Genomic DNA, 66,510 nt, shown 5'->3' with positions numbered 1-66,510 from the left:
CCCAGGCCAGGGAAGGCCCAGACCAGGGAAGGCCCACGAGTGTGCAGACAGAGGAGTGTGCAGGCCCAGGAGGGTGCATTCCTAGGTGTGTGTAGGCCCATTAGTGTTCAGGCCCAGGCCAGGGCAGGCCCAGGAGTGTGCAGGTCCAGGACTGTGCAGTGCCAGGAGTGTGTAGACACGGGGCGGAGCAGGCACATGAGAGTAGTGGCCCAGGAGTATAGAGGCCCAGGTGTGTTCAGGCTCTGGGATGCGCAGGCCCAGGAGTGTAGGGTCTAGGGTTGTGCATGCCCAGAAGTGTGCAGACAGAGGAGTGTGCAGGCCCAGGAGCGTGCAGGCCCAGGCCAGGTCAGGCCCAGGAGTGTACAACCCAGGAGTATACAGACCGAGGAGTGTGCAGACCCCGGAGTGTGCAGACTCAGGTGTGTGCAGGCCCAGGAGTGTACAGGCCCACGTTCTTGCAGGCCCAGGCGTGTGCTAACACCACAGTGGGCAGAGACAGGAGTGTGCAGGCCCAGGAGTATACAGGCCCAGGTGTGTTCAAGCCCAAGGTTGTGCAGGTCCTGGAGTTTACAGGCCAATGAGTGTGCAGTTCCAGCAGTTTTCAGGCCCAGTAGTTTTCAGGCCCAGGCCAGGGAAGACTCAGACCAGGGAAGGCACAGCAGTGTACAGGTCCAGGGGTGTACAGTCCCAGTAGTGTGCAGAACCAGGTGAGGGCAGGCCCCAGAGTGTGCAGCCCCAGGAGTGTGCAGACAGAAGAGTGTCCAGGGCCAGGATAGGGCAGGCCTAGGAGTGTACAGGCCCAGGAGTGTGCAGACACCAGAGTGTGCAGAGACAGAAGTGTGCAGGTCCAGGAGTGTACAGGCTCAGGGCTGTGCAGTCCCAGGAGTGTGCAGACAGAGGAGGGTGCAGGCCCAGGCCAGGGCAGGCCCAGGAGTGTGCAGTCCCAGGAGTGTGCCGGCACACGTGGGAACAGGCCTAGGAGTGTGCAGGCATAGGTGGGAGCAGGCCCAGGAGTGTGCAGGCACAGGAGGGAACAGGCCAGGAGTGTGCAGGCCAAGGAGAGTGCAGGGCCAAGAGAGGGCAGGCACAGGAGTGTGCAGGCCCAGGAGTGTGCAGTCCCAGGAGTGTGCCGGCACACGTGGGAACAGGCCTAGGAGGGTGCAGGCATAGGTGGGAGCAGGCCCAGGAGTGTGCAGGCACAGGAGAGTGCAGGGCCAAGAGAGGGCAGGCACAGGAGTGTGCAGGCCCAGGAGCGTACAGGCCCAGGATGGTGCAGGCTCAAGATTGTGCAGGTCCAGGAGTCTGCAGGCCCATGAGTGTGCAGTTCCAGGAGTGTGCAGGCTTAGGAGAGGGCAGGACCAGCAGTGAAGAGGCCCAGGTTCATGCGGGCCCAGGAGAAGACAGGCCCAAGAGTGTGCAGGCACAGGTGTCAGAGGGCCCTGGAGTGTGCCTGCCCAGGTGTGTGCAGGCCCAGGAGTGTGCAGACAGAGGAGTGTGCAGGCTGAGGAGTGTGCAGGCCCAGGCCACGGCAGGCCCAGGAGTGTACAGGCCCAGGAGTATACAGACCGAGGACTGTGCAGTCCCCGGAGTGTGCAGAGACAGGAGTGTGCAGGCCCAGGAGTGTGCAGGCCCAAGGGTGTGCAGGCCTAGGAGTGTGCAGATGAGGGATTGTGCAGGCCCAGGAGAAGGGAGGCTCAGGAGTGTGCAGGCCCAGCAGTGTGCAGGCCTGGGGGTGTGTAGGCCCAGGAGTGTACAGGCCCAGGATTGTGCAGGCTCAAGATTGTGCAGGTCTGGGAGTGTGCAGGCCAAGGGGTGTGCAGTTCCATGTGTGTGCAAACAGAGGAGTGTGCAGGACCAGTAGGGTGCAGGCCGAGGTGTGTACAGGACCAGGAGTGTTCAGGCCCATTAGTGTGCAGGACCAGGCCAGGGAAGACCCAGACCAGGGAAGGCCCAGGATTGTACAGGTCCAGGAGTGTGCAGGCCCAAGAGTGTGCAGCCCCAGGAGTGTGCAGACAGAAGAGTGTCCAGGGCCAGGATAAGGCAGGCCTAGGAGTGTACAGGCCCAGGAGTGTGCATGTCCAGGAGTGTGCAGACACCAGAGTGTGCAGAGACAGAAGTGTGCAGGTCCAGGAGTGTACAGGCTCAGGGCTGTGCAGTCCCAGGAGTGTGCAGACAGAGGAGGGTGCAGGCCCAGGCCAGGGCAGGCCCAGGAGTGTGCAGTCCCAGGAGTGTGCCGGCACAGGAGGGAACAGGCCAGGAGTGTGCAGGCCAAGGAGAGTGCAGGGCCAAGAGAGGGCAGGCACAGGAGTGTGCAGGCCCAGGAGCGTACAGGCCCAGGATTGTGCAGGCTCAAGATTGTTCAGGTCCAGGAGTGTGCAGGCCCATGAGTGTACAGTTCCAGGAGTGTGCAGGCCTAGGAGAGGGCAGGACCAGCAGTGAAGAGGCCCAGGTTCGTGCAGGCCCAGGTATGTGCAGGCCCTGTAGTGTGCAGGCCCAGAGGTGTGCAGACAGAAGTCGAACAGGCCTAGGAGTCTGCAGGCCAAGGAGTGTGCATAGCCAGGACTGTGCGGTCCCAAGAGTGTGCAGACACGGGGCGGAACAGGCACATGACTGTACTGGCCCAGGAGTGTAGAGGCCCAGGTGTGTGCAGGCCATGGGATGCGCAGGCCCCGGAGTGTGCAGGTCCAGGGGTGTCAAGGCGCAGGGGTGTGCAGACAGAGGAGTGAGCAGGCCCAAGCGTGTGCACGTCAAAGAGAGGGCGGGCCTAATAGGTGGTGGCCCAGGCGAGGAAAGGACCAGGAGAATGCAGGCTCAGGAGTCGGCAGGCCCAGGAGTGTGCAGGCCCATGAGTGTGCATTCCTAGGTGGGTGTAGCACCATTAGTGTGCAGGCCCAGGCCAGGGCATGCCCAGGAGTGTACAGGTCCAGGAGTGTTCAGGCCCAGGAGTGTACAGGCCCAGGAGTTTGCAGGCCCAGGTGTATGCAGTCTCAGAAGTGAGCAGATACAGGAGTGTGCAGGCCCAGGTGTGTACAGGCCAAAGTTCGTGCAGGCCCAGGCGTGTGCAAACACCAGAGTGTGCAAGCCAGGAGTGTGCAGGTCCAGGAGTATACAGGCCTAGGTGTGTTCAAGCCCAAGATTGTGCAGGTCCTGGAGTGTGCAGGCCAATGAGTGTGCAGTTCCAGGAGTTTGCAGGCCCAGTAGTTTGCAGGCCCAGGCCAGGGAAGGCCCAGACCAGGGAAGGCCCACGAGTGTGCAGACAGAGGAGTGTGCAGGCCCAGGAGGGTGCATTCCTAGGTGTGTGTAGGCCCATTAGTGTTCAGGCCCAGGCCAGGGCAGGCCCAGGAGTGTGCAGGTCCAGGACTGTGCAGTGCCAGGAGTGTGTAGACACGGGGCGGAGCAGGCACATGAGAGTAGTGGCCCAGGAGTATAGAGGCCCAGGTGTGTTCAGGCTCTGGGATGCGCAGGCCCAGGAGTGTAGGGTCTAGGGTTGTGCATGCCCAGAAGTGTGCAGACAGAGGAGTGTGCAGGCCCAGGAGCGTGCAGGCCCAGGCCAGGTCAGGCCCAGGAGTGTACAACCCAGGAGTATACAGACCGAGGAGTGTGCAGACCCCGGAGTGTGCAGACTCAGGTGTGTGCAGGCCCAGGAGTGTACAGGCCCACGTTCGTGCAGGCCCAGGCGTGTGCAAACACCACAGTGTGCAGAGACAGGAGTGTGCAGGCCCAGGAGTATACAGGCCCAGGTGTGTTCAAGCCCAAGATTGTGCAGGTCCTGGAGTTTGCAGGCCAATGAGTGTGCAGTTCCAGCAGTTTTCAGGCCCAGTAGTTTTCAGGCCCAGGCCAGGGAAGGCCCAGACCAGGGAAGGCACAGCAGTGTACAGGTCCAGGGGTGTACAGTCCCAGTAGTGTGCAGAACCAGGTGAGGGCAGGCCCCAGAGTGTGCAGGCCCAGGAGAGGGCAGGCCCAAGGGTGTCCAGGCGCAGGAATGGGGAGTCCTAGGACCGTGCACGCCATGCAGAGGGCAGGCCCATGAGTGTACATGGCCAGGAGTGTGCAGGCACAGGAGGGAGGAGGTACACGAGTGTGCAGGCCTAGGAGTGTGCAGGACTTGTGAGGGCCGTCACAGGAGAGGGCAGGGCAATTTGGGGCAGGCCCAGGAGTGTGCAGACAGAGGAGTGTGCAGGCCCAGGAGGGTGCAGTCCCTGGAGAGTGCAGGCCCATTAGTGTGCAGGCGCATGCCAGGGTACGCCCAGGAGTGTACAGGTCCAGGAGTGTGCAGGCCCAGGAATGTGTAGGCACAGGTGTGGGCAGGCCTAGGAAAGGGCAGGCCCAGGATTCAAGAGGCCCACGTTCGTGCAGGCCCAGGTGTGTGCAGGCCCTGGGGTGTGCAGGCCCACAGGTATGCAGACACAAGACGGAACAGGCCCATGAGTGTGCAAGCCAAGGTGTTGCAGACCCAGGAATGTGCAGTCCCAGGAGTTTGCAGACACGGGGGGGAGCAAGCACACGTGTGTACTGGCCCAGGTGTGTAGAGGCCCAGATCTGTGCATGCTCTGGGATGCGCAGGCCCAGGAGTGTGCAGATCCAGGGTTATGCAGGCCCAGGAGTGTGCAGACAGAGGAGTGTGCAGGCCCAGGGGGGTGCATTCCTAGGTGTGTGCAGCCCCATTAGTGTGCAGTCCCAGGCCAGGGCAGGCCCAGGTGTGTACAGGTACAGGAGTGTGCAGGCCCAGGAGTGTATAGGCCCAGGAGTTTGCAGGCCCAGGCCAGGGAATGCCCAGACCAGGGAAGGCCCAGGAGTGTACAGGTCCAGGAGTGTGCAGGCCCAGGGGTGTGCAGGCCCAAAAGTGTGCAGGCACAGAAGTGTGCAGTCCCAGGAATGTGCCAGCACAGGTGGGAACAGGGCTAGGAGTGTGCAGGCACAGGTGGGAGCAGGCCCAGGAGTATGCAGGCACAGGAGGGAGCAGGCCTAGGTTCGTGCAGGCCCTGGAGTGTGTAGACACCAGAGTGTGCAGAGATAGGAGTGTGCAGAGAAGGAGTGTGCAGGCCCAGGTGTGTTTAGGCCCAGTGCTGTGCAGGTCCAGCAGTGTGCAGGCCCAGGAGTGTGCAGATCCAGGAGGATAAAGGCCTATGTGTGTTCAGGCCCAATATTGTGCAGGTCGTGCCTTTGCAGGCCGATGAGTGTGCAGTTGCAGAAGTGTGCGGGCCCAGTAGTGTGCAGGCCCAGGCCAGGGAAGACCCAGTCCAGGGAAGGCCCAGGATGGTACAGGTCCAGGTGTGTGCAGGCCCAAGAGTGTGCAGACACAGGGGTCAGCAGGCCCAGGAGTGTGCAGGCCTAGGAGTGTGTAGGCCGAGGAGTGTGCAGACAGAGGAGTGTGCATGCCCAGGAGTGTGCAGGCCCAGGAGTGTACAGACAGAAGAGTGTGTAGGCCCAGGTGGGTGCATTCCTAGGTGTGTGCAGCCCCATTAGTGTGCAGGCCCAGGCCAGGGCAGGCCCAGGGGTGTTTAGGCCCAGGTTCGTGCCGGCCAAGGAGAGGGCAGGCCCAGGAGTGAACAGGCCCAGGTTCGTGCAGGCCCAGGTGTGTTCAGGCCCTGGAGTGCGCAGGCCGAGAGGTGTGAAGACACAAGACGGAACAGGCCCAGGAGTGTGCAGACAAGAGGAGTGTGCAGACAAGAGGAGTGTGCAGGCCGAGGAGCGTGCAGGCCCAGGTGTGTCAGGCACAGGAGTGTGCAGGCGCCCAATGTGCAGTTCCAGAAGGGTGATGGCACAGGAGGGAGCAGGTCCAGAAGTGTGCAGATCCAGGACTGTGCAGGCGTACGATAGGTCAGGCCCAGGAGTGTGCAGCTCCAGGAGAGTGCCGGCCGAACTGGGGGCAGGCCCAGGAGAGGGAAGGCCCCGGAGTGTGCAGACAGAGGAGTGTGCAGGCCCAGGAGTTTGCAGGCCCAGGAGAGGGCATGCCCAGGGGTGTGCAGGCCCAGGAGTGTGCAGCCCCAGGAGTGTGCAGACAGAAGAGTGTCCAGGGCCAGGATAGGGCAGGCCTAGGAGTGTACAGGCCCAGGAGTGTGCAGACACCAGAGTGTGCAGAGACAGAAGTGTGCAGGTCCAGGAGTGTACAGGCTCAGGGCTGTGCAGTCCCAGGAGTGTGCAGACAGAGGAGGGTGCAGGCCCAGGCCAGGGCAGGCCCAGGAGTGTGCAGTCCCAGGAGTGTGCCGGCACACGTGGGAACAGGCCTAGGAGTGTGCAGGCATAGGTGGGAGCAGGCCCAGGAGTGTGCAGGCACAGGAGGGAACAGGCCAGGAGTGTGCAGGCCAAGGAGAGTGCAGGGCCAAGAGAGGGCAGGCACAGGAGTGTGCAGGCCCAGGAGTGTGCAGTCCCAGGAGTGTGCCGGCACACGTGGGAACAGGCCTAGGAGGGTGCAGGCATAGGTGGGAGCAGGCCCAGGAGTGTGCAGGCACAGGAGAGTGCAGGGCCAAGAGAGGGCAGGCACAGGAGTGTGCAGGCCCAGGAGCGTACAGGCCCAGGATGGTGCAGGCTCAAGATTGTGCAGGTCCAGGAGTCTGCAGGCCCATGAGTGTGCAGTTCCAGGAGTGTGCAGGCTTAGGAGAGGGCAGGACCAGCAGTGAAGAGGCCCAGGTTCATGCGGGCCCAGGAGAAGACAGGCCCAAGAGTGTGCAGGCACAGGTGTCAGAGGGCCCTGGAGTGTGCCTGCCCAGGTGTGTGCAGGCCCAGGAGTGTGCAGACAGAGGAGTGTGCAGGCTGAGGAGTGTGCAGGCCCAGGCCACGGCAGGCCCAGGAGTGTACAGGCCCAGGAGTATACAGACCGAGGACTGTGCAGTCCCCGGAGTGTGCAGAGACAGGAGTGTGCAGGCCCAGGAGTGTGCAGGCCCAAGGGTGTGCAGGCCTAGGAGTGTGCAGATGAGGGATTGTGCAGGCCCAGGAGAAGGGAGGCTCAGGAGTGTGCAGGCCCAGCAGTGTGCAGGCCTGGGGGTGTGTAGGCCCAGGAGTGTACAGGCCCAGGATTGTGCAGGCTCAAGATTGTGCAGGTCTGGGAGTGTGCAGGCCAAGGGGTGTGCAGTTCCATGTGTGTGCAAACAGAGGAGTGTGCAGGACCAGTAGGGTGCAGGCCGAGGTGTGTACAGGACCAGGAGTGTTCAGGCCCATTAGTGTGCAGGACCAGGCCAGGGAAGACCCAGACCAGGGAAGGCCCAGGATTGTACAGGTCCAGGAGTGTGCAGGCCCAAGAGTGTGCAGCCCCAGGAGTGTGCAGACAGAAGAGTGTCCAGGGCCAGGATAAGGCAGGCCTAGGAGTGTACAGGCCCAGGAGTGTGCATGTCCAGGAGTGTGCAGACACCAGAGTGTGCAGAGACAGAAGTGTGCAGGTCCAGGAGTGTACAGGCTCAGGGCTGTGCAGTCCCAGGAGTGTGCAGACAGAGGAGGGTGCAGGCCCAGGCCAGGGCAGGCCCAGGAGTGTGCAGTCCCAGGAGTGTGCCGGCACAGGAGGGAACAGGCCAGGAGTGTGCAGGCCAAGGAGAGTGCAGGGCCAAGAGAGGGCAGGCACAGGAGTGTGCAGGCCCAGGAGCGTACAGGCCCAGGATTGTGCAGGCTCAAGATTGTTCAGGTCCAGGAGTGTGCAGGCCCATGAGTGTACAGTTCCAGGAGTGTGCAGGCCTAGGAGAGGGCAGGACCAGCAGTGAAGAGGCCCAGGTTCGTGCAGGCCCAGGTATGTGCAGGCCCTGTAGTGTGCAGGCCCAGAGGTGTGCAGACAGAAGTCGAACAGGCCTAGGAGTCTGCAGGCCAAGGAGTGTGCATAGCCAGGACTGTGCGGTCCCAAGAGTGTGCAGACACGGGGCGGAACAGGCACATGACTGTACTGGCCCAGGAGTGTAGAGGCCCAGGTGTGTGCAGGCCATGGGATGCGCAGGCCCCGGAGTGTGCAGGTCCAGGGGTGTCAAGGCGCAGGGGTGTGCAGACAGAGGAGTGAGCAGGCCCAAGCGTGTGCACGTCAAAGAGAGGGCGGGCCTAATAGGTGGTGGCCCAGGCGAGGAAAGGACCAGGAGAATGCAGGCTCAGGAGTCGGCAGGCCCAGGAGTGTGCAGGCCCATGAGTGTGCATTCCTAGGTGGGTGTAGCACCATTAGTGTGCAGGCCCAGGCCAGGGCATGCCCAGGAGTGTACAGGTCCAGGAGTGTTCAGGCCCAGGAGTGTACAGGCCCAGGAGTTTGCAGGCCCAGGTGTATGCAGTCTCAGAAGTGAGCAGATACAGGAGTGTGCAGGCCCAGGTGTGTACAGGCCAAAGTTCGTGCAGGCCCAGGCGTGTGCAAACACCAGAGTGTGCAAGACAGGAGTGTGCAGGTCCAGGAGTATACAGGCCTAGGTGTGTTCAAGCCCAAGATTGTGCAGGTCCTGGAGTGTGCAGGCCAATGAGTGTGCAGTTCCAGGAGTTTGCAGGCCCAGTAGTTTGCAGGCCCAGGCCAGGGAAGGCCCAGACCAGGGAAGGCCCACGAGTGTGCAGACAGAGGAGTGTGCAGGCCCAGGAGGGTGCATTCCTAGGTGTGTGTAGGCCCATTAGTGTTCAGGCCCAGGCCATGGCAGGCCCAGGAGTGTGCAGTCCCAGGAGTGTGCCGGCACACGTGGCAACAGGCCTAGGAGTGTGCAGGCATAGGTGGGAGCAGGCCCAGGAGTGTGCAACCCAGGAGTGTGCAGAACCAGGTAGGGGAGGCCTAAGGGTGTTCAGGCGCAGGAGGGAACAGGCCAGGAGTGTGCAGGCCAAGGAGAGTGCAGGGCCAAGAGAGGGCAGGCCCAGGTGTGTGCATGCCTAGGAGTGTTCAGGCACAGGAGGGAGGAGGCACACGAGTGTGCAGACGCAGGAGTGGGCAGACACAGGATTCAGCAGGCCCAGTAGTGTGCAGGTCCAGGAGTGTGCAAGCCCAGGAGTGTGCAGGCCAAGGAGAGTGCAGGCCCAGGAGAGGGCAGGCCGAGGAGTGTGCAGGCCCAAGAGTGTGCAGGTCCAGGAGAGGGCGGGCCGAACTGGGGGCAGGCCCAGGTGAGGAAAAGCCCAGGAGCGTGCGGCCCAGGAGTGTGCAGACGAGGGATTGTGCGGGCCCAGGAGAAGGCAGGCCCAAGAGTGTGCAGACACAGGAGTCAGCAGGCCCTGGAGTGTGCTGGCCCAGGTGTGTGCAGGCCCAGGAGAGTGCAGACAGAGAGTGTGGAGTCCCAGTAGTGTGCAGGCCCAGTTGTGTGCAGGCCCAGGATTTGCAGGTCCTGGAGTGTGCAGGCCCAGAGGTGTGCAGACACAAGTCGAACAACCCCAGGAGTCTGCAGGCCAAGAAGTGTGCATAGCCAGGACTGTGCAGTCCCAGGAGTGTGCAGACACGGGGCGGAGCAGTCACACGAATGTACTGGCCCAGGAGTGTAGAGGCTAAAGTGTGTGCAGGCTCTGGGATGCGCAGGCCCAGGAGTGTGCAGGTCCAGGGGTGTGAAGGCCCAGGAGTGTGCAGACAGAGGAGAGTGCAGGCCCAGGAGCGTGCAGGCCCAGGCCACGGCAGGCCCAGGAGTGTAAAGGCCCAGGAGTATACAGAGCGAGGAGTGTGCAGTCCCCGGAGTGTGCAGAGACAGGGGTGTGCAGGCCCAGGAGACGGCAGGCCCATGAGTGTGCAGTTCCAGGAGTGTGCAGGCCTAGGAGAGGGCAGGACCTGCAGTGAAGAGGCCCAGGTTCGTGCAGGCCCAGGTATGTGCAGGCCCTGTAGTGTGCAGGCCCAGAGGTGTGCAGACAGAAGTCGAACAGGCCTAGGAGTCTGCAGGCCAAGGAGTGTGCATAGCCAGGACTGTGCGGTCCCAAGAGTGTGCAGACACGGGGCGGAACAGGCACACGACTGTACTGGCCCAGGAGTGTAGAGGCCCAGGTGTGTGCAGGCTCTGGGATGCGCAGGCCCAGGAGTGTGCGGGCCCAGGTGTGTGAAGGCCCAGGAGTGTGCAGACAGAGGAGTGTGCAGGCCCAGGAGTGTGCAGATCCAGGAGGATACAGGCCTAGTTGTGTTCAGGCCCAATATTGTGCAGGTCGTGGACTGTGCAGGCCGATGAGTGTGAAGTTGCAGAAGTGTGCGGGCCCAGTAGTGTGCAGGCCCAGGCCAGGGAAGACCCAGACCAGGGAAGGCCCAGGATTGTACAGGTCCAGGAGTGTGCAGGCCCAAGAGTGTGCAGACACAGGAGTCAGCAGGCCCTGGAGTGTGCAGGCCTAGGAGTGTGTAGGCCAAGGAATGTGCAGACAGAGGAGTGTGCAGGCCCAGGGGTGTGCAGGCTCAGGAGTGTGCACACAGAGGAGTGTGTAGGCCCAGGAGGGTGCATTCCTAGGTGTGTGCAGCCCCATTAGTGTGCAGGCCCAGGCCAGGGCAGGCCCAGGAGTGTACAGGTCCAGGAGTGTGCAGGCCCAGGATTGTACATGCCCAGGAGTTTGCAGGCCCAGGAGTATGCAGTCTCAGGAGTGAGCAGATACAGGAATGTGCAGGCCCAGGTGTATGCAGTCTCAGGAGTGAGCAGATAAAGGAGTGTGCAGGCCCAGGTGTGTACAGGCCCAGGTTCGTGCAGGCCCAGGCGTGTGCAAACTCCAGAGTGTGCAGAGACAGGAGTGTGCAGGTCCAGGAGTATACAGGCCTAGGTGTGTTCAAGCCCAAGATTGTGCAGGTCCTGGAGTGTGCAGGCCAATGAGTGTGCAGTTCCAGGAGTTTGCAGGCCCAATAGTTTGCAGGCCCAGGCCAGGGAAGGCCCAGACCAGGGAAGGCCCACGAGTGTGCAGACAGAGGAGTGTGCAGGCCCAGGAGGGTGCATTCCTAGGTGTGTGTAGGCCCATTAGTGTTCAGGCCCAGGCCAGGGCAGGCCCAGGAGTGTGCAGGTCCAGGACTGTGCAGTGCCAGGAGTGTGTAGACACGGGGCGGAGCAGGCACATGAGAGTAGTGGCCCAGGAGTATAGAGGCCCAGGTGTGTTCAGGCTCTGGGATGCGCAGGCCCAGGAGTGTAGGGTCTAGGGTTGTGCATGCCCAGAAGTGTGCAGACAGAGGAGTGTGCAGGCCCAGGAGCGTGCAGGCCCAGGCCAGGTCAGGCCCAGGAGTGTACAACCCAGGAGTATACAGACCGAGGAGTGTGCAGACCCCGGAGTGTGCAGACTCAGGTGTGTGCAGGCCCAGGAGTGTACAGGCCCACGTTCTTGCAGGCCCAGGCGTGTGCTAACACCACAGTGGGCAGAGACAGGAGTGTGCAGGCCCAGGAGTATACAGGCCCAGGTGTGTTCAAGCCCAAGGTTGTGCAGGTCCTGGAGTTTACAGGCCAATGAGTGTGCAGTTCCAGCAGTTTTCAGGCCCAGTAGTTTTCAGGCCCAGGCCAGGGAAGACTCAGACCAGGGAAGGCACAGCAGTGTACAGGTCCAGGGGTGTACAGTCCCAGTAGTGTGCAGAACCAGGTGAGGGCAGGCCCCAGAGTGTGCAGCCCCAGGAGTGTGCAGACAGAAGAGTGTCCAGGGCCAGGATAGGGCAGGCCTAGGAGTGTACAGGCCCAGGAGTGTGCAGACACCAGAGTGTGCAGAGACAGAAGTGTGCAGGTCCAGGAGTGTACAGGCTCAGGGCTGTGCAGTCCCAGGAGTGTGCAGACAGAGGAGGGTGCAGGCCCAGGCCAGGGCAGGCCCAGGAGTGTGCAGTCCCAGGAGTGTGCCGGCACACGTGGGAACAGGCCTAGGAGTGTGCAGGCATAGGTGGGAGCAGGCCCAGGAGTGTGCAGGCACAGGAGGGAACAGGCCAGGAGTGTGCAGGCCAAGGAGAGTGCAGGGCCAAGAGAGGGCAGGCACAGGAGTGTGCAGGCCCAGGAGTGTGCAGTCCCAGGAGTGTGCCGGCACACGTGGGAACAGGCCTAGGAGGGTGCAGGCATAGGTGGGAGCAGGCCCAGGAGTGTGCAGGCACAGGAGAGTGCAGGGCCAAGAGAGGGCAGGCACAGGAGTGTGCAGGCCCAGGAGCGTACAGGCCCAGGATGGTGCAGGCTCAAGATTGTGCAGGTCCAGGAGTCTGCAGGCCCATGAGTGTGCAGTTCCAGGAGTGTGCAGGCTTAGGAGAGGGCAGGACCAGCAGTGAAGAGGCCCAGGTTCATGCGGGCCCAGGAGAAGACAGGCCCAAGAGTGTGCAGGCACAGGTGTCAGAGGGCCCTGGAGTGTGCCTGCCCAGGTGTGTGCAGGCCCAGGAGTGTGCAGACAGAGGAGTGTGCAGGCTGAGGAGTGTGCAGGCCCAGGCCACGGCAGGCCCAGGAGTGTACAGGCCCAGGAGTATACAGACCGAGGACTGTGCAGTCCCCGGAGTGTGCAGAGACAGGAGTGTGCAGGCCCAGGAGTGTGCAGGCCCAAGGGTGTGCAGGCCTAGGAGTGTGCAGATGAGGGATTGTGCAGGCCCAGGAGAAGGGAGGCTCAGGAGTGTGCAGGCCCAGCAGTGTGCAGGCCTGGGGGTGTGTAGGCCCAGGAGTGTACAGGCCCAGGATTGTGCAGGCTCAAGATTGTGCAGGTCTGGGAGTGTGCAGGCCAAGGGGTGTGCAGTTCCATGTGTGTGCAAACAGAGGAGTGTGCAGGACCAGTAGGGTGCAGGCCGAGGTGTGTACAGGACCAGGAGTGTTCAGGCCCATTAGTGTGCAGGACCAGGCCAGGGAAGACCCAGACCAGGGAAGGCCCAGGATTGTACAGGTCCAGGAGTGTGCAGGCCCAAGAGTGTGCAGCCCCAGGAGTGTGCAGACAGAAGAGTGTCCAGGGCCAGGATAAGGCAGGCCTAGGAGTGTACAGGCCCAGGAGTGTGCATGTCCAGGAGTGTGCAGACACCAGAGTGTGCAGAGACAGAAGTGTGCAGGTCCAGGAGTGTACAGGCTCAGGGCTGTGCAGTCCCAGGAGTGTGCAGACAGAGGAGGGTGCAGGCCCAGGCCAGGGCAGGCCCAGGAGTGTGCAGTCCCAGGAGTGTGCCGGCACAGGAGGGAACAGGCCAGGAGTGTGCAGGCCAAGGAGAGTGCAGGGCCAAGAGAGGGCAGGCACAGGAGTGTGCAGGCCCAGGAGCGTACAGGCCCAGGATTGTGCAGGCTCAAGATTGTTCAGGTCCAGGAGTGTGCAGGCCCATGAGTGTACAGTTCCAGGAGTGTGCAGGCCTAGGAGAGGGCAGGACCAGCAGTGAAGAGGCCCAGGTTCGTGCAGGCCCAGGTATGTGCAGGCCCTGTAGTGTGCAGGCCCAGAGGTGTGCAGACAGAAGTCGAACAGGCCTAGGAGTCTGCAGGCCAAGGAGTGTGCATAGCCAGGACTGTGCGGTCCCAAGAGTGTGCAGACACGGGGCGGAACAGGCACATGACTGTACTGGCCCAGGAGTGTAGAGGCCCAGGTGTGTGCAGGCCATGGGATGCGCAGGCCCCGGAGTGTGCAGGTCCAGGGGTGTCAAGGCGCAGGGGTGTGCAGACAGAGGAGTGAGCAGGCCCAAGCGTGTGCACGTCAAAGAGAGGGCGGGCCTAATAGGTGGTGGCCCAGGCGAGGAAAGGACCAGGAGAATGCAGGCTCAGGAGTCGGCAGGCCCAGGAGTGTGCAGGCCCATGAGTGTGCATTCCTAGGTGGGTGTAGCACCATTAGTGTGCAGGCCCAGGCCAGGGCATGCCCAGGAGTGTACAGGTCCAGGAGTGTTCAGGCCCAGGAGTGTACAGGCCCAGGAGTTTGCAGGCCCAGGTGTATGCAGTCTCAGAAGTGAGCAGATACAGGAGTGTGCAGGCCCAGGTGTGTACAGGCCAAAGTTCGTGCAGGCCCAGGCGTGTGCAAACACCAGAGTGTGCAAGACAGGAGTGTGCAGGTCCAGGAGTATACAGGCCTAGGTGTGTTCAAGCCCAAGATTGTGCAGGTCCTGGAGTGTGCAGGCCAATGAGTGTGCAGTTCCAGGAGTTTGCAGGCCCAGTAGTTTGCAGGCCCAGGCCAGGGAAGGCCCAGACCAGGGAAGGCCCACGAGTGTGCAGACAGAGGAGTGTGCAGGCCCAGGAGGGTGCATTCCTAGGTGTGTGTAGGCCCATTAGTGTTCAGGCCCAGGCCAGGGCAGGCCCAGGAGTGTGCAGGTCCAGGACTGTGCAGTGCCAGGAGTGTGTAGACACGGGGCGGAGCAGGCACATGAGAGTAGTGGCCCAGGAGTATAGAGGCCCAGGTGTGTTCAGGCTCTGGGATGCGCAGGCCCAGGAGTGTAGGGTCTAGGGTTGTGCATGCCCAGAAGTGTGCAGACAGAGGAGTGTGCAGGCCCAGGAGCGTGCAGGCCCAGGCCAGGTCAGGCCCAGGAGTGTACAACCCAGGAGTATACAGACCGAGGAGTGTGCAGACCCCGGAGTGTGCAGACTCAGGTGTGTGCAGGCCCAGGAGTGTACAGGCCCACGTTCGTGCAGGCCCAGGCGTGTGCAAACACCACAGTGTGCAGAGACAGGAGTGTGCAGGCCCAGGAGTATACAGGCCCAGGTGTGTTCAAGCCCAAGATTGTGCAGGTCCTGGAGTTTGCAGGCCAATGAGTGTGCAGTTCCAGCAGTTTTCAGGCCCAGTAGTTTTCAGGCCCAGGCCAGGGAAGGCCCAGACCAGGGAAGGCACAGCAGTGTACAGGTCCAGGGGTGTACAGTCCCAGTAGTGTGCAGAACCAGGTGAGGGCAGGCCCCAGAGTGTGCAGGCCCAGGAGAGGGCAGGCCCAAGGGTGTCCAGGCGCAGGAATGGGGAGTCCTAGGACCGTGCACGCCATGCAGAGGGCAGGCCCATGAGTGTACATGGCCAGGAGTGTGCAGGCACAGGAGGGAGGAGGTACACGAGTGTGCAGGCCTAGGAGTGTGCAGGACTTGTGAGGGCCGTCACAGGAGAGGGCAGGGCAATTTGGGGCAGGCCCAGGAGTGTGCAGACAGAGGAGTGTGCAGGCCCAGGAGGGTGCAGTCCCTGGAGAGTGCAGGCCCATTAGTGTGCAGGCGCATGCCAGGGTACGCCCAGGAGTGTACAGGTCCAGGAGTGTGCAGGCCCAGGAATGTGTAGGCACAGGTGTGGGCAGGCCTAGGAAAGGGCAGGCCCAGGATTCAAGAGGCCCACGTTCGTGCAGGCCCAGGTGTGTGCAGGCCCTGGGGTGTGCAGGCCCACAGGTATGCAGACACAAGACGGAACAGGCCCATGAGTGTGCAAGCCAAGGTGTTGCAGACCCAGGAATGTGCAGTCCCAGGAGTTTGCAGACACGGGGGGGAGCAAGCACACGTGTGTACTGGCCCAGGTGTGTAGAGGCCCAGATCTGTGCATGCTCTGGGATGCGCAGGCCCAGGAGTGTGCAGATCCAGGGTTATGCAGGCCCAGGAGTGTGCAGACAGAGGAGTGTGCAGGCCCAGGGGGGTGCATTCCTAGGTGTGTGCAGCCCCATTAGTGTGCAGTCCCAGGCCAGGGCAGGCCCAGGTGTGTACAGGTACAGGAGTGTGCAGGCCCAGGAGTGTATAGGCCCAGGAGTTTGCAGGCCCAGGCCAGGGAATGCCCAGACCAGGGAAGGCCCAGGAGTGTACAGGTCCAGGAGTGTGCAGGCCCAGGGGTGTGCAGGCCCAAAAGTGTGCAGGCACAGAAGTGTGCAGTCCCAGGAATGTGCCAGCACAGGTGGGAACAGGGCTAGGAGTGTGCAGGCACAGGTGGGAGCAGGCCCAGGAGTATGCAGGCACAGGAGGGAGCAGGCCTAGGTTCGTGCAGGCCCTGGAGTGTGTAGACACCAGAGTGTGCAGAGATAGGAGTGTGCAGAGAAGGAGTGTGCAGGCCCAGGTGTGTTTAGGCCCAGTGCTGTGCAGGTCCAGCAGTGTGCAGGCCCAGGAGTGTGCAGATCCAGGAGGATAAAGGCCTATGTGTGTTCAGGCCCAATATTGTGCAGGTCGTGCCTTTGCAGGCCGATGAGTGTGCAGTTGCAGAAGTGTGCGGGCCCAGTAGTGTGCAGGCCCAGGCCAGGGAAGACCCAGTCCAGGGAAGGCCCAGGATGGTACAGGTCCAGGTGTGTGCAGGCCCAAGAGTGTGCAGACACAGGGGTCAGCAGGCCCAGGAGTGTGCAGGCCTAGGAGTGTGTAGGCCGAGGAGTGTGCAGACAGAGGAGTGTGCATGCCCAGGAGTGTGCAGGCCCAGGAGTGTACAGACAGAAGAGTGTGTAGGCCCAGGTGGGTGCATTCCTAGGTGTGTGCAGCCCCATTAGTGTGCAGGCCCAGGCCAGGGCAGGCCCAGGGGTGTTTAGGCCCAGGTTCGTGCCGGCCAAGGAGAGGGCAGGCCCAGGAGTGAACAGGCCCAGGTTGGTGCAGGCCCAGGTGTGTTCAGGCCCTGGAGTGCGCAGGCCGAGAGGTGTGAAGACACAAGACGGAACAGGCCCAGGAGTGTGCAGACAAGAGGAGTGTGCAGACAAGAGGAGTGTGCAGGCCGAGGAGCGTGCAGGCCCAGGTGTGTCAGGCACAGGAGTGTGCAGGCGCCCAATGTGCAGTTCCAGAAGGGTGATGGCACAGGAGGGAGCAGGTCCAGAAGTGTGCAGATCCAGGACTGTGCAGGCGTACGATAGGTCAGGCCCAGGAGTGTGCAGCTCCAGGAGAGTGCCGGCCGAACTGGGGGCAGGCCCAGGAGAGGGAAGGCCCCGGAGTGTGCAGACAGAGGAGTGTGCAGGCCCAGGAGTTTGCAGGCCCAGGAGAGGGCATGCCCAGGGGTGTGCAGGCCCAGGAGTGTGCAGCCCCAGGAGTGTGCAGACAGAAGAGTGTCCAGGGCCAGGATAGGGCAGGCCTAGGAGTGTACAGGCCCAGGAGTGTGCAGACACCAGAGTGTGCAGAGACAGAAGTGTGCAGGTCCAGGAGTGTACAGGCTCAGGGCTGTGCAGTCCCAGGAGTGTGCAGACAGAGGAGGGTGCAGGCCCAGGCCAGGGCAGGCCCAGGAGTGTGCAGTCCCAGGAGTGTGCCGGCACACGTGGGAACAGGCCTAGGAGTGTGCAGGCATAGGTGGGAGCAGGCCCAGGAGTGTGCAGGCACAGGAGGGAACAGGCCAGGAGTGTGCAGGCCAAGGAGAGTGCAGGGCCAAGAGAGGGCAGGCACAGGAGTGTGCAGGCCCAGGAGTGTGCAGTCCCAGGAGTGTGCCGGCACACGTGGGAACAGGCCTAGGAGGGTGCAGGCATAGGTGGGAGCAGGCCCAGGAGTGTGCAGGCACAGGAGAGTGCAGGGCCAAGAGAGGGCAGGCACAGGAGTGTGCAGGCCCAGGAGCGTACAGGCCCAGGATGGTGCAGGCTCAAGATTGTGCAGGTCCAGGAGTCTGCAGGCCCATGAGTGTGCAGTTCCAGGAGTGTGCAGGCTTAGGAGAGGGCAGGACCAGCAGTGAAGAGGCCCAGGTTCATGCGGGCCCAGGAGAAGACAGGCCCAAGAGTGTGCAGGCACAGGTGTCAGAGGGCCCTGGAGTGTGCCTGCCCAGGTGTGTGCAGGCCCAGGAGTGTGCAGACAGAGGAGTGTGCAGGCTGAGGAGTGTGCAGGCCCAGGCCACGGCAGGCCCAGGAGTGTACAGGCCCAGGAGTATACAGACCGAGGACTGTGCAGTCCCCGGAGTGTGCAGAGACAGGAGTGTGCAGGCCCAGGAGTGTGCAGGCCCAAGGGTGTGCAGGCCTAGGAGTGTGCAGATGAGGGATTGTGCAGGCCCAGGAGAAGGGAGGCTCAGGAGTGTGCAGGCCCAGCAGTGTGCAGGCCTTGGGGTGTGTAGGCCCAGGAGTGTACAGGCCCAGGATTGTGCAGGCTCAAGATTGTGCAGGTCTGGGAGTGTGCAGGCCAAGGGGTGTGCAGTTCCATGTGTGTGCAAACAGAGGAGTGTGCAGGACCAGTAGGGTGCAGGCCGAGGTGTGTACAGGACCAGGAGTGTTCAGGCCCATTAGTGTGCAGGACCAGGCCAGGGAAGACCCAGACCAGGGAAGGCCCAGGATTGTACAGGTCCAGGAGTGTGCAGGCCCAAGAGTGTGCAGCCCCAGGAGTGTGCAGACAGAAGAGTGTCCAGGGCCAGGATAAGGCAGGCCTAGGAGTGTACAGGCCCAGGAGTGTGCATGTCCAGGAGTGTGCAGACACCAGAGTGTGCAGAGACAGAAGTGTGCAGGTCCAGGAGTGTACAGGCTCAGGGCTGTGCAGTCCCAGGAGTGTGCAGACAGAGGAGGGTGCAGGCCCAGGCCAGGGCAGGCCCAGGAGTGTGCAGTCCCAGGAGTGTGCCGGCACAGGAGGGAACAGGCCAGGAGTGTGCAGGCCAAGGAGAGTGCAGGGCCAAGAGAGGGCAGGCACAGGAGTGTGCAGGCCCAGGAGCGTACAGGCCCAGGATTGTGCAGGCTCAAGATTGTTCAGGTCCAGGAGTGTGCAGGCCCATGAGTGTACAGTTCCAGGAGTGTGCAGGCCTAGGAGAGGGCAGGACCAGCAGTGAAGAGGCCCAGGTTCGTGCAGGCCCAGGTATGTGCAGGCCCTGTAGTGTGCAGGCCCAGAGGTGTGCAGACAGAAGTCGAACAGGCCTAGGAGTCTGCAGGCCAAGGAGTGTGCATAGCCAGGACTGTGCGGTCCCAAGAGTGTGCAGACACGGGGCGGAACAGGCACATGACTGTACTGGCCCAGGAGTGTAGAGGCCCAGGTGTGTGCAGGCCATGGGATGCGCAGGCCCCGGAGTGTGCAGGTCCAGGGGTGTCAAGGCGCAGGGGTGTGCAGACAGAGGAGTGAGCAGGCCCAAGCGTGTGCACGTCAAAGAGAGGGCGGGCCTAATAGGTGGTGGCCCAGGCGAGGAAAGGACCAGGAGAATGCAGGCTCAGGAGTCGGCAGGCCCAGGAGTGTGCAGGCCCATGAGTGTGCATTCCTAGGTGGGTGTAGCACCATTAGTGTGCAGGCCCAGGCCAGGGCATGCCCAGGAGTGTACAGGTCCAGGAGTGTTCAGGCCCAGGAGTGTACAGGCCCAGGAGTTTGCAGGCCCAGGTGTATGCAGTCTCAGAAGTGAGCAGATACAGGAGTGTGCAGGCCCAGGTGTGTACAGGCCAAAGTTCGTGCAGGCCCAGGCGTGTGCAAACACCAGAGTGTGCAAGACAGGAGTGTGCAGGTCCAGGAGTATACAGGCCTAGGTGTGTTCAAGCCCAAGATTGTGCAGGTCCTGGAGTGTGCAGGCCAATGAGTGTGCAGTTCCAGGAGTTTGCAGGCCCAGTAGTTTGCAGGCCCAGGCCAGGGAAGGCCCAGACCAGGGAAGGCCCACGAGTGTGCAGACAGAGGAGTGTGCAGGCCCAGGAGGGTGCATTCCTAGGTGTGTGTAGGCCCATTAGTGTTCAGGCCCAGGCCAGGGCAGGCCCAGGAGTGTGCAGGTCCAGGACTGTGCAGTGCCAGGAGTGTGTAGACACGGGGCGGAGCAGGCACATGAGAGTAGTGGCCCAGGAGTATAGAGGCCCAGGTGTGTTCAGGCTCTGGGATGCGCAGGCCCAGGAGTGTAGGGTCTAGGGTTGTGCATGCCCAGAAGTGTGCAGACAGAGGAGTGTGCAGGCCCAGGAGCGTGCAGGCCCAGGCCAGGTCAGGCCCAGGAGTGTACAACCCAGGAGTATACAGACCGAGGAGTGTGCAGACCCCGGAGTGTGCAGACTCAGGTGTGTGCAGGCCCAGGAGTGTACAGGCCCACGTTCGTGCAGGCCCAGGCGTGTGCAAACACCACAGTGTGCAGAGACAGGAGTGTGCAGGCCCAGGAGTATACAGGCCCAGGTGTGTTCAAGCCCAAGATTGTGCAGGTCCTGGAGTTTGCAGGCCAATGAGTGTGCAGTTCCAGCAGTTTTCAGGCCCAGTAGTTTTCAGGCCCAGGCCAGGGAAGGCCCAGACCAGGGAAGGCACAGCAGTGTACAGGTCCAGGGGTGTACAGTCCCAGTAGTGTGCAGAACCAGGTGAGGGCAGGCCCCAGAGTGTGCAGGCCCAGGAGAGGGCAGGCCCAAGGGTGTCCAGGCGCAGGAATGGGGAGTCCTAGGACCGTGCACGCCATGCAGAGGGCAGGCCCATGAGTGTACATGGCCAGGAGTGTGCAGGCACAGGAGGGAGGAGGTACACGAGTGTGCAGGCCTAGGAGTGTGCAGGACTTGTGAGGGCCGTCACAGGAGAGGGCAGGGCAATTTGGGGCAGGCCCAGGAGTGTGCAGACAGAGGAGTGTGCAGGCCCAGGAGGGTGCAGTCCCTGGAGAGTGCAGGCCCATTAGTGTGCAGGCGCATGCCAGGGTACGCCCAGGAGTGTACAGGTCCAGGAGTGTGCAGGCCCAGGAATGTGTAGGCACAGGTGTGGGCAGGCCTAGGAAAGGGCAGGCCCAGGATTCAAGAGGCCCACGTTCGTGCAGGCCCAGGTGTGTGCAGGCCCTGGGGTGTGCAGGCCCACAGGTATGCAGACACAAGACGGAACAGGCCCATGAGTGTGCAAGCCAAGGTGTTGCAGACCCAGGAATGTGCAGTCCCAGGAGTTTGCAGACACGGGGGGGAGCAAGCACACGTGTGTACTGGCCCAGGTGTGTAGAGGCCCAGATCTGTGCATGCTCTGGGATGCGCAGGCCCAGGAGTGTGCAGATCCAGGGTTATGCAGGCCCAGGAGTGTGCAGACAGAGGAGTGTGCAGGCCCAGGGGGGTGCATTCCTAGGTGTGTGCAGCCCCATTAGTGTGCAGTCCCAGGCCAGGGCAGGCCCAGGTGTGTACAGGTACAGGAGTGTGCAGGCCCAGGAGTGTATAGGCCCAGGAGTTTGCAGGCCCAGGCCAGGGAATGCCCAGACCAGGGAAGGCCCAGGAGTGTACAGGTCCAGGAGTGTGCAGGCCCAGGGGTGTGCAGGCCCAAAAGTGTGCAGGCACAGAAGTGTGCAGTCCCAGGAATGTGCCAGCACAGGTGGGAACAGGGCTAGGAGTGTGCAGGCACAGGTGGGAGCAGGCCCAGGAGTATGCAGGCACAGGAGGGAGCAGGCCTAGGTTCGTGCAGGCCCTGGAGTGTGTAGACACCAGAGTGTGCAGAGATAGGAGTGTGCAGAGAAGGAGTGTGCAGGCCCAGGTGTGTTTAGGCCCAGTGCTGTGCAGGTCCAGCAGTGTGCAGGCCCAGGAGTGTGCAGATCCAGGAGGATAAAGGCCTATGTGTGTTCAGGCCCAATATTGTGCAGGTCGTGCCTTTGCAGGCCGATGAGTGTGCAGTTGCAGAAGTGTGCGGGCCCAGTAGTGTGCAGGCCCAGGCCAGGGAAGACCCAGTCCAGGGAAGGCCCAGGATGGTACAGGTCCAGGTGTGTGCAGGCCCAAGAGTGTGCAGACACAGGGGTCAGCAGGCCCAGGAGTGTGCAGGCCTAGGAGTGTGTAGGCCGAGGAGTGTGCAGACAGAGGAGTGTGCATGCCCAGGAGTGTGCAGGCCCAGGAGTGTACAGACAGAAGAGTGTGTAGGCCCAGGTGGGTGCATTCCTAGGTGTGTGCAGCCCCATTAGTGTGCAGGCCCAGGCCAGGGCAGGCCCAGGGGTGTTTAGGCCCAGGTTCGTGCCGGCCAAGGAGAGGGCAGGCCCAGGAGTGAACAGGCCCAGGTTGGTGCAGGCCCAGGTGTGTTCAGGCCCTGGAGTGCGCAGGCCGAGAGGTGTGAAGACACAAGACGGAACAGGCCCAGGAGTGTGCAGACAAGAGGAGTGTGCAGACAAGAGGAGTGTGCAGGCCGAGGAGCGTGCAGGCCCAGGTGTGTCAGGCACAGGAGTGTGCAGGCGCCCAATGTGCAGTTCCAGAAGGGTGATGGCACAGGAGGGAGCAGGTCCAGAAGTGTGCAGATCCAGGACTGTGCAGGCGTACGATAGGTCAGGCCCAGGAGTGTGCAGCTCCAGGAGAGTGCCGGCCGAACTGGGGGCAGGCCCAGGAGAGGGAAGGCCCCGGAGTGTGCAGACAGAGGAGTGTGCAGGCCCAGGAGTTTGCAGGCCCAGGAGAGGGCATGCCCAGGGGTGTGCAGGCCCAGGAGTGTGCAGCCCCAGGAGTGTGCAGACAGAAGAGTGTCCAGGGCCAGGATAGGGCAGGCCTAGGAGTGTACAGGCCCAGGAGTGTGCAGACACCAGAGTGTGCAGAGACAGAAGTGTGCAGGTCCAGGAGTGTACAGGCTCAGGGCTGTGCAGTCCCAGGAGTGTGCAGACAGAGGAGGGTGCAGGCCCAGGCCAGGGCAGGCCCAGGAGTGTGCAGTCCCAGGAGTGTGCCGGCACACGTGGGAACAGGCCTAGGAGTGTGCAGGCATAGGTGGGAGCAGGCCCAGGAGTGTGCAGGCACAGGAGGGAACAGGCCAGGAGTGTGCAGGCCAAGGAGAGTGCAGGGCCAAGAGAGGGCAGGCACAGGAGTGTGCAGGCCCAGGAGTGTGCAGTCCCAGGAGTGTGCCGGCACACGTGGGAACAGGCCTAGGAGGGTGCAGGCATAGGTGGGAGCAGGCCCAGGAGTGTGCAGGCACAGGAGAGTGCAGGGCCAAGAGAGGGCAGGCACAGGAGTGTGCAGGCCCAGGAGCGTACAGGCCCAGGATGGTGCAGGCTCAAGATTGTGCAGGTCCAGGAGTCTGCAGGCCCATGAGTGTGCAGTTCCAGGAGTGTGCAGGCTTAGGAGAGGGCAGGACCAGCAGTGAAGAGGCCCAGGTTCATGCGGGCCCAGGAGAAGACAGGCCCAAGAGTGTGCAGGCACAGGTGTCAGAGGGCCCTGGAGTGTGCCTGCCCAGGTGTGTGCAGGCCCAGGAGTGTGCAGACAGAGGAGTGTGCAGGCTGAGGAGTGTGCAGGCCCAGGCCACGGCAGGCCCAGGAGTGTACAGGCCCAGGAGTATACAGACCGAGGACTGTGCAGTCCCCGGAGTGTGCAGAGACAGGAGTGTGCAGGCCCAGGAGTGTGCAGGCCCAAGGGTGTGCAGGCCTAGGAGTGTGCAGATGAGGGATTGTGCAGGCCCAGGAGAAGGGAGGCTCAGGAGTGTGCAGGCCCAGCAGTGTGCAGGCCTTGGGGTGTGTAGGCCCAGGAGTGTACAGGCCCAGGATTGTGCAGGCTCAAGATTGTGCAGGTCTGGGAGTGTGCAGGCCAAGGGGTGTGCAGTTCCATGTGTGTGCAAACAGAGGAGTGTGCAGGACCAGTAGGGTGCAGGCCGAGGTGTGTACAGGACCAGGAGTGTTCAGGCCCATTAGTGTGCAGGACCAGGCCAGGGAAGACCCAGACCAGGGAAGGCCCAGGATTGTACAGGTCCAGGAGTGTGCAGGCCCAAGAGTGTGCAGCCCCAGGAGTGTGCAGACAGAAGAGTGTCCAGGGCCAGGATAAGGCAGGCCTAGGAGTGTACAGGCCCAGGAGTGTGCATGTCCAGGAGTGTGCAGACACCAGAGTGTGCAGAGACAGAAGTGTGCAGGTCCAGGAGTGTACAGGCTCAGGGCTGTGCAGTCCCAGGAGTGTGCAGACAGAGGAGGGTGCAGGCCCAGGCCAGGGCAGGCCCAGGAGTGTGCAGTCCCAGGAGTGTGCCGGCACAGGAGGGAACAGGCCAGGAGTGTGCAGGCCAAGGAGAGTGCAGGGCCAAGAGAGGGCAGGCACAGGAGTGTGCAGGCCCAGGAGCGTACAGGCCCAGGATTGTGCAGGCTCAAGATTGTTCAGGTCCAGGAGTGTGCAGGCCCATGAGTGTACAGTTCCAGGAGTGTGCAGGCCTAGGAGAGGGCAGGACCAGCAGTGAAGAGGCCCAGGTTCGTGCAGGCCCAGGTATGTGCAGGCCCTGTAGTGTGCAGGCCCAGAGGTGTGCAGACAGAAGTCGAACAGGCCTAGGAGTCTGCAGGCCAAGGAGTGTGCATAGCCAGGACTGTGCGGTCCCAAGAGTGTGCAGACACGGGGCGGAACAGGCACATGACTGTACTGGCCCAGGAGTGTAGAGGCCCAGGTGTGTGCAGGCCATGGGATGCGCAGGCCCCGGAGTGTGCAGGTCCAGGGGTGTCAAGGCGCAGGGGTGTGCAGACAGAGGAGTGAGCAGGCCCAAGCGTGTGCACGTCAAAGAGAGGGCGGGCCTAATAGGTGGTGGCCCAGGCGAGGAAAGGACCAGGAGAATGCAGGCTCAGGAGTCGGCAGGCCCAGGAGTGTGCAGGCCCATGAGTGTGCATTCCTAGGTGGGTGTAGCACCATTAGTGTGCAGGCCCAGGCCAGGGCATGCCCAGGAGTGTACAGGTCCAGGAGTGTTCAGGCCCAGGAGTGTACAGGCCCAGGAGTTTGCAGGCCCAGGTGTATGCAGTCTCAGAAGTGAGCAGATACAGGAGTGTGCAGGCCCAGGTGTGTACAGGCCAAAGTTCGTGCAGGCCCAGGCGTGTGCAAACACCAGAGTGTGCAAGACAGGAGTGTGCAGGTCCAGGAGTATACAGGCCTAGGTGTGTTCAAGCCCAAGATTGTGCAGGTCCTGGAGTGTGCAGGCCAATGAGTGTGCAGTTCCAGGAGTTTGCAGGCCCAGTAGTTTGCAGGCCCAGGCCAGGGAAGGCCCAGACCAGGGAAGGCCCACGAGTGTGCAGACAGAGGAGTGTGCAGGCCCAGGAGGGTGCATTCCTAGGTGTGTGTAGGCCCATTAGTGTTCAGGCCCAGGCCAGGGCAGGCCCAGGAGTGTGCAGGTCCAGGACTGTGCAGTGCCAGGAGTGTGTAGACACGGGGCGGAGCAGGCACATGAGAGTAGTGGCCCAGGAGTATAGAGGCCCAGGTGTGTTCAGGCTCTGGGATGCGCAGGCCCAGGAGTGTAGGGTCTAGGGTTGTGCATGCCCAGAAGTGTGCAGACAGAGGAGTGTGCAGGCCCAGGAGCGTGCAGGCCCAGGCCAGGTCAGGCCCAGGAGTGTACAACCCAGGAGTATACAGACCGAGGAGTGTGCAGACCCCGGAGTGTGCAGACTCAGGTGTGTGCAGGCCCAGGAGTGTACAGGCCCACGTTCGTGCAGGCCCAGGCGTGTGCAAACACCACAGTGTGCAGAGACAGGAGTGTGCAGGCCCAGGAGTATACAGGCCCAGGTGTGTTCAAGCCCAAGATTGTGCAGGTCCTGGAGTTTGCAGGCCAATGAGTGTGCAGTTCCAGCAGTTTTCAGGCCCAGTAGTTTTCAGGCCCAGGCCAGGGAAGGCCCAGACCAGGGAAGGCACAGCAGTGTACAGGTCCAGGGGTGTACAGTCCCAGTAGTGTGCAGAACCAGGTGAGGGCAGGCCCCAGAGTGTGCAGGCCCAGGAGAGGGCAGGCCCAAGGGTGTCCAGGCGCAGGAATGGGGAGTCCTAGGACCGTGCACGCCATGCAGAGGGCAGGCCCATGAGTGTACATGGCCAGGAGTGTGCAGGCACAGGAGGGAGGAGGTACACGAGTGTGCAGGCCTAGGAGTGTGCAGGACTTGTGAGGGCCGTCACAGGAGAGGGCAGGGCAATTTGGGGCAGGCCCAGGAGTGTGCAGACAGAGGAGTGTGCAGGCCCAGGAGGGTGCAGTCCCTGGAGAGTGCAGGCCCATTAGTGTGCAGGCGCATGCCAGGGTACGCCCAGGAGTGTACAGGTCCAGGAGTGTGCAGGCCCAGGAATGTGTAGGCACAGGTGTGGGCAGGCCTAGGAAAGGGCAGGCCCAGGATTCAAGAGGCCCACGTTCGTGCAGGCCCAGGTGTGTGCAGGCCCTGGGGTGTGCAGGCCCACAGGTATGCAGACACAAGACGGAACAGGCCCATGAGTGTGCAAGCCAAGGTGTTGCAGACCCAGGAATGTGCAGTCCCAGGAGTTTGCAGACACGGGGGGGAGCAAGCACACGTGTGTACTGGCCCAGGTGTGTAGAGGCCCAGATCTGTGCATGCTCTGGGATGCGCAGGCCCAGGAGTGTGCAGATCCAGGGTTATGCAGGCCCAGGAGTGTGCAGACAGAGGAGTGTGCAGGCCCAGGGGGGTGCATTCCTAGGTGTGTGCAGCCCCATTAGTGTGCAGTCCCAGGCCAGGGCAGGCCCAGGTGTGTACAGGTACAGGAGTGTGCAGGCCCAGGAGTGTATAGGCCCAGGAGTTTGCAGGCCCAGGCCAGGGAATGCCCAGACCAGGGAAGGCCCAGGAGTGTACAGGTCCAGGAGTGTGCAGGCCCAGGGGTGTGCAGGCCCAAAAGTGTGCAGGCACAGAAGTGTGCAGTCCCAGGAATGTGCCAGCACAGGTGGGAACAGGGCTAGGAGTGTGCAGGCACAGGTGGGAGCAGGCCCAGGAGTATGCAGGCACAGGAGGGAGCAGGCCTAGGTTCGTGCAGGCCCTGGAGTGTGTAGACACCAGAGTGTGCAGAGATAGGAGTGTGCAGAGAAGGAGTGTGCAGGCCCAGGTGTGTTTAGGCCCAGTGCTGTGCAGGTCCAGCAGTGTGCAGGCCCAGGAGTGTGCAGATCCAGGAGGATAAAGGCCTATGTGTGTTCAGGCCCAATATTGTGCAGGTCGTGCCTTTGCAGGCCGATGAGTGTGCAGTTGCAGAAGTGTGCGGGCCCAGTAGTGTGCAGGCCCAGGCCAGGGAAGACCCAGTCCAGGGAAGGCCCAGGATGGTACAGGTCCAGGTGTGTGCAGGCCCAAGAGTGTGCAGACACAGGGGTCAGCAGGCCCAGGAGTGTGCAGGCCTAGGAGTGTGTAGGCCGAGGAGTGTGCAGACAGAGGAGTGTGCATGCCCAGGAGTGTGCAGGCCCAGGAGTGTACAGACAGAAGAGTGTGTAGGCCCAGGTGGGTGCATTCCTAGGTGTGTGCAGCCCCATTAGTGTGCAGGCCCAGGCCAGGGCAGGCCCAGGGGTGTTTAGGCCCAGGTTCGTGCCGGCCAAGGAGAGGGCAGGCCCAGGAGTGAACAGGCCCAGGTTGGTGCAGGCCCAGGTGTGTTCAGGCCCTGGAGTGCGCAGGCCGAGAGGTGTGAAGACACAAGACGGAACAGGCCCAGGAGTGTGCAGACAAGAGGAGTGTGCAGACAAGAGGAGTGTGCAGGCCGAGGAGCGTGCAGGCCCAGGTGTGTCAGGCACAGGAGTGTGCAGGCGCCCAATGTGCAGTTCCAGAAGGGTGATGGCACAGGAGGGAGCAGGTCCAGAAGTGTGCAGATCCAGGACTGTGCAGGCGTACGATAGGTCAGGCCCAGGAGTGTGCAGCTCCAGGAGAGTGCCGGCCGAACTGGGGGCAGGCCCAGGAGAGGGAAGGCCCCGGAGTGTGCAGACAGAGGAGTGTGCAGGCCCAGGAGTTTGCAGGCCCAGGAGAGGGCATGCCCAGGGGTGTGCAGGCCCAGGAGTGTGCAGCCCCAGGAGTGTGCAGACAGAAGAGTGTCCAGGGCCAGGATAGGGCAGGCCTAGGAGTGTACAGGCCCAGGAGTGTGCAGACACCAGAGTGTGCAGAGACAGAAGTGTGCAGGTCCAGGAGTGTACAGGCTCAGGGCTGTGCAGTCCCAGGAGTGTGCAGACAGAGGAGGGTGCAGGCCCAGGCCAGGGCAGGCCCAGGAGTGTGCAGTCCCAGGAGTGTGCCGGCACACGTGGGAACAGGCCTAGGAGTGTGCAGGCATAGGTGGGAGCAGGCCCAGGAGTGTGCAGGCACAGGAGGGAACAGGCCAGGAGTGTGCAGGCCAAGGAGAGTGCAGGGCCAAGAGAGGGCAGGCACAGGAGTGTGCAGGCCCAGGAGTGTGCAGTCCCAGGAGTGTGCCGGCACACGTGGGAACAGGCCTAGGAGGGTGCAGGCATAGGTGGGAGCAGGCCCAGGAGTGTGCAGGCACAGGAGAGTGCAGGGCCAAGAGAGGGCAGGCACAGGAGTGTGCAGGCCCAGGAGCGTACAGGCCCAGGATGGTGCAGGCTCAAGATTGTGCAGGTCCAGGAGTCTGCAGGCCCATGAGTGTGCAGTTCCAGGAGTGTGCAGGCTTAGGAGAGGGCAGGACCAGCAGTGAAGAGGCCCAGGTTCATGCGGGCCCAGGAGAAGACAGGCCCAAGAGTGTGCAGGCACAGGTGTCAGAGGGCCCTGGAGTGTGCCTGCCCAGGTGTGTGCAGGCCCAGGAGTGTGCAGACAGAGGAGTGTGCAGGCTGAGGAGTGTGCAGGCCCAGGCCACGGCAGGCCCAGGAGTGTACAGGCCCAGGAGTATACAGACCGAGGACTGTGCAGTCCCCGGAGTGTGCAGAGACAGGAGTGTGCAGGCCCAGGAGTGTGCAGGCCCAAGGGTGTGCAGGCCTAGGAGTGTGCAGATGAGGGATTGTGCAGGCCCAGGAGAAGGGAGGCTCAGGAGTGTGCAGGCCCAGCAGTGTGCAGGCCTGGGGGTGTGTAGGCCCAGGAGTGTACAGGCCCAGGATTGTGCAGGCTCAAGATTGTGCAGGTCTGGGAGTGTGCAGGCCAAGGGGTGTGCAGTTCCATGTGTGTGCAAACAGAGGAGTGTGCAGGACCAGTAGGGTGCAGGCCGAGGTGTGTACAGGACCAGGAGTGTTCAGGCCCATTAGTGTGCAGGACCAGGCCAGGGAAGACCCAGACCAGGGAAGGCCCAGGATTGTACAGGTCCAGGAGTGTGCAGGCCCAAGAGTGTGCAGCCCCAGGAGTGTGCAGACAGAAGAGTGTCCAGGGCCAGGATAAGGCAGGCCTAGGAGTGTACAGGCCCAGGAGTGTGCATGTCCAGGAGTGTGCAGACACCAGAGTGTGCAGAGACAGAAGTGTGCAGGTCCAGGAGTGTACAGGCTCAGGGCTGTGCAGTCCCAGGAGTGTGCAGACAGAGGAGGGTGCAGGCCCAGGCCAGGGCAGGCCCAGGAGTGTGCAGTCCCAGGAGTGTGCCGGCACAGGAGGGAACAGGCCAGGAGTGTGCAGGCCAAGGAGAGTGCAGGGCCAAGAGAGGGCAGGCACAGGAGTGTGCAGGCCCAGGAGCGTACAGGCCCAGGATTGTGCAGGCTCAAGATTGTTCAGGTCCAGGAGTGTGCAGGCCCATGAGTGTACAGTTCCAGGAGTGTGCAGGCCTAGGAGAGGGCAGGACCAGCAGTGAAGAGGCCCAGGTTCGTGCAGGCCCAGGTATGTGCAGGCCCTGTAGTGTGCAGGCCCAGAGGTGTGCAGACAGAAGTCGAACAGGCCTAGGAGTCTGCAGGCCAAGGAGTGTGCATAGCCAGGACTGTGCGGTCCCAAGAGTGTGCAGACACGGGGCGGAACAGGCACATGACTGTACTGGCCCAGGAGTGTAGAGGCCCAGGTGTGTGCAGGCCATGGGATGCGCAGGCCCCGGAGTGTGCAGGTCCAGGGGTGTCAAGGCGCAGGGGTGTGCAGACAGAGGAGTGAGCAGGCCCAAGCGTGTGCACGTCAAAGAGAGGGCGGGCCTAATAGGTGGTGGCCCAGGCGAGGAAAGGACCAGGAGAATGCAGGCTCAGGAGTCGGCAGGCCCAGGAGTGTGCAGGCCCATGAGTGTGCATTCCTAGGTGGGTGTAGCACCATTAGTGTGCAGGCCCAGGCCAGGGCATGCCCAGGAGTGTACAGGTCCAGGAGTGTTCAGGCCCAGGAGTGTACAGGCCCAGGAGTTTGCAGGCCCAGGTGTATGCAGTCTCAGAAGTGAGCAGATACAGGAGTGTGCAGGCCCAGGTGTGTACAGGCCAAAGTTCGTGCAGGCCCAGGCGTGTGCAAACACCAGAGTGTGCAAGACAGGAGTGTGCAGGTCCAGGAGTATACAGGCCTAGGTGTGTTCAAGCCCAAGATTGTGCAGGTCCTGGAGTGTGCAGGCCAATGAGTGTGCAGTTCCAGGAGTTTGCAGGCCCAGTAGTTTGCAGGCCCAGGCCAGGGAAGGCCCAGACCAGGGAAGGCCCACGAGTGTGCAGACAGAGGAGTGTGCAGGCCCAGGAGGGTGCATTCCTAGGTGTGTGTAGGCCCATTAGTGTTCAGGCCCAGGCCAGGGCAGGCCCAGGAGTGTGCAGGTCCAGGACTGTGCAGTGCCAGGAGTGTGTAGACACGGGGCGGAGCAGGCACATGAGAGTAGTGGCCCAGGAGTATAGAGGCCCAGGTGTGTTCAGGCTCTGGGATGCGCAGGCCCAGGAGTATAGGGTCTAGGGTTGTGCATGCCCAGAAGTGTGCAGACAGAGGAGTGTGCAGGCCCAGGAGCGTGCAGGCCCAGGCCAGGTCAGGCCCAGGAGTGTACAACCCAGGAGTATACAGACCGAGGAGTGTGCAGACCCCGGAGTGTGCAGACTCAGGTGTGTGCAGGCCCAGGAGTGTACAGGCCCACGTTCGTGCAGGCCCAGGCGTGTGCAAACACCACAGTGTGCAGAGACAGGAGTGTGCAGGCCCAGGAGTATACAGGCCCAGGTGTGTTCAAGCCCAAGGTTGTGCAGGTCCTGGAGTTTGCAGGCCAATGAGTGTGCAGTTCCAGCAGTTTTCAGGCCCAGTAGTTTTCAGGCCCAGGCCAGGGAAGGCCCAGACCAGGGAAGGCACAGCAGTGTACAGGTCCAGGGGTGTACAGTCCCAGTAGTGTGCAGAACCAGGTGAGGGCAGGCCCCAGAGTGTGCAGGCCCAGGAGAGGGCAGGCCCAAGGGTGTCCAGGCGCAGGAATGGGGAGTCCTAGGACCGTGCACGCCATGCAGAGGGCAGGCCCATGAGTGTACATGGCCAGGAGTGTGCAGGCACAGGAGGGAGGAGGTACACGAGTGTGCAGTCCTAGGAGTGTGCAGGACTTGTGAGGGCCGTCACAGGAGAGGGCAGGGCAATTTGGGGCAGGCCCAGGAGTGTGCAGACAGAGGAGTGTGCAGGCCCAGGAGGGTGCAGTCCCTGGAGAGTGCAGGCCCATTTGTGTGCAGGCCCATGCCAGGGCACGCCCAGGAGTGTACAGGTCCAGGAGTGTGCAGGCCCAGGAATGTGTAGGCACAGGAGTGGGCAGGCCTAGGAAAGGGCAGGCCCAGGAGTCAAGAGGCCCAGGTTCGTGCAGGCCCAGGTGTGTGCAGGCCCTGGAGTGTGCAGGCCCAGAGGTATGCAGACACAAGACGGAACAGGCCCATGAGTGTGCAGGCCAAGGTGTGTGCAGACCCAGGAATGTGCAGTCCCAGGAGTTTGCAGACACGGGGGGGAGCAAGCACACGTGTGTACTGGCCCAGGTGTGTAGAGGCCCAGATCTGTGCAGGCTCTGGGTTGTGCAGGCCCAGGAGTGTGAAGATGCAGGGGTATGCAGGCCCAGGAGTGTGCAGACAGAGGTGTGTGCAGGACCAGGAGCGTGCAGGCCAAGGCCACGGCAGGCCCATGAGTGTACAGGCCCAGGAGTATACAGACCGAGGAGTGTGCAGACCCCGGAGTGTGCAGAGACAGGAGTGTGCAGGCCCAGGAGTGTGCAGGCCCAAGAGTGTGCAGGTCCAGGAGAGGGCGGGCCGAACTGGGGGCAGGCCCAGGTGAGGAAAGGCCCAGGAGCGTGCAGGCCCAGGAGTGTGAAGACACCAGAGTGTGCAGTTCCATGGGTGTGCTGGCCCAGGAGTGTGCAGACAGAGGAGTGTGCAGGCCCAGGTGTGTACAGGCCCAGGAGTATACAGACCGAGGAGTGTGCAGAACCCGGAGTGTGCAGAGACAGGAGTGTGCAGGCCCAGGGGTATACAGGCCCAGTACTCTGCAGGCCCAGGAATGTCCAGGCCCAGGAGTGTGCAGATGAGGGATTGTGCGGGCCCAGGAGAAGGCAGGCCCAGAAATGTGCAGGCCCAGCAGGGTGCAGGCCCAAGTATGTGCAGGCTCATGATTGTGCAGCTCCAGGTGGGTGCAGGCCAATGAGTGTGCAGTTCCAGGAGTGTGAATGCCTAGGAGAGGGCAGGCACGGCTGTCAAGAGTCCCAGGTTCGTGCAGGCCCAGGTTTGTGCAGGCCCAGCAGTGTGCAGGCCCAGGAATGTGCAGGCTCAAGTGGGAAGTGTTTGTTGGGCCTGAGCAACTGTCCCCTGTCCTCCACCTCTGTCCCTGCCTGGCTGCACCTCTGCAGCTGCTCTCCTGCTCTCCTGGCCTCTTAGCTCTGTATCCCTCTCCCTCTCATGGTAGTCTTCTCTGCGTTTGCCTGCCTCTGGACAGATGGCCCAAGTCAGGACCCATGGGGGCTAGGGTGGAGGGGACTGGGGACTGGGTGGGGGAATTCAGAGAGCTGTCCTGTCCCCTGTGGTCCTCATTTGCACATCCATGTACTGGGCTGAGGAGGAACTCCATGCCCCAGGACACGCCCTAACTTCACAGGTCGTGGAGTACGGCCTGGATGCCTGGGGAACCGGCCTGGTGGGCGAGGACAGGGCAGGAATGGACAGGGGCGGACCCACTGCCTCTGCTGCCTCACCTGCTGGGCTGGGGAGAGCTCTGCCCAGGAAGCAGGAAGGCCTAGCAGGATGCGGGCCTCTCCCAGGGCCCTCATCCCGGCCGACTGAGGCCCCGTGGGCCAGAGAGGCCATAGCCTGCAGGCTGGGGCGCCAGGGTGGGAAGGAGGCTGGGAGCCCCCTGACCGTGTGCCCTGTCTCCTGGGTGGCCAAGGCTGCCTGGCTGCCGTTCATTTGCTCAGTTTATCAGGTAATGAGATGAAAGTGAGGCTTCCAGACAGAGGGGGCGTTGAGCCGGGGGAGAATGGCTGCTTCCTTCTGGGCCTGGAGGGGCAGCCCACCCCCCAGCCTTGCCCACTCCTCTGCTGCCCCCTCACAGCCCACCCAGCCCAGGAGCCCTGTGGCCACCCAGCAGAGGGGGTCCTGCGAGCCTCTGCCGAGCACTGTGGGCCCCAGGAGTCCTTGCGAACAGCCCCCCATTGCGGTTACGCTAGTCTGAATGACATTCGTTAGGTGTCAGCTGTGAGTGGGACGCACGTTAACGGCACAGCAATGATAACAGAAGTAGCAGTCACCACTCGCTGAGTGTCCCTCCGTGGTGGTTGCGCGGCCAAGCTCAGGTGGCGGTCTGGGACCAGGAACAGGGCTCGTCTGTGATAAGGGCCAGGCACCCTGTGTCAGGACCCGAGGTCAGTCTGTGATGAAATTCAAGGCTCAGTGTGTGACCAGGGTCATGTCTAGGTCTGAGGGTCAGCCTGTCCTCTGAGCCGGTGGCCCCCTGCCTGGCCTCTCCACCCCCTCCTCCCACCACGTCCTCACCACCTGGGTCACCAAGGTAACCAGCCTTGAAATAATGGGTGTTTCAGCAGCTGAGGCCTAACTTGAATTTATCCTGAAAGACTCGGTTCTGCAGCAGTTGCCAGGGAAACTAAGGGGCATCCTGTCTCTCCCACCCACTGCCAGTTTCCACGTCAGTCAGGCTTCCACTTGACACCTGGGCTGGGGCAGCAAAGGGGGGTGGGCAGAACGTGCCCACCCTGGCCCTGCTACCAGTCCTGTCTCCTGGACCCCAGGCCTCTGTGCTTTTGTCTCAGTGTGATGGGATGGGATGGGATGGCTCAGCAGGGGAGCCCACTGAGGTATATATAGAGTGCCAGGCGGGAGGCCCTGGGGTCGGTTTTGGCAGGCAGGCTTAGTCTGGGGCCAGCGAGCGGAGCACTTGGAATCTGATCCTGGATTTGATCCCAGCTCCTCTCCTTGTCAGCCTGGTGGCTAACTTGGTGTCTGTCTGCATCTGTCAAATGGGTGTGGTCATGGGGCTGTTGAGGTCATCCGAGCAAAGTGGTAGTGATGAAGGCCCCCTGGGCAGCCTCGGCTGTCATATCTTCAGAGCTGCTCCCCTGCCCTGTGCCGAGGGCATGGAGGCATTCCTGGGGCTCCCTGCCTTCCCCCGGGCTCTGGTCTGCTTCCCATCTCCTCCACCCTGGCCCCCAGGGTCTTTCCACAACATTCCCAGTTCAGAGTGAAGTCCTGTTTGTGCAGTATCCTTGAGACCCTGGCTTCACCTGTCTTCTGAGACTTGGGCCTCCACACCATCTCCAGGGCAGACCTTCCTCTTTGAGCCTCAGTTGTCTCTGCTGTAGGCGGGTGAACGTTTGGTTCCTGGGTGGACTGAGACTCAAGGCTTCTGTGTACTGAGGTTACCAGCACAGAGCAGGCGCAGGGGGTAGTCAGGACTCCCTTGCCCAGGTTTATACCCAGAGAGCCAACCTTGGGGAGAGCAATCTTCCTTGAAGATTGTGGGGCCCAGTCCAACTCAGCCTCCGCCCCAATTGGGGAAGCAGGGCGTCGCTTCAGGTGGGCAGGCTCAAGTCTTCCCATCTGAACAATGAGAGCAGAGAGGTCTCCCTTGTGGGATCACAAGGCATCGTGCCCAGACCCAGGACGTGGCTCAAAACCAGGTCCCTCGGCCCCCGCATAGTCAGGATTCATGCAGAACTCAGCCCTGCCCCTGCCCTGCGGCCCTCCCTGGCAAGTCCTCCCTGGGCCTCTGCTGCACAGCTGGGAGCTCAGGGGTCAAGCACGGTGCACGCCCACTCCCGTAAGGTTGCAGCCACCCCTCCTACCCATCCCTTGTCTGGCAGAGGGGCTCTGCCTCTGGGTTCAGGGGAAAGTGGGACCCATGGGAGGGTGGGCTCTGTGAGAGGAGAAGTTTCTGCTAGGGCGTGGGGGGTGTGAAATTCTCAGTTGCCACATCACTCAGCAGGGAGAAGGAGCCCCGCCTTCCAAATTGGGGGAGTTAGGGGTGTCCCTTTCTAGCGTCCGGTTCATTCACCAGGCCCCCATTGATGGTCAGTTCCCAACACAGGCACGGGGACCGCTGGGAGGGCACTCTGCACATCTCTAGCCGCCCTCCCCGGAACAGAGCACCTGGACACTGAACCTGCTGCCCATCAATACAGTGGGTTCCCTGGGATCAACTCTGATCCCAGCAACGTGCCCACACCTGTCATCTCCCACCATTTCAGGCATCAGTCCGTCCTCAGATGAGGGGTTTGAGGCCGTGGTGGGATGTACTTCACGGGCATAAATAGCATAAAACTACATGGTAGTGATGGTCGGACAGCATGGGAATGCACTTAATGTTCCTGAAATGCAGTTTAAAAGGGAAAAAATCTGTATTTTATTAAAGGAAGTGGGAAATGGAAAACTATAGAATGCCATAAATGATGTAAAACAAATAAACTAAACTAAAGAAGAAGAAAACAAAAGCAAATTCAGGGGTAGGGAAGTCAACTTCGGGTAGGGGAGGGGATTCATGGTGGGATTTTGGAGAAGGTGTAGGAGGGGGCAGAGGGGGCTCAGCCCTAGGGGGTGATGATGCCCGAAATGGTTCTCCACTGCCCAGCGGCGCAGGTGCAGGTGCAGGATCTGCAGGCTTTTCAGGAGCAGCAAGATCAGCAGGAGCGGCAGGCTCTTCAGGAGCGGCTAGATCAGCAGGAACGGCAGGTTCTTCAGGAGCGGCGGGCTCTTCAGGAGCGGCAAGATCAGCAGGAGCTGCAGGCTCTTCAGGGGTGGCAAGATCAGCAGGAGCGGCAGGCTCTTCAGGAGCTTCAGGCTCTTCAGGAGCGGCTAGATCAGCAGGACCGGCGGGCTCTTCAGGAGTGGCGGGCTCTTCAGGAGCGGCTAGATCAGCAGGAGCAGCGGGCTCTTCAGGAGCGGCTAGAGCAGCAGGAGCGGCAGGCTCTTCAGGAGCTGCAGGCTTTTCAAGAGCTGCAGGCTGTTCTGGAGCGGCTAGATGATCAGGAGCAGCGGGCTCTTCTGGAGTGGCTAGATCAGCAGGAGCGGCAGGCGCTTCAGGAGTGGCTAGATCAGCAGGAATGGTGGGCTCTTCAGGAGCGGCTAGATCTGCAGGAGCGGCAGGTTCTTCAGGAGCGTCGGGCTCTTCAGTAGCTGCAGGCTGTTCAGGAGCGGCAAGATCAGCAGGAGCTGCAGGCTCTTCAGGAGTGGCAAGATCAGCAGGAGCGGCGGGCTCTTCAGGAGTAGCGGGCTCTTCAGGAGCGGCAAGATCAGCAGGAGCTGCAGGCTCTTCAGGAGTGGCAAGATCAGCAGGAGCTGCAGGCTCTTCAGGAGTGGCAAGATCAGCAGGAGCGGCAGGCTCTTCAGGAGCGGCTAGATCAGCAGGAGCGGCAGGTTCTTCAGGAGTGGCGGGCTCTTCAGGAGCGGCTAGAGCAGCAGGAGTGGCAGGATCTTCAGGAGTGGCAAGATCAGCAGGAGTGGCAGGCTCTTCAGGAGCTGCAGGCTGTTCAGGAGCGGCTAGATTAGCAGGAGCAGCGGGCTCTTCAGGAGTGGCTAGATCAGCAGGAATGGCAGGCGCTTCAGGAGCGGCTAGATCAGCAGGAACAGCAGGCTCTTCAGGATCGGCGGGCTCTTCAGGAGCGGCAGGCTCTTCAGGAGCGGCTAGATCAGCAGAAGCGGCAGGCTCTTCAGGAGCGGCTTGATCAGCAGGAATGGCGGGCTCTTCAGGAGCGGCTAGATCAGCAGGAGCGGCAGGTTCTTCAGGAGTGGCCGGCTCTTCAGGAGCGGCTAGAGCAGCAGGAGCAGCAGGCTCTTCAGGAGTGGCAAGATCAGCAGGAGCGGCAGGCTCTTCAGGAGCTGCAGGCTTTTCAGGAGCTGCAGGCTGTTCAGGAGCGGCTAGATGAGCAGGAGCAGCAGGCTCTTCAGGAGCAGCTAGATCAGCAGGAATGGCAGGCGCTTCAGGAGCGGCGGGCTCTTCAGGAGCTGCAGGCTGTTCAGGAGCGGCAAGATCAGTAGGAGCTGCAGGCTCTTCGGGAGTGGCAAGATCAGCAGGAGCGGCAGGCTCTTCATATGCAGCTGGAGCAGCAGGATCTTCATGTTCAGCAGGAGCAGCTGGAGGGTGTTCGCGGTCTCGTGCTGGACCCTGGTGGTCCTGTTTTTGTTTTCTGGCGTCTTCCCCTGCCTCTGCCTGCTCTGGACCTGTAACTGTTGGACGTGGAGAGAGCTTTAAGTCTAGTGGTTCTGCTCAGGCACAACCTGGAAAAAGGTACCCACATGCCTCCCTTTCCACGTGCCTTTTCAAGGACAGAAATCTTCCCAGAGCTTTGCAGGCAGCTCCCACTGAGCAAGTGCCCACAGGCACTTGTTCTGTGACTGAATTCTTCCAGACAGGTGGTCTGAGGCCAGTCTTTGCTCTGGTCCCAACTACAGACTTTGGGGATGCCTCCCTGTGTGGCCCAGCCCTCCGCCCTCCCTCACCTACACACCCACACCGGCCCCGCCCTTCTCACCTTTGGGCTCTGCTTCGGGGGGCTCCTGGTCCTCTACCTGAATCCCCAGGAGGTGGGCACGGTGCTCCAGGTCAGAGCCGGGGGTGCTGAGCTGCCCCTCAGCCCTGGGCAAGATCCTGGGGAGAGACCTGGGCGATGTCTGGGCAGGAGGCCGTGGTGGTGGGGAGCCCTTCATACCCAGACTCTTCTGGAGCCTGTGCTGGCCTTCCACAGTGTGGCACACCAGCCCCTCACTTGGAGAGGTGGCATGAGTGTCCTGGTTCCCCGGATCCTGCGGTGTCTGGCTCTGCAATGACAGTGACCGGCAGCCGGCCCGGTCCGGAGGTCTCAGAGCCCTGCCCGGCCAGGACCACTCCTGCTTCTGCCCCACTCGACCCTCTGCTGCCAGATCAGACTGGGACCTTGGTCATCTCAGTCACCCGGGAGGCAAGAGACACACCCTAGGGCATGGGCGCCACCTCGGGCAGCAGGGCCCTGCCCCGGTTCTCCACATCCCAGCCAGCCCACTTGGACCCAGGCTGGGGACGTGATCGGCCCCCCAGGCCTCTGACCCTTCCTCAGCCTGCTCTTGCTTGAGGCAGGACCCCCCCCCAACATGACTGCCCCACCGCCACCAGTCAGGAAGGGGCCGTGGGGCCACCCGGGTGGGGTCTGAGTGGTGACCCGGCCTGGGCGGGCCTGCCCTGGGCCTCCCTGTGTTACCTTTCGGTCCCTCTGGCCAAAAGGCCAGAGGCGCCTGGGGTGAGACCCGACCCACTGTCGGCACTGTTGGCAAAGGCCGTTGCTGCGGGCTTTCCGGGGGCCGCGACCTCGGGATCTTGGGATGCAACAAAACATGTCTGAGCTGAGCTGAGTTCACCAGCCAAGTCAGTTGAGAAGTGTCCTTCTCTACACAGCGGGTGCCTGGTGACCTGGGTCCCAAGTTCTGTTGGGCTCTGTTGCCAGGGAAGTGAGGTCACTTCCTGGGGTCCCCTTCCCCAAGCTTCCTCCTTACACAAAGCTCCCCAAGGGCCTCTCTGGGCTGCTGATGGCTCACTTCCCACCCCATGCCATGTCCACCCAGTGACACCAACTCGGCCCCTCCTATTGCCCTGGGGAGGCCTGGATGCAGCCAGGGTCACAGCTCTGACGACACAGCTGGGTTCAGACCCGGCTCCCCCGCCAGCAGTGCTGTCACCCTGGACAAGCCACCTGCTTCTCAGGGTCTCCCCAATCCCCCATTGGCCCAGTGGGGATCATTCAGGACCCTGCTTCCTAGGAAAGCCATCATGTCTCTAGAACCACAAACACCTACTGCACCTGTCACCTCTGCGGGCTGGCATCACAGGGAGCTCATGCACAGACTCAGCAAAGGAAGGGCCCCACAGAGGGCTTGTGGGGAGCAGGGCACACCCCACACAGGCCGGGGTCTGCCCTGGGATCTGGGGAAAGTCACCCTCCTTGCCGCCTGCTTCCCAGCTCCCTGTCGGCGGGTTGAAATTAAACACAACTCTGATATCGTCCATTCTGGCATGCGACCTCCTAGGTCGTTCTGTCATGTCAGATTCAGGCCCAGTGCCCCATCTAGGCCTCTAGGGTGCGCTGCCCCACAGTGGCTCCCTGCTTTTTTTTTGCCTTCTGGTCACACATCCTTGTGTGATTCCCACACAGTCCCCTGCAGGTTGGATGGATACTGGGACCGGGTTCTGCCAAATTGGGGGCAGGTGCAGGCAAGGAAAGGCCCAGGAGTGTGCAGGCACAGGAGTGTTCAGGCCCATTAGTGTGCAGGCCCAGGCCAGGGCAGGCCCAGGTGTGTACAAGTCCAGGAGTGTGCAGGTCCAGGAGTGTACAGGCCGAAGAGAGGGCATGCCCAGGAGTGTGCAGGCCCAGGAGTGTGCAGGCCCAGGAGTGTGCAGGTCAAGGAGAGGGCGGGTCTAATTGGGGGCGGCCCAGGCGAGGAAAGGCCCAGGAACGTACAGGCCCAGGAGTGTGCAGACGAGGGATTGTGCGGGCCCAGGAGAAGGCAGGCCCAAGAGTGTGCAGACACAGAAGTCAGCAGGCCCTGGAGTGTGCAGGCCTAGTAGTGTGCAGACAGAGGAGTGTGCAGGCCCAGGAGGGTGCATTTCCAGGAGTGTGCAGGCCCATTATTGTGCAGGCCCAAGAGTGTACAGGTCCAGGAGTGTGCAGGCCCAGGGGTGTGCAGACATAGGAGTGTGTAGTCCCAGGAGTGTGCCGGCACAGGTGGGAACAGGCCTAGGAGTGTGCAGGCACAAGTGGGAGTAGGCCCAGGAGTGTGCCGGCACAGGAGGGAGCAGGCCCAGGAGTGTGCAGGCCAAGGAGAGTGTAGGCCCAGGAGAGGGCAGGCCCAGGAGTGTGCAGGCCCAGGAGTGTGCAGCCCCAGGTGTGTGCAGACAGAAGCTTGTCCAGGGCCAGGAGAGTGCAGGCCCAGGGCAGGTCAGTCCCAGGAGTGTACTGTCCCAGGAGTATCCAAGGCCAGGAGTGTGCAGAGACAGGAGTGTGCAGGCCCAGGAGTGAACAGGCCCAGATTCGTGCAGGCCCAGGTGTGTGTAGGCCCTGGAGTGTGCAGCCCCAGAGGTCTGCAGACACAAGACGGAACAGGCCTAGGAGTGTGCAGGCCAAAGAGTGTGCAGACCTGGGACTGTGCAGTCTCAGGGGTGTGCAAACACGGGGTAGAGCAGGTACTCGAGTGTACTGGCCCAGGAGTGTAGAGGCCCAGGTGTGTGCAGGCTCTGGGATGTGCAGGCCCAGGAGTGTGCAGGCCTAGGAGTGTGCAGACAGAGGAGTGTGCAGGCCCAGGATGGTACATTTCCAGGAGTGTGCAGGCCCATTAGTGGGCAGGCCCAGGAGTGTACAAGTCCAGGAGTGTGCAGGCCCAGGAGTATGCATCACAGTAGTGTGCAGACCCAGAGGTGTGCCGGCACAGGTTGGAACAGGCCTATGAGTGTGCAGGCACGGGAGGAAGAAGGCCCAAGAGTGTGCAGGCCAAGGAGAGTGCAGTCCCAGGAGTGTGCAGTCCCAGGAGTGTGCAGGCCCAAGAGTGTGCAGGTCCAGGAGAGGGCCAGCCGAATTGGGGGCAGGCCCAGGCACGGAAAGGCCCAGGAGCGTGCAGGCCCCAGGAGTGTGCAGACGAGGGATTGTTCGGTCCCAGTAGAAGGCAGGCCCTGGAGGGTAGAGGGCCAGATGTGTGCAGGGCCTGTAGTGTTCAGGCCCAGGTGTGTGCAGGACAGGTGAGGGCCGTCACAGGAGAGGGCAGGGCCAAATGGGGCAGGCCCAGGAGTGTGCAGACAGAGGAGTGTGCAGGCCCAGGAGTGTGCATTCCCAGGAGTGTCAGGCCTATTAGTGTGCAGGCCCAGGCCAGGGCAGGCCCAGGAGTGTACAAGTCCAGGAGTGTGCAGGCTCTAGGGTGTGCCGACCCAGTAGTGTGCAGACACAATACGGAACAGGCCAAGGAGTGTGCAGGCCAAAGAGTGTGCAGACCCAGGACTGTACAGGCCCAGGAATGTGCAGACACGGGAGGGAGCAGGCACACGAGTGTACTGGCACAGGAGTGTTCAGCCCAGGTGTGTGCAGGCTCTGGGTTGTGCAGGCCCAGGAGTGTGCAGACAGAGGAGTGTGCTGGCCCAGGAGGGTACAGTCCCAGGAGTGTGCAGGCCCATTAGTATTCAGGCCCAGGCCAGGGCTGGCCCAGGAGTGTACAGGCCCAGGAGCGTACGGGCCCAGGTGTGTCAGGCACAGGAGTGTGCAGGCGCACAAGTGTGCAGTCCCAGAAGTGTGATGGCACAGGAGGGAGCAGGCCCAGAAGTGTGCAGATCCAGGACTGTGCAGGCGTAGGATAGGTGAGGCCCAGGAGTGTGCAGACAAGAGGAGTGTGCAGGCCGAGGAGCGTGCAGGCCCAGGTGTGTCAGGCACAGGGGTGTGCAGGCGCACAAGTGTGCAGTCCCAGAAGGGTGATGGCACAGGAGGGAGCAGGTCCAGAAGTGTGCAGATCCAGGACTGTGCAGGCGTACGATAGGTCAGGCCCAGGAGTGTGCAGCTCCAGGAGAGTGCCGGCCGAACTGGGGCAGGCCCAGGAGAGAGAAGGCCCAGGGTTGTACAGGCCCAGGAGTATGCAGTCACAAGAGTGAGCAGATACAGGAGTGTACAGGCCAAAGTTCGTGCAGGCCCAGGTGTGCGCAGGTCCAGGAGCGTGCAGGCCCAGAAGTGTGCAGATACAATACGGAACGGGCCCGGGAGTGTACAGGCCCAGGTTCCTGCAGGCCCAGGTGTGCGTAGGTCCAGGAGTGCGCAGGTCCAGGAGTGTGCAGGCCCAGTTGTGTGCAGGCCCAGGATTGTGCAGGCCCTGTCGACCCTGGAGGGCAGGATGCCGTGACCAGAGGAGGCGCTCTGTAGGACTGGGGGCGGAGGGCGGGAGAGCAGGCGGTTGGAGAGTCGGTGGTGAGGGCTGGAAAGGGGCAGAGCTGCACCAACCAGGTGTGCGGACCTGAGGGCGTGAGGCTGGGCGGCCTGCCGAGGGTGTTCCTGCAGCAGTGCTGGCCCTGGGTGAGGATGTGGTGGGACCAGGGCTGAGCCAGCGGGGCAGAAGGAGGAGGAGCGGGGAGGAGGGCGCCAGAGGGTGCACAGTGGACCGGTCACTGGGCATCTGCAGGTTTGGAGGCGCTCTGCTGTGTGGGGCTCCAGGCCTCCCTGGGTCTGGGGACGTGGGTGTGATGTGACTCGGAAGGAGGCCGGGTGCGCTTCGGACAGCACCCGCCATCTCTCCCACCCAGGCCCAGTGCTCATGGTCGTGTTGCAGCCTCAGTTTTCCGTCCACTGTCCCAGCAACCCGTTGGTGGTATTCTGAGCAGAGGCAGAGGGTGAGAGTCCTGACTTGGCTTTCCTTCCCTGTGTTTCCAAGTCCACACTCATTCCGCAAGTCGCACGACAGGCCAAGAAATCGGGAGACGCGGTGTCGGGGTAAAGAATAGTGAGTTGATTTGGAAAGCCAGCTGACCGAGAAGATGGCAGGCTAATGTCCTGGAGAGCCACCTTCTCCGAGTGAGAATTCAGGCTCCTTTTACGCTAAAAAGGAGAGGGCTTGTGGGTGGTTGGTGCAAAGTCCTTGGTGCAGGAATTCTTTGTTTTTGCAGTTGTGGGTCAGCTCATGGGGCCCCTGTAAAACCTCTAACAAAACAAATGTTACTTTCTGTTCTGCAGCTGCTTGTGTGTATGGGAGAGCAAAAGAGGTTTTATCCTGAAGGCTGAGAGCCTTGAGAACAGGCTCTTCTGTCAATTTCAGGCTGAAGGCAACATTGATTTCCAAAAGGTGCAGAGCTGGTAAGACAGCCTGGAAAACAGCAGAGGGTTAAAGGAAAAAGAACAGATCTAATAGGCAGTCAGATCTGGTCTTTTCTATTACACCTGCTGCCCCAGCAGGGCTGGCCTCAGGGAGGAAGGGCGCCCCCCCCAGCCCCCGAGAGCCGCCTGCAGGGGGTGGGGAAGGCAGGGAGGGGGTCTGCCGTGCTGGGGAGGTAAACTAGACATGGCTGATACATGGACAGTGAGTGCAAAGTTAGAAAACCTCTGGGTTTTCCCTCTTTAGGGAGGGAGAGGGAGGCTCAGCATAGGTCCTTGAGCTTCCGCGAGAGAAGTGGCTCTCAGCCCAGGTCGGCTGCGGGCGCCTCTGGGGTTGTCACACCTGAGGGGCCCTCTGTGGACGGGTCCTGTGTTCTTGGCACTGACGTGGATTTTCCTCCTCCTCTTCCCCAAGGGGCGGTAGTGGCTCCGGGGGCAGCTTCCAGCCGATCACGGCCATCCTGCTGTCCTCATGCACGCTGGCCCTGCACGCCCGGCAGCTGGACGTCAGGCTGCAGCTGGACTACGTCTCCGCCTCGCAGGTAAGAGGAGCCCCGCTGCTTCCCTGGGGACCGGCAAGGGGGTCCCTCGGGAGGGGTTTCGGTTGGGGGCTCCTGGCTAGACGCCACAGCCGTGTGAGTGGCACCGTTGGGGTGAAGGAGGCTGGTGCCAGGGACAGGGCAGGTCCAGGAGTATGCAGGCCCAGGAGTGTGCGGGCCCAGGAGTGTGGAGACACTGGAGAGGGCCGGCCCAGGAGTGTGCAGGGACAGATGTGAGCAGACCCTGGAGTGTGCAGGTCCATGAGAGGGTCGGGCGAAGTGGGGGCTGGCCCGGGATAGGGCATGGCCAGGGGTGTGCAGGCCCAGAGTGTGCTTGCCCAGGGTTATGCAGACACAGGACTGTGCAGGTGCAGGAGTGTGTAGGCCCAGGAGATTGCTGGCACAGGTGGGAACAGGCCTAGGAGTGTGCAGGCATAGGTGGGAGGAGGCCCAGGAGTGTGCAGGCCCAGTAGTGTGCAGGCCCAGGAGTGTGCATACAGAGGAGTGTGCAGGCTCAGTAGGGTGCAGGCCCAGGCCAGGGCAGGCCTAGGAGAGTACAGGCCCAGGAGTGTGCATGTCCAGGAGTGTGCAGACACCAGAGTGTGCAGAGACAGAAGTGTGCAGGCCCAGGAGTGTACAGGCTCAGGCCTGAGCAGTCCCAGGAGTGTGCAGAGAGTGGAGGGTGCAGGCCCAGGCCATGGCAAGCCCAGGAGTGTGCAGTCCCAGGAGTGTGCCGGCACACGTGGCAACAGGCCTAGGAGTGTGCAGGCATAGGTGGGAGCAGGCCCAGGAGTGTGCAACCCAGGAGTGTGCAGAACCAGGTAGGGGAGGCCTAAGGGTGTTCAGGCGCAGGAGGGAACAGGCCAGGAGTGTGCAGGCCAAGGAGAGTGCAGGGCCAAGAGAGGGCAGGCCCAGGTGTGTGCATGCCTAGGAGTGTTCAGGCACAGGAGGGAGGAGGCACACGAGTGTGCAGACGCAGGAGTGGGCAGACACAGGATTCAGCAGGCCCAGTAGTGTGCAGGTCCAGGAGTGTGCAAGCCCAGGAGTGTGCAGGCCAAGGAGAGTGCAGGTCCAGGAGAGGGCGGGCTGAACTGGGGGCAGGCCCAGGCGAGGAAAAGCCCAGGAGCGTGCGGCCCAGGAGTGTGCAGACGAGGGATTGTGCGGGCTCAGGAGAAGGCAGGCCCAAGAGTGTGCAGACACAGGAGTCAGCAGGCCCTGGAGTGTGCTGGCCCAGGTGTGTGCAGGCCCAGGAGAGTGCAGACAGAGAGTGTGGAGTCCCAGTAGTGTGCAGGCCCAGTTGTGTGCAGGCCCAGGATTTGCAGGTCCTGGAGTGTGCAGGCCCAGAGGTGTGCAGACACAAGTCGAACAACCCCAGGAGTCTGCAGGCCAAGAAGTGTGCATAGCCAGGACTGTGCAGTCCCAGGAGTGTGCAGACACGGGGCGGAGCAGTCACACGAATGTACTGGCCCAGGAGTGTAGAGGCTAAAGTGTGTGCAGGCTCTGGGATGCGCAGGCCCAGGAGTGTGCAGGTCCAGGGGTGTGAAGGCCCAGGAGTGTGCAGACAGAGGAGAGTGCAGGCCCAGGAGCGTGCAGGCCCAGGCCACGGCAGGCCCAGGAGTGTAAAGGCCCAGGAGTATACAGAGCGAGGAGTGTGCAGTCCCCGGAGTGTGCAGAGACAGGGGTGTGCAGGCCCAGGAGACGGCAGGCCCATGAGTGTGCAGTTCCAGGAGTGTGCAGGCCTAGGAGAGGGCAGGACCTGCAGTGAAGAGGCCCAGGTTCGTGCAGGCCCAGGTATGTGCAGGCACTGTAGTGTGCAGGCCCAGAGGTGTGCAGACAGAAGTCGAACAGGCCTAGGAGTCTGCAGGCCAAGGAGTGTGCATAGCCAGGACTGTGCGGTCCCAAGAGTGTGCAGACACGGGGCGGAACAGGCACACGACTGTACTGGCCCAGGAGTGTAGAGGCCCAGGTGTGTGCAGGCTCTGGGATGCGCAGGCCCAGGAGTGTGCGGGTCCAGGTGTGTGAAGGCCCAGGAGTGTGCAGACAGAGGAGTGTGCAGATACAGGAATGTGCAGGCCCAGGTGTATGCAGTCTCAGGAGTGAGCAGATACAGGAATGTGCAGGCCCAGGTGTATGCAGTCTCAGGAGTGAGCAGATAAAGGAGTGTGCAGGCCCAGGTGTGTACAGGCCCAGGTTCCTGCAGCCCCAGGCGTGTGCAAACTCCAGAGTGTGCAGAGACAGGAGTGGGCAGGTCCAGGAGTATACAGGCCTAGGTGTGTTCAAGCCCAAGATTGTGCAGGTCCTGGAGTGTGCAGGCCAATGAGTGTGCAGTTCCAGGAGTTTGCAGGCCCAATAGTTTGCAGGCCCAGGCCAGAGAAGGCCCAGACCAGGGAAGGCCCACGAGTGTGCAGACAGAGGAGTGTGCAGGCCCAGGAGGGTGCATTCCTAGGTGTGTGTAGGCCCATTAGTGTTCAGGCCCAGGCCAGGGCAGGCCCAGGGGTGTGCAGGTCCAGGACTGTGCAGTGCCAGGAGTGTGTAGACACGGGGCGGAGCAGGCACATGAGAGTAGTGGCCCAGGAGTATAGAGGCCCAGGTGTGTTCAGGCTCTGGGATGCGCAGGCCCAGGAGTGTAGGGTCTAGGGTTGTGCATGCCCAGAAGTGTGCAGACAGAGGAGTGTGCAGGCCCAGGAGCGTGCAGGCCCAGGCCAGGTCAGGCCCAGGAGTGTACAACCCAGGAGTATACAGACCGAGGAGTGTGCAGACCCCGGAGTGTGCAAAGTCAGGTGTGTGCAGGCCCAGGAGTGTACAGGCCCACGTTCTTGCAGGCCCAGGCGTGTGCTAACACCACAGTGGGCAGAGACAGGAGTGTGCAGGCCCAGGAGTATACAGGCCCAGGTGTGTTCAAGCCCAAGGTTGTGCAGGTCCTGGAGTTTACAGGCCAATGAGTGTGCAGTTCCAGCAGTTTTCAGGCCCAGTAGTTTTCAGGCCCAAACCAGGGAAGACCCAGACCAGGGAAGGCACAGCAGTGTACAGGTCCAGGGGTGTACAGTCCCAGTAGTGTGCAGAACCAGGTGAGGGCAGGCCCCAGAGTGTGCAGGCCCAGGAGAGGGCAGGCCCTAGGGTGTCTAGGCGCAGGAATGGGGAGTCCTAGGACCGTGCACGCCATGCAGAGGGCAGGCCCATGAGTGTACATGGCCAGGAGTGTGCAGGCACAGGAGGGAGGAGGTACACGAGTGTGCAGGCCTAGGAGTGTGCAGGACTTGTGAGGGCCGTCACAGGAGAGGGCAGGGCAATTTGGGGCAGGCCCAGGAGTGTGCAGACAGAGGAGTGTGCAGGCCCAGGAGGGTGCAGTCCCTGGAGAGTGCAGGCCCATTAGTGTGCAGGCGCATGCCAGGGTACGCCCAGGAGTGTACAGGTCCAGGAGTGTGCAGGCCCAGGAATGTGTAGGCACAGGTGTGGGCAGGCCTAGGAAAGGGCAGGCCCAGGATTCAAGAGGCCCACGTTCGTGCAGGCCCAGGTGTGTGCAGGCCCTGGGGTGTGCAGGCCCACAGGTATGCAGACACAAGACGGAACAGGCCCATGAGTGTGCAAGCCAAGGTGTTGCAGACCCAGGAATGTGCAGTCCCAGGAGTTTGCAGACACGGGGGGGAGCAAGCACACGTGTGTACTGGCCCAGGTGTGTAGAGGCCCAGATCTGTGCATGCTCTGGGATGCGCAGGCCCAGGAGTGTGCAGATCCAGGGTTATGCAGGCCCAGGAGTGTGCAGACAGAGGAGTGTGCAGGCCCAGGGGGGTGCATTCCTAGGTGTGTGCAGCCCCATTAGTGTGCAGTCCCAGGCCAGGGCAGGCCCAGGTGTGTACAGGTACAGGAGTGTGCAGGCCCAGGTATGTATAGGCCCAGGAGTTTGCAGGCCCAGGCCAGGGAATGCCCAGACCAGGGAAGGCCCAGGAGTGTACAGGTCCAGGAGTGTGCAGGCCCAGGGGTGTGCAGGCCCAAAAGTGTGCAGGCGCAGAAGTGTGCAGTCCCAGGAATGTGCCAGCACAGGTGGGAACAGGGCTAGGAGTGTGCAGGCACAGGTGGGAGCAGGCCCAGGAGTATGCAGGCACAGGAGGGAGCAGGCCTAGGTTCGTGCAGGCCCTGGAGTGTGTAGACACCAGAGTGTGCAGAGATAGGAGTGTGCAGAGAAGGAGTGTGCAGGCCCAGGTGTGTTTAGGCCCAGTGCTGTGCAGGTCCAGCAGTGTGCAGGCCCAGGAGTGTGCAGATCCAGGAGGATAAAGGCCTATGTGTGTTCAGGCCCAATATTGTGCAGGTCGTGCCTTTGCAGGCCGATGAGTGTGCAGTTGCAGAAGTGTGCGGGCCCAGTAGTGTGCAGGCCCAGGCCAGGGAAGACCCAGTCCAGGGAAGGCCCAGGATGGTACAGGTCCAGGTGTGTGCAGGCCCAAGAGTGTGCAGACACAGGGGTCAGCAGGCCCAGGAGTGTGCAGGCCTAGGAGTGTGTAGGCCGAGGAGTGTGCAGACAGAGGAGTGTGCATGCCCAGGAGTGTGCAGGCCCAGGAGTGTACAGACAGAAGAGTGTGTAGGCCCAGGTGGGTGCATTCCTAGGTGTGTGCAGCCCCATTAGTGTGCAGGCCCAGGCCAGGGCAGGCCCAGGGGTGTTTAGGCCCAGGTTCGTGCCGGCCAAGGAGAGGGCAGGCCCAGGAGTGAACAGGCCCAGGTTCGTGCAGGCCCAGGTGTGTTCAGGCCCTGGAGTGCGCAGGCCGAGAGGTGTGAAGACACAAGACGGAACAGGCCCAGGAGTGTGCAGACAAGAGGAGTGTGCAGACAAGAGGAGTGTGCAGGCCGAGGAGCGTGCAGGCCCAGGTGTGTCAGGCACAGGAGTGTGCAGGCGCCCAATGTGCAGTTCCAGAAGGGTGATGGCACAGGAGGGAGCAGGTCCAGAAGTGTGCAGATCCAGGACTGTGCAGGCGTACGATAGGTCAGGCCCAGGAGTGTGCAGCTCCAGGAGAGTGCCAGCCGAACTGGGGGCAGGCCCAGGAGAGGGAAGGCCCCGGAGTGTGCAGACAGAGGAGTGTGCAGGCCCAGGAGTTTGCAGGCCCAGGAGAGGGCATGCCCAGGGGTGTGCAGGCCCAGGAGTGTGCAGCCCCAGGAGTGTGCAGACAGAAGAGTGTCCAGGGCCAGGATAGGGCAGGCCTAGGAGTGTACAGGCCCAGGAGTGTGCAGACACCAGAGTGTGCAGAGACAGAAGTGTGCAGGTCCAGGAGTGTACAGGCTCAGGGCTGTGCAGTCCCAGGAGTGTGCAGACAGAGGAGGGTGCAGGCCCAGGCCAGGGCAGGCCCAGGAGTGTGCAGTCCCAGGAGTGTGCCGGCACACGTGGGAACAGGCCTAGGAGTGTGCAGGCATAGGTGGGAGCAGGCCCAGGAGTGTGCAGGCACAGGAGGGAACAGGCCAGGAGTGTGCAGGCCAAGGAGAGTGCAGGGCCAAGAGAGGGCAGGCACAGGAGTGTGCAGGCCCAGGAGTGTGCAGTCCCAGGAGTGTGCCGGCACACGTGGGAACAGGCCTAGGAGGGTGCAGGCATAGGTGGGAGCAGGCCCAGGAGTGTGCAGGCACAGGAGAGTGCAGGGCCAAGAGAGGGCAGGCACAGGAGTGTGCAGGCCCAGGAGCGTACAGGCCCAGGATGGTGCAGGCTCAAGATTGTGCAGGTCCAGGAGTCTGCAGGCCCATGAGTGTGCAGTTCCAGGAGTGTGCAGGCTTAGGAGAGGGCAGGACCAGCAGTGAAGAGGCCCAGGTTCATGCGGGCCCAGGAGAAGACAGGCCCAAGAGTGTGCAGGCACAGGTGTCAGAGGGCCCTGGAGTGTGCCTGCCCAGGTGTGTGCAGGCCCAGGAGTGTGCAGACAGAGGAGTGTGCAGGCTGAGGAGTGTGCAGGCCCAGGCCACGGCAGGCCCAGGAGTGTACAGGCCCAGGAGTATACAGACCGAGGACTGTGCAGTCCCCGGAGTGTGCAGAGACAGGAGTGTGCAGGCCCAGGAGTGTGCAGGCCCAAGGGTGTGCAGGCCTAGGAGTGTGCAGATGAGGGATTGTGCAGGCCCAGGAGAAGGGAGGCTCAGGAGTGAGCAGGCCCAGCAGTGTGCAGGCCTGGGGGTGTGTAGGCCCAGGAGTGTACAGGCCCAGGATTGTGCAGGCTCAAGATTGTGCAGGTCTGGGAGTGTGCAGGCCAAGGGGTGTGCAGTTCCATGTGTGTGCAAACAGAGGAGTGTGCAGGACCAGTAGGGTGCAGGCCGAGGTGTGTACAGGACCAGGAGTGTTCAGGCCCATTAGTGTGCAGGACCAGGCCAGGGAAGACCCAGACCAGGGAAGGCCCAGGATTGTACAGGTCCAGGAGTGTGCAGGCCCAAGAGTGTGCAGCCCCAGGAGTGTGCAGACAGAAGAGTGTCCAGGGCCAGGATAAGGCAGGCCTAGGAGTGTACAGGCCCAGGAGTGTGCATGTCCAGGAGTGTGCAGACACCAGAGTGTGCAGAGACAGAAGTGTGCAGGTCCAGGAGTGTACAGGCTCAGGGCTGTGCAGTCCCAGGAGTGTGCAGACAGAGGAGGGTGCAGGCCCAGGCCAGGGCAGGCCCAGGAGTGTGCAGTCCCAGGAGTGTGCCGGCACAGGAGGGAACAGGCCAGGAGTGTGCAGGCCAAGGAGAGTGCAGGGCCAAGAGAGGGCAGGCACAGGAGTGTGCAGGCCCAGGAGCGTACAGGCCCAGGATTGTGCAGGCTCAAGATTGTTCAGGTCCAGGAGTGTGCAGGCCCATGAGTGTACAGTTCCAGGAGTGTGCAGGCCTAGGAGAGGGCAGGACCAGCAGTGAAGAGGCCCAGGTTCGTGCAGGCCCAGGTATGTGCAGGCCCTGTAGTGTGCAGGCCCAGAGGTGTGCAGACAGAAGTCGAACAGGCCTAGGAGTCTGCAGGCCAAGGAGTGTGCATAGCCAGGACTGTGCGGTCCCAAGAGTGTGCAGACACGGGGCGGAACAGGCACATGACTGTACTGGCCCAGGAGTGTAGAGGCCCAGGTGTGTGCAGGCCATGGGATGCGCAGGCCCCGGAGTGTGCAGGTCCAGGGGTGTCAAGGCGCAGGGGTGTGCAGACAGAGGAGTGAGCAGGCCCAAGCGTGTGCACGTCAAAGAGAGGGCGGGCCTAATAGGTGGTGGCCCAGGCGAGGAAAGGACCAGGAGAATGCAGGCTCAGGAGTCGGCAGGCCCAGGAGTGTGCAGGCCCATGAGTGTGCATTCCTAGGTGGGTGTAGCACCATTAGTGTGCAGGCCCAGGCCAGGGCATGCCCAGGAGTGTACAGGTCCAGGAGTGTTCAGGCCCAGGAGTGTACAGGCCCAGGAGTTTGCAGGCCCAGGTGTATGCAGTCTCAGAAGTGAGCAGATACAGGAGTGTGCAGGCCCAGGTGTGTACAGGCCAAAGTTCGTGCAGGCCCAGGCGTGTGCAAACACCAGAGTGTGCAAGACAGGAGTGTGCAGGTCCAGGAGTATACAGGCCTAGGTGTGTTCAAGCCCAAGATTGTGCAGGTCCTGGAGTGTGCAGGCCAATGAGTGTGCAGTTCCAGGAGTTTGCAGGCCCAGTAGTTTGCAGGCCCAGGCCAGGGAAGGCCCAGACCAGGGAAGGCCCACGAGTGTGCAGACAGAGGAGTGTGCAGGCCCAGGAGGGTGCATTCCTAGGTGTGTGTAGGCCCATTAGTGTGCAGGCCCAGGCCAGGGCAGGCCCAGGAGTGTGCAGGTCCAGGACTGTGCAGTGCCAGGAGTGTGTAGACACGGGGCGGAGCAGGCACATGAGAGTAGTGGCCCAGGAGTATAGAGGCCCAGGTGTGTTCAGGCTCTGGGATGCGCAGGCCCAGGAGTGTAGGGTCTAGGGTTGTGCATGCCCAGAAGTGTGCAGACAGAGGAGTGTGCAGGCCCAGGAGCGTGCAGGCCCAGGCCAGGTCAGGCCCAGGAGTGTACAACCCAGGAGTATACAGACCGAGGAGTGTGCAGACCCCGGAGTGTGCAGACTCAGGTGTGTGCAGGCCCAGGAGTGTACAGGCCCACGTTCGTGCAGGCCCAGGCGTGTGCAAACACCACAGTGTGCAGAGACAGGAGTGTGCAGGCCCAGGAGTATACAGGCCCAGGTGTGTTCAAGCCCAAGATTGTGCAGGTCCTGGAGTTTGCAGGCCAATGAGTGTGCAGTTCCAGCAGTTTTCAGGCCCAGTAGTTTTCAGGCCCAGGCCAGGGAAGGCCCAGACCAGGGAAGGCACAGCAGTGTACAGGTCCAGGGGTGTACAGTCCCAGTAGTGTGCAGAACCAGGTGAGGGCAGGCCCCAGAGTGTGCAGGCCCAGGAGAGGGCAGGCCCAAGGGTGTCCAGGCGCAGGAATGGGGAGTCCTAGGACCGTGCACGCCATGCAGAGGGCAGGCCCATGAGTGTACATGGCCAGGAGTGTGCAGGCACAGGAGGGAGGAGGTACACGAGTGTGCAGGCCTAGGAGTGTGCAGGACTTGTGAGGGCCGTCACAGGAGAGGGCAGGGCAATTTGGGGCAGGCCCAGGAGTGTGCAGACAGAGGAGTGTGCAGGCCCAGGAGGGTGCAGTCCCTGGAGAGTGCAGGCCCATTTGTGTGCAGGCCCATGCCAGGGCACGCCCAGGAGTGTACAGGTCCAGGAGTGTGCAGGCCCAGGAATGTGTAGGCACAGGAGTGGGCAGGCCTAGGAAAGGGCAGGCCCAGGATTCAAGAGGCCCAGGTTCGTGCAGGCCCAGGTGTGTGCAGGCCCTGGAGTGTGCAGGCCCAGAGGTATGCAGACACAAGACGGAACAGGCCCATGAGTGTGCAGGCCAAGGTGTGTGCAGACCCAGGAATGTGCAGTCCCAGGAGTTTGCAGACACGGGGGGGAGCAAGCACACGTGTGTACTGGCCCAGGTGTGTAGAGGCCCCGATCTGTGCAGGCTCTGGGTTGTGCAGGCCCAGGAGTGTGAAGATGCAGGGGTATGCAGGCCCAGGAGTGTGCAGACAGAGGTGTGTGCAGGACCAGGAGCGTGCAGGCCAAGGCCACGGCAGGCCCATGAGTGTACAGGCCCAGGAGTATACAGACCGAGGAGTGTGCAGACCCCGGAGTGTGCAGAGACAGGAGTGTGCAGGCCCAGGAGTGTGCAGGCCCAAGTGTGTGCAGGTCCAGGAGAGGTCGGGCCGAACTGGGGGCAGGCCCAGGTGAGGAAAGGCCCAGGAGCGTGCAGGCCCAGGAGTGTGAAGACACCAGAGTGTGCAGTTCCATGGGTGTGCTGGCCCAGGAGTGTGCAGACAGAGGAGTGTGCAGGCCCAGGTGTGTACAGGCCCAGGAGTATACAGACCGAGGGGTGTGCAGAACCCGGAGTGTGCAGAGACAGGAGTGTGCAGGCCCAGGAGTATACAGGCCCAGTACTCTGCAGGCCCAGGAATGTCCAGGCCCAGGAGTGTGCAGATGAGGGATTGTGCGGGCCCAGGAGAAGGCAGGCCCAGAAATGTGCAGGCCCAGCAGGGTGCAGGCCCAAGTATGTGCAGGCTCATGATTGTGCAGCTCCAGGTGGGTGCAGGCCAATGAGTGTGCAGTTCCAGGAGTGTGAATGCCTAGGAGAGGGCAGGCACGGCTGTCAAGAGTCCCAGGTTCGTGCAGGCCCAGGTTTGTGCAGGCCCAGCAGTGTGCAGGCCCAGGAATGTGCAGGCTCAAGTGGGAAGTGTTTGTTGGGCCTGAGCAACTGTCCCCTGTCCTCCACCTCTGTCCCTGCCTGGCTGCACCTCTGCAGCTGCTCTCCTGCTCTCCTGGCCTCTTAGCTCTGTATCCCTCTCCCTCTCATGGTAGTCTTCTCTGCGTTTGCCTGCCTCTGGACAGATGGCCCAAGTCAGGACCCATGGGGGCTAGGGTGGAGGGGACTGGGGACTGGGTGGGGGAATTCAGAGAGCTGTCCTGTCCCCTGTGGTCCTCATTTGCACATCCATGTACTGGGCTGAGGAGGAACTCCATGCCCCAGGACACGCCCTAACTTCACAGGTCGTGGAGTACGGCCTGGATGCCTGGGGAACCGGCCTGGTGGGCGAGGACAGGGCAGGAATGGACAGGGGCGGACCCACTGCCTCTGCTGCCTCACCTGCTGGGCTGGGGAGAGCTCTGCCCAGGAAGCAGGAAGGCCTAGCAGGATGCGGGCCTCTCCCAGGGCCCTCATCCCGGCCGACTGAGGCCCCGTGGGCCAGAGAGGCCATAGCCTGCAGGCTGGGGCGCCAGGGTGGGAAGGAGGCTGGGAGCCCCCTGACCGTGTGCCCTGTCTCCTGGGTGGCCAAGGCTGCCTGGCTGCCGTACATTTGCTCAGTTTATCAGGTAATGAGATGAAAGTGAGGCTTCCAGACAGAGGGGGCGTTGAGCCGGGGGAGAATGGCTGCTTCCTTCTGGGCCTGGAGGGGCAGCCCACCCCCCAGCCTTGCCCACTCCTCTGCTGCCCCCTCACAGCCCACCCAGCCCAGGAGCCCTGTGGCCACCCAGCAGAGGGGGTCCTGCGAGCCTCTGCCGAGCACTGTGGGCCCCAGGAGTCCTTGCGAACAGTCCCCCATTGCGGTTACGCTAGTCTGAATGACATTCGTTAGGTGTCAGCTGTGAGTGGGACGCACGTTAACGGCACAGCAATGATAACAGAAGTAGCAGTCACCACTCGCTGAGTGTCCCTCCGTGGTGGTTGCGCGGCCAAGCTCAGGTGGCGGTCTGGGACCAGGAACAGGGCTCGTCTGTGATAAGGGCCAGGCACCCTGTGTCAGGACCCGAGGTCAGTCTGTGATGAAATTCAAGGCTCAGTGTGTGACCAGGGTCATGTCTAGGTCTGAGGGTCAGCCTGTCCTCTGAGCCGGTGGCCCCCTGCCTGGCCTCTCCACCCCCTCCTCCCACCACGTCCTCACCACCTGGGTCACCAAGGTAACCAGCCTTGAAATAATGGGTGTTTCAGCAGCTGAGGCCTAACTTGAATTTATCCTGAAAGACTCGGTTCTGCAGCAGTTGCCAGGGAAACTAAGGGGCATCCTGTCTCTCCCACCCACTGCCAGTTTCCACGTCAGTCAGGCTTCCACTTGACACCTGAGCTGGGGCAGCAAAGGGGGGTGGGCAGAACGTGCCCACCCTGGCCCTGCTACCAGTCCTGTCTCCTGGACCCCAGGCCTCTGTGCTTTTGTCTCAGTGTGATGGGATGGGATGGGATGGCTCAGCAGGGGAGCCCACTGAGGTATATATAGAGTGCCAGGCGGGAGGCCCTGGGGTCGGTTTTGGCAGGCAGGCTTAGTCTGGGGCCAGCGAGCGGAGCACTTGGAATCTGATCCTGGATTTGATCCCAGCTCCTCTCCTTGTCAGCCTGGTGGCTAACTTGGTGTCTGTCTGCATCTGTCAAATGGGTGTGGTCATGGGGCTGTTGAGGTCATCCGAGCAAAGTGGTAGTGATGAAGGCCCCCTGGGCAGCCTCGGCTGTCATATCTTCAGAGCTGCTCCCCTGCCCTGTGCCGAGGGCATGGAGGCATTCCTGGGGCTCCCTGCCTTCCCCCGGGCTCTGGTCTGCTTCCCATCTCCTCCACCCTGGCCCCCAGGGTCTTTCCACAACATTCCCAGTTCAGAGTGAAGTCCTGTTTGTGCAGTATCCTTGAGACCCTGGCTTCACCTGTCTTCTGAGACTTGGGCCTCCACACCATCTCCAGGGCAGACCTTCCTCTTTGAGCCTCAGTTGTCTCTGCTGTAGGCGGGTGAACGTTTGGTTCCTGGGTGGACTGAGACTCAAGGCTTCTGTGTACTGAGGTTACCAGCACAGAGCAGGCGCAGGGGGTAGTCAGGACTCCCTTGCCCAGGTTTATACCCAGAGAGCCAACCTTGGGGAGAGCAATCTTCCTTGAAGATTGTGGGGCCCAGTCCAACTCAGCCTCCTCCCCAATTGGGGAAGCAGGGCGTCGCTTCAGGTGGGCAGGCTCAAGTCTTCCCATCTGAACAATGAGAGCAGAGAGGTCTCCCTTGTGGGATCACAAGGCATCGTGCCCAGACCCAGGACGTGGCTCAAAACCAGGTCCCTCGGCCCCCGCATAGTCAGGATTCATGCAGAACTCAGCCCTGCCCCTGCCCTGCGGCCCTCCCTGGCAAGTCCTCCCTGGGCCTCTGCTGCACAGCTGGGAGCTCAGGGGTCAAGCACGGTGCACGCCCACTCCCGTAAGGTTGCAGCCACCCCTCCTACCCATCCCTTGTCTGGCAGAGGGGCTCTGCCTCTGGGTTCAGGGGAAAGTGGGACCCATGGGAGGGTGGGCTCTGTGAGAGGAGAAGTTTCTGCTAGGGCGTGGGGGGTGTGATATTCTCAGTTGCCACATCACTCAGCAGGGAGAAGGAGCCCCGCCTTCCAAATTGGGGGAGTTAGGGGTGTCCCTTTCTAGCGTCCGGTTCATTCACCAGGCCCCCCTTGATGGTCAGTTCCCAACACAGGCACGGGGACCGCTGGGAGGGGACTCTGCACATCTCTAGCCGCCCTCCCCGGAACAGAGCACCTGGACACTGAACCTGCTGCCCATCAATACAGTGGGTTCCCTGGGATCAACTCTGATCCCAGCAACGTGCCCACACCTGTCATCTCCCACCATTTCAGGCATCAGTCCGTCCTCAGATGAGGGGTTTGAGGCCGTGGTGGGATGTACTTCACGGGCATAAATAGCATAAAACTACATGGTAGTGATGGTCGGACAGCATGGGAATGCACTTAATGTTCCTGAAATGCAGTTTAAAAGGGAAAAAATCTGTATTTTATTAAAGGAAGTGGGAAATGGAAAATTATAGAATGCCATAAATGATGTAAAACAAATAAACTAAACTAAAGAAGAAGAAAACAAAAGCAAATTCAGGGGTAGGGAAGTCAACTTCGGGTAGGGGAGGGGATACATGTTGGGATTTTGGAGAAGGTGTAGGAGGGGGCAGAGGGGGCTCAGCCCTAAGGGGTGATGATGCCCGAAATGGTTCTCCACTGCCCAGCGGCGCAGGTGCAGGTGCAGGATCTGCAGGCTTTTCAGGAGCAGCAAGATCAGCAGGAGCGGCAGGCTCTTCAGGAGCGGCTAGATCAGCAGGAACGGCAGGTTCTTCAGGAGCGGCGGGCTCTTCAGGAGCGGCAAGATCAGCAGGAGCTGCAGGCTCTTCAGGGGTGGCAAGATCAGCAGGAGCGGCAGGCTCTTCAGGAGCTTCAGGCTCTTCAGGAGCGGCTAGATCAGCAGGACCGGCGGGCTCTTCAGGAGCGGCGGGCTCTTCAGGAGCGGCTAGATCAGCAGGAGCAGCGGGCTCTTCAGGAGCGGCTAGAGCAGCAGGAGCGGCAGGCTCTTCAGGAGCTGCAGGCTTTTCAAGAGCTGCAGGCTGTTCTGGAGCGGCTAGATGATCAGGAGCAGCGGGCTCTTCTGGAGTGGCTAGATCAGCAGGAGCGGCAGGCGCTTCAGGAGCGGCTAGATCAGCAGGAATGGCGGGCTCTTCAGGAGCGGCTAGATCTGCAGGAGCGGCAGGTTCTTCAGGAGCGTCGGGCTCTTCAGTAGCTGCAGGCTGTTCAGGAGCGGCAAGATCAGTAGGAGCTGCAGGCTCTTCAGGAGTGGCAAGATCAGCAGGAGCGGCGGGCTCTTCAGGAGTAGCGGGCTCTTCAGGAGCGGCAAGATCAGCAGGAGCTGCAGGCTCTTCAGGAGTGGCAAGATCAGCAGGAGCTGCAGGGTCTTCAGGAGTGGCAAGATCAGCAGGAGCGGCAGGCTCTTCAGGAGCGGCTAGATCAGCAGGAGCGGCAGGTTCTTCAGGAGTGGCGGGCTCTTCAGGAGCGGCTAGAGCAGCAGGAGCGGCAGGCTCTTCAGGAGTGGCAAGATCAGCAGGAGCGGCAGGCTCTTCAGGAGCTGCAGGCTGTTCAGGAGCGGCTAGATTAGCAGGAGCAGCGGGCTCTTCAGGAGTGGCTAGATCAGCAGGAATGGCAGGCGCTTCAGGAGTGGCTAGATCAGCAGGAACAGCAGGCTCTTCAGGATCGGCGGGCTCTTCAGGAGCGGCAGGCTCTTCAGGAGCGGCTAGATCAGCAGAAGCGGCAGGCTCTTCAGGAGCGGCTTGATCAGCAGGAATGGCGGGCTCTTCAGGAGCGGCTAGATCAGCAGGAGCGGCAGGTTCTTCAGGAGTGGCGGGCTCTTCAGGAGCGGCTAGAGCAGCAGGAGCAGCAGGCTCTTCAGGAGTGGCAAGATCAGCAGGAGCGGCAGGCTCTTCAGGAGCTGCAGGCTTTTCAGGAGCTGCAGGCTGTTCAGGAGCGGCTAGATGAGCAGGAGCAGCAGGCTCTTCAGGAGCAGCTAGATCAGCAGGAATGGCAGGCGCTTCAGGAGCGGCGGGCTCTTCAGGAGCTGCAGGCTGTTCAGGAGCGGCAAGATCAGTAGGAGCTGCAGGCTCTTCGGGAGTGGCAAGATCAGCAGGAGCGGCAGGCTCTTCATATGCAGCTGGAGCAGCAGGATCTTCATGTTCAGCAGGAGCAGCTGGAGGGTGTTCGCGGTCTCGTGCTGGACCCTGGTGGTCCTGTTTTTGTTTTCTGGCGTCTTCCCCTGCCTCTGCCTGCTCTGGACCTGTAACTGTTGGACGTGGAGAGAGCTTTAAGTCTAGTGGTTCTGCTCAGGCACAACCTGGAAAAAGGTACCCACATGCCTCCCTTTCCACGTGCCTTTTCAAGGACAGAAATCTTCCCAGAGCTTTGCAGGCAGCTCCCACTGAGCAAGTGCCCACAGGCACTTGTTCTGTGACTGAATTCTTCCAGACAGGTGGTCTGAGGCCAGTCTTTGCTCTGGTCCCAACTACAGACTTTGGGGATGCCTCCCTGTGTGGCCCAGCCCTCCGCCCTCCCTCACCTACACACCCACACCGGCCCCGCCCTTCTCACCTTTGGGCTCTGCTTCGGGGGGCTCCTGGTCCTCTACCTGAATCCCCAGGAGGTGGGCACGGTGCTCCAGGTCAGAGCCGGGGGTGCTGAGCTGCCCCTCAGCCCTGGGCAAGATCCTGGGGAGAGACCTGGGCGATGTCTGGGCAGGAGGCCGTGGTGGTGGGGAGCCCTTCATACCCAGACTCTTCTGGAGCCTGTGCTGGCCTTCCACAGTGTGGCACACCAGCCCCTCACTTGGAGAGGTGGCATGAGTGTCCTGGTTCCCCGGATCCTGCGGTGTCTGGCTCTGCAATGACAGTGACCGGCAGCCGGCCCGGTCCGGAGGTCTCAGAGCCCTGCCCGGCCAGGACCACTCCTGCTTCTGCCCCACTCGACCCTCTGCTGCCAGATCAGACTGGGACCTTGGTCATCTCAGTCACCCGGGAGGCAAGAGACACACCCTAGGGCATGGGCGCCACCTCGGGCAGCAGGGCCCTGCCCCGGTTCTCCACATCCCAGCCAGCCCACTTGGACCCAGGCTGGGGACGTGATCGGCCCCCCAGGCCTCTGACCCTTCCTCAGCCTGCTCTTGCTTGAGGCAGGACCCCCCCCCCAACATGACTGCCCCACCGCCACCAGTCAGGAAGGGGCCGTGGGGCCACCCGGGTGGGGTCTGAGTGGTGACCCGGCCTGGGCGGGCCTGCCCTGGGCCTCCCTGTGTTACCTTTCGGTCCCTCTGGCCAAAAGGCCAGAGGCGCCTGGGGTGAGACCCGACCCACTGTCGGCACTGTTGGCAAAGGCCGTTGCTGCGGGCTTTCCGGGGGCCGCGACCTCGGGATCTTGGGATGCAACAAAACATGTCTGAGCTGAGCTGAGTTCACCAGCCAAGTCAGTTGAGAAGTGTCCTTCTCTACACAGCGGGTGCCTGGTGACCTGGGTCCCAAGTTCTGTTGGGCTCTGTTGCCAGGGAAGTGAGGTCACTTCCTGGGGTCCCCTTCCCCAAGCTTCCTCCTTACACAAAGCTCCCCAAGGGCCTCTCTGGGCTGCTGATGGCTCACTTCCCACCCCATGCCATGTCCACCCAGTGACACCAACTCGGCCCCTCCTATTGCCCTGGGGAGGCCTGGATGCAGCCAGGGTCACAGCTCTGACGACACAGCTGGGTTCAGACCCGGCTCCCCCGCCAGCAGTGCTGTCACCCTGGACAAGCCACCTGCTTCTCAGGGTCTCCCCAATCCCCCATTGGCCCAGTGGGGATCATTCAGGACCCTGCTTCCTAGGAAAGCCATCATGTCTCTAGAACCACAAACACCTACTGCACCTGTCACCTCTGCGGGCTGGCATCACAGGGAGCTCATGCACAGACTCAGCAAAGGAAGGGCCCCACAGAGGGCTTGTGGGGAGCAGGGCACACCCCACACAGGCCGGGGTCTGCCCTGGGATCTGGGGAAAGTCACCCTCCTTGCCGCCTGCTTCCCAGCTCCCTGTCGGCGGGTTGAAATTAAACACAACTCTGATATCGTCCATTCTGGCATGCGACCTCCTAGGTCGTTCTGTCATGTCAGATTCAGGCCCAGTGCCCCATCTAGGCCTCTAGGGTGCGCTGCCCCACAGTGGCTCCCTGCTTTTTTTTTGCCTTCTGGTCACACATCCTTGTGTGATTCCCACACAGTCCCCTGCAGGTTGGATGGATACTGGGACCGGGTTCTGCCAAATTGGGGGCAGGTGCAGGCAAGGAAAGGCCCAGGAGTGTGCAGGCACAGGAGTGTTCAGGCCCATTAGTGTGCAGGCCCAGGCCAGGGCAGGCCCAGGTGTGTACAAGTCCAGGAGTGTGCAGGTCCAGGAGTGTACAGGCCGAAGAGAGGGCATGCCCAGGAGTGTGCAGGCCCAGGAGTGTGCAGGCCCAGGAGTGTGCAGGTCAAGGAGAGGGCGGGTCTAATTGGGGGCGGCCCAGGCGAGGAAAGGCCCAGGAACGTACAGGCCCAGGAGTGTGCAGACGAGGGATTGTGCGGGCCCAGGAGAAGGCAGGCCCAAGAGTGTGCAGACACAGAAGTCAGCAGGCCCTGGAGTGTGCAGGCCTAGTAGTGTGCAGACAGAGGAGTGTGCAGGCCCAGGAGGGTGCATTTCCAGGAGTGTGCAGGCCCATTATTGTGCAGGCCCAAGAGTGTACAGGTCCAGGAGTGTGCAGGCCCAGGGGTGTGCAGACATAGGAGTGTGTAGTCCCAGGAGTGTGCCGGCACAGGTGGGAACAGGCCTAGGAGTGTGCAGGCACAAGTGGGAGTAGGCCCAGGAGTGTGCCGGCACAGGAGGGAGCAGGCCCAGGAGTGTGCAGGCCAAGGAGAGTGTAGGCCCAGGAGAGGGCAGGCCCAGGAGTGTGCAGGCCCAGGAGTGTGCAGCCCCAGGTGTGTGCAGACAGAAGCTTGTCCAGGGCCAGGAGAGTGCAGGCCCAGGGCAGGTCAGTCCCAGGAGTGTACTGTCCCAGGAGTATCCAAGGCCAGGAGTGTGCAGAGACAGGAGTGTGCAGGCCCAGGAGTGAACAGGCCCAGATTCGTGCAGGCCCAGGTGTGTGTAGGCCCTGGAGTGTGCAGCCCCAGAGGTCTGCAGACACAAGACGGAACAGGCCTAGGAGTGTGCAGGCCAAAGAGTGTGCAGACCTGGGACTGTGCAGTCTCAGGGGTGTGCAAACACGGGGTAGAGCAGGTACTCGAGTGTACTGGCCCAGGAGTGTAGAGGCCCAGGTGTGTGCAGGCTCTGGGATGTGCAGGCCCAGGAGTGTGCAGGCCTAGGAGTGTGCAGACAGAGGAGTGTGCAGGCCCAGGATGGTACATTTCCAGGAGTGTGCAGGCCCATTAGTGGGCAGGCCCAGGAGTGTACAAGTCCAGGAGTGTGCAGGCCCAGGAGTATGCATCACAGTAGTGTGCAGACCCAGAGGTGTGCCGGCACAGGTTGGAACAGGCCTATGAGTGTGCAGGCACGGGAGGAAGAAGGCCCAAGAGTGTGCAGGCCAAGGAGAGTGCAGTCCCAGGAGTGTGCAGTCCCAGGAGTGTGCAGGCCCAAGAGTGTGCAGGTCCAGGAGAGGGCCAGCCGAATTGGGGGCAGGCCCAGGCACAGAAAGGCCCAGGAGCGTGCAGGCCCCAGGAGTGTGCAGACGAGGGATTGTTCGGTCCCAGTAGAAGGCAGGCCCTGGAGGGTAGAGGGCCAGATGTGTGCAGGGCCTGTAGTGTTCAGGCCCAGGTGTGTGCAGGACAGGTGAGGGCCGTCACAGGAGAGGGCAGGGCCAAATGGGGCAGGCCCATGAGTGTGCAGTTCCAGGAGTGTGCAGGACTAGGAGAGGGCAGGACCAGCAGTGAAGAGGCCCAGGTTCATGCGGGCCCAGGAGAAGACAGGCCCAAGAGTGTGCAGGCACAGGTGTCAGAGGGCCCTGGAGTGTGCCTGCCCAGGTGTGTGCAGGCCCAGGAGTGTGCAGACAGAGGAGTGTGCAGGCTGAGGAGTGTGCAGGCCCAGGCCACGGCAGGCCCAGGAGTGTACAGGCCCAGGAGTATACAGACCGAGGACTGTGCAGTCCCCGGAGTGTGCAGAGACAGGAGTGTGCAGGCCCAGGAGTGTGCAGGCCCAAGAGTGTGCAGGCCTAGGAGTGTGCAGATGAGGGATTGTGCAGGCCCAGGAGAAGGGAGGCTCAGGAGTGTGCAGGCCCAGCAGTGTGCAGGCCTTGGGGTGTGTAGGCCCAGGAGTGTACAGGCCCAGGATTGTGCAGGCTCAAGATTGTGCAGGTCTGGGAGTGTGCAGGCCAAGGGGTGTGCAGTTCCATGTGTGTGCAAACAGAGGAGTGTGCAGGACCAGTAGGGTGCAGGCCGAGGTGTGTACAGGACCAGGAGTGTTCAGGCCCATTAGTGTGCAGGACCAGGCCAGGGAAGACCCAGACCAGGGAAGGCCCAGGATTGTACAGGTCCAGGAGTGTGCAGGCCCAAGAGTGTGCAGCCCCAGGAGTGTGCAGACAGAAGAGTGTCCAGGGCCAGGATAAGGCAGGCCTAGGAGTGTACAGGCCCAGGAGTGTGCATGTCCAGGGGTGTGCAGACACCAGAGTGTGCAGAGATAGAAGTGTGCAGGTCCAGGAGTGTACAGGCTCAGGGCTGTGCAGTCCCAGGAGTGTGCAGACAGAGGAGGGTGCAGGCCCAGGCCAGGGCAGGCCCAGGAGTGTGCAGTCCCAGGAGTGTGCCGGCACAGGAGGGAACAGGCCAGGAGTGTGCAGGCCAAGGAGAGTGCAGGGCCAAGAGAGGGCAGGCACAGGAGTGTGCAGGCCCAGGAGCGTACAGGCCCAGGATTGTGCAGGCTCAAGATTGTTCAGGTCCAGGAGTGTGCAGGCCCATGAGTGTACAGTTCCAGGAGTGTGCAGGCCTAGGAGAGGGCAGGACCAGCAGTGAAGAGGCCCAGGTTCGTGCAGGCCCAGGTATGTGCAGGCCCTGTAGTGTGCAGGCCCAGAGGTGTGCAGACAGAAGTCGAACAGGCCTAGGAGTCTGCAGGCCAAGGAGTGTGCATAGCCAGGACTGTGCGGTCCCAAGAGTGTGCAGACACGGGGCGGAACAGGCACATGACTGTACTGGCCCAGGAGTGTAGAGGCCCAGGTGTGTGCAGGCCATGGGATGCGCAGGCCCCGGAGTGTGCAGGTCCAGGGGTGTCAAGGCGCAGGGGTGTGCAGACAGAGGAGTGAGCAGGCCCAAGCGTGTGCACGTCAAAGAGAGGGCGGGCCTAATAGGTGGTGGCCCAGGCGAGGAAAGGACCAGGAGAATGCAGGCTCAGGAGTCGGCAGGCCCAGGAGTGTGCAGGCCCATGAGTGTGCATTCCTAGGTGGGTGTAGCACCATTAGTGTGCAGGCCCAGGCCAGGGCATGCCCAGGAGTGTACAGGTCCAGGAGTGTTCAGGCCCAGGAGTGTAAAGGCCCAGGAGTTTGCAGGCCCAGGTGTATGCAGTCTCAGAAGTGAGCAGATACAGGAGTGTGCAGGCCCAGGTGTGTACAGGCCAAAGTTCGTGCAGGCCCAGTTGTGCGCAGGTCCAGGAGCGTGCAGGCCCAGAGTGTGCAGATACAATACGGAACAGGCCCGGGAGTGTACAGGCCCAGGTTCCTGAAGGCCCAGCTGTGCGTAGGTCCAAGAGTGCGCAGGTCCAGGAGTGTGCAGGCCCAGTTGTGTGCAGGCCCAGGATTGTGCAGGCCCTGTCAACCCTGGAGGACAGGATGCCGTGACCAGAGGGGCAGGCCTAGGCTTGTGCGGGACAGCTGAGGGCTGTCACAGGAGAGGGCAGGGCCAAATGGGGCAGGCCCAGGATTGTGCAGGACCAGGAGCTTGCAGGCCCAGGAGTATACAATCACAGCAGTGAGCAGGTACAGGAGAGTGCAGGCCCAGGATTGTACCGGCCCAGGTTCGTGCAGGCCCAGGTGTGCGCAGGTTTAGGAGCGTGCAGGCCCAGGTGTGTGCAGGCCCAAGAGTGTGCAGGACAAGTTGTGTTCAGGCCCAGGAGTGTGCAGGACAGGTGAGGACCGTCGTAGCAGATGGTAGGGCCAAATATGGCAGGCCCAGGAGTGTGCAGACAGAGGAGTCTGCAGGCCCAGGAGGGTGCATTCCCAATAGTGTTCAGGCCCATTAGTGTGCAGGCCAAGGCTAGCGCAGGCCCAGGAGGGTGCAGGCCCAGGAGTGTGCAGGCCCAAGTGTGTGCAGGTCCAGGAGAGGACGGGCCGAATTGGGGGCAGTCCTAGGTGAGGAAAGGCCCAGGAGCGTGCCGGCACAGGAGTGTGCAGACGAGGGATTGTGCGGACCCAGGAGAATGCAGGCCCAAGAGTGTGCACACACAGGAGCCAGCAGGCCCTGCAGTGTGCAGGCCCCAGGAGTGTGCAGACAGAGGAGTGTGCAGCCCAGGAGTGTACAGACACCAGAGTGTACAGAGACAGGAGTGTGCAGGCCCAGGAGTGTACAGGCCCAGGGCTGTGCAGGCCCAGGAGTGTGGAGACATAGGAGGGTGCAGGCCCAGACCAGGGCAGGCCCAGGAGTGTTTAGGCCCAGGTTCGTGCCGGCCAAAGAGAGGGCAGGCCCAGGAATGAATAGGCCCAGGTTCGTGCAGGCCCAGGTGTGTTCAGGCCCTGGAGTGCACATGCCGAGAGGTGTGAAGACACAAGACGGAACAGGCCCAGGAGTTTGCAGTCCCAGGAGTGTGCAGACAAGAGGAGTGTGCAGACCCCGGAGTGTGCAGAGACAGGTGTGTGCAGGCCCAGGAGTGTGCAGACACCAGAGTTTGCAGAGACAAGTGTGTGCAGGCCCCGCAGTATACAGGCCAAATGCTGTCCAGGCCCAGCAGTGTGCAGGCCCTGGAGGGTTCAGACCCAGGCCAGGGAAGGCCCTGGCCATGGTAGGCCCAGGATTGTACAGATCCAGGAGTGTGCAGGCCCAGGAGTGTGCAGTCCTAGTAGTGTGCAGAACCAGGTGAGGGCATACCCCAGAGTGTGCAGGCCCAGGAGAGTGCAGGCCCAAGGGTGTTCAGGCGCAGGTATGTGGAATCTTAGGACCGTACACGCCATGCAGATGACAGGCCCAGGAGTGTGCTTGCCCAGGAGTGTGCCGGCCCAGGAGTGTGCAGACAGAGGAGTGTGCAGGCCCAGGTGTGTACAGGACGAGGAGTATACAGACCGAGGAGTGTGTAGACCCCGGAGTGTGCAGAGACAGGAGTGTGCAGGCCCAGGAGTATACAGGCCCAGTGCTGTGCAGGCCCAGGAATGTCCAGGGCAGGAGTGTGCAGTCCCAGGAGTGTTCAGGCCCAAGTCCGTGCAGGCCTAGGTGTATGTAGGCCGTGGAGTGTGCAGGCCCAGAGGTTTGCAGACACAGGATGGAGCAGGCCCAGGATTGTGCAGGCCAAGGAGTGTGCATAGCCAGGACTGTGCAGTCCCAGGAGTGTGCAGACACGGGGCGGAGCAGTCACACGAGTGTACTGAACCAGGAGTGTAGAGGCTCAGGTGTGTGCAGGCTCTGGGATGCACAGGCCCAGGAGTGTGCAGGTCCAGGGGTGTGAAGGCCCAGGAGTGTGCAGACAGAGGAGTGTGCAGGCCCAGGACCGTGCAGGCCCAGGCCAGGGCATGCTCAGGCGAGGGAAGGCCCAGGAGTGTGCAGACGGGGGATTGTGCGGGCCCATTAGAAGGCAGGCCCAAGAGTGTGCAGACACAGGAGTCAGAGGGCCCTGGAGTGTGCTGGCCCAGGTGTGTGCAGGCCCAGGAGTGTGCAGACAGAGGAGTGTGCAGGCTGAGGAGTGTGCAGGCCCAGGCCACGGCAGGCCCAGGAGTGTGCAGGCCCAGGCCACGGCAGGCCCAGGAGTGTACAGGCCCAGGAGTATACAGACCGAGGACTGTGCAGTCCCCGAAGTGTGCAGAGACTGGAGTGTGCGGGCCCAGGAGAAGGGAGGCTCAGGAGTGTGCAGGCCCAGCAGTGTGCAGGCCCGGGGGTGTGCAGGCCCAGGATTGTGCAGGCTCTAGATTGTGCAGGTCCATGAGTGTGCAGGCCAATGGGTGTGCAGTTCTAGGAGTGTGCAGACAGAGGAGTGTGCAGGCCCAGTAGGGTGCAGACCGAGGTGTGTACAGGCCCAAGAGTGTTCAGGCCCATTAGTGTGCAGGACCAGGCCAGGGCAGGCCCAGGTGTGTACAAGTCCAGGAGTGTGCAGGTCCCGGAGTGTACAGGCCGAAGAGGGTGCAGGCCCAGGAGAGGGCATGCCCAGGAGGGTGCAGGCCCAGGAGAGGGCAGGCCCAGGAGTGTGCAGCCCCAGTAGTGTGCAGCCCCAGGAGTGTGCAGACAGAAGAGTGTCCAGGGCCAGGACAGGGCAGGCCTAGGAGTGTACAGGCCCAGAAGTGTGCATGTCCAGGAGTGTGCAGACACCAGAGTGTGCAGAGACAGAAGTGTGCAGGCCCAGGTGTGTACATACCCAGGTTCGTGCAGGCCCAGGAGTGTGCAGACACCAGAGTGTGCAGAGACAGGAGTGTGCAGGCCCAGGAGTGTACAGGCCCAGGGCTGTGCAGGCCCAGGTGTGTGGAGACAGAGAGGGTGCAGGCCCAGGAGTGTATAGGCCCAGGTTCGTGCCAGCCAAGGAGAGGGCAGGCCCAGGAGTGAATAGGCCCAGGTTCGTGCAGGCCCAGGTGTGTTAAGGCCCTGGAGTGTGCAGGCCGAGAGGTGTGAAGACACAAGACGGAACTGGCCCAGGAGTTTGCAGGCCAAGGAGAGTGCAGACCCAGTACTGTGCAGTCCCAGGAGTGTGCAGTCCCGCGGGGGAACAGGGACACGGGTGTACTGGCCCATGAGTGTAGAGGCTCAGGTGTGTGCAGGCTCTGGGATGCGCAGGCCCAGGAGTGTGCAGATCCAGGGGTATGCATGCCCAGGAGTGTGCAGACAGAGCAGTGTGCAGGCCCAGGAGGGTGCAGGCCCAGGCCAGGGCAGGCCCAGGAGTGCACAGGCCCAGGAGAATGCAGTCCCAGGGTTGTGCAGACACCAGAGTGTGCAGAGACACGAGTGTGCAGGCCCAGGAGTGTTCAGGCCCAGGTCCGTGCAGGCCTAGGTGTATGCAGGCCCTGGAAGGTGCAGGCCCAGGGGTGTGGAGACTCAAGACGGAGCAGGCCCAGGATAGTGCAGGCCAAGGTGTGTGCATAGCCAGGACTGTGCAGTCCCAGGAGTGTGCAGACACGTGGCGGAGCAGTCACACGTGTGTACTGGTCCAGGA

The 66,510-nt window shown here is 61.9% G+C and overlaps 2 protein-coding genes across 2 annotated transcripts; one reads left to right on the top strand and one right to left on the bottom strand.

Moving 5' to 3' along the window:
- Positions 1 to 36,583: 36,583 nt before the first annotated feature.
- On the top strand, positions 36,584 to 57,550 carry LOC140689556 (uncharacterized). Its single transcript, XM_072950599.1, has 6 exons — positions 36,584 to 36,762; positions 41,773 to 41,859; positions 42,200 to 42,319; positions 42,753 to 42,879; positions 55,890 to 56,404; positions 56,927 to 57,550. Exons 4-6 carry the CDS (start codon positions 42,810 to 42,812, stop codon positions 57,293 to 57,295), a joined length of 954 nt encoding a protein of 317 aa, XP_072806700.1. The 5' UTR covers positions 36,584 to 36,762; positions 41,773 to 41,859; positions 42,200 to 42,319; positions 42,753 to 42,809; the 3' UTR covers positions 57,296 to 57,550.
- LOC140689555 (uncharacterized) lies at positions 39,388 to 41,795 on the bottom strand. The gene is made up of 2 exons (XM_072950598.1): positions 40,466 to 41,795; positions 39,388 to 39,828 (listed from the first exon to the last, which is right to left on the bottom strand). The coding sequence occupies exons 1-2, from the start codon at positions 41,783 to 41,785 to the stop codon at positions 39,655 to 39,657; spliced, it is 1,494 nt and encodes a 497-aa protein (XP_072806699.1). The 5' UTR covers positions 41,786 to 41,795; the 3' UTR covers positions 39,388 to 39,654.
- Positions 57,551 to 66,510: the final 8,960 nt, after the last annotated feature.

Source organism: Vicugna pacos, chromosome 26, assembly GCF_048564905.1.
Source record: "Vicugna pacos chromosome 26, VicPac4, whole genome shotgun sequence".
NCBI classification, from domain to species: Eukaryota; Metazoa; Chordata; class Mammalia; order Artiodactyla; family Camelidae; genus Vicugna; species Vicugna pacos.
This window is presented reverse-complemented; position numbering and strand designations above follow the sequence as displayed.

Coding starts and splice junctions, on each gene's coding strand:
- LOC140689556 (XM_072950599.1), top strand. CDS start 42,810: ATGCACGCTGGCCCTGCACGCCCGGCAGCTGGACGTCAGGCTGCAGCT. Junction 42,880..55,889: donor ACTACGTCTCCGCCTCGCAG/GTAAGAGGAGCC, acceptor TCCACTGCCCAG/CGGCGCAGGTGCAGGTGCAG. Junction 56,405..56,926: donor TAGATCTGCAGGAGCGGCAG/GTTCTTCAGGAG, acceptor CAGGAGCGGCAG/GCTCTTCAGGAGCGGCTAGA.
- LOC140689555 (XM_072950598.1), bottom strand. CDS start 41,785: ATGAGCACTGGGCCTGGGTGGGAGAGATGGCGGGTGCTGTCCGAAGCG. Junction 39,829..40,465: donor GGGTCTGCACACTCTTTGGC/CTGCACACTCCT, acceptor CCACTAATGGGC/CTGCACACTCCTGGAAATGT.